Source organism: Vicugna pacos, chromosome 3 (genome assembly GCF_048564905.1).
Source record: "Vicugna pacos chromosome 3, VicPac4, whole genome shotgun sequence".
Taxonomy (NCBI): domain Eukaryota; kingdom Metazoa; phylum Chordata; class Mammalia; order Artiodactyla; family Camelidae; genus Vicugna; species Vicugna pacos.
In genome coordinates this window covers 101,024,892-101,096,980 of record NC_132989.1, presented here as the reverse complement: position 1 = coordinate 101,096,980, position 72,089 = coordinate 101,024,892, and the positions used below count along the sequence as shown (strand labels likewise).

The window sequence follows — 72,089 nt, the reverse complement described above, 5'->3', positions numbered from 1 at the left end:
CACCTTCCATGATTAACCTTCCACAGTCATTTTTTCCACAATAATTAAAAATAATTTAGTGTATTTAGCTCATTTTTATTGTGTGTATTCTGTGACATTAGAAAAATGTCATTAATTTATAGAAATTAAATCTAGATACATTTATTATCCATAAATCTTGTATTTACTTAGTATAGGCCTTGTCGTTGTGGGATGTTTTTCTATTAGAAACTTTGACAAATGTGTTGTAACCATAGAAATGATTTGCGAGACAGCAGGAGTAGCCAAAATAGATTAAATTAATGTGTTGGGTTTAGTGTTCACACAGCATGCGATACTTTAATTGATTACTCTATGGCCAAACTTAAATTACTAATATCAGTGCTGATAGAAGAAAATGAATATTTAATAAAATACCCTTTGTATTATAGTAGCAGATTAATCTAAGTGAAAAAGCTATCATTTGTAATAAGCTTTTAAGGCTACTTTGGTATCTTGAATACATGCAAGGTTAAAGAGCTTATAAATATAAAGAGCAAGATAAGTTGGAATAATTTAACAAAATCTCTGCAATTAACTTTGAATTATGATACATTTAGATTTTAAAATTAAGTAATGCACTTAAGTTGAGAAGAAGTGGCAATGCATTTTTTCATAACTTTGAAATTGCAAAAGAATCATTTATCAATAAAATTATGTCAACAAAAATAACAGAGTAAGTAGATGGAAAATGATTAATTTATGAACTTCGTAACCATGACTTAGAGTCACTGAGGCTTACATGTAAATAATCTTAATACAAATAATTAATGGATAATGTACATTTAGTCCCTCTGATCATCAGTCATCATCATCAATACAACAGAGTTTTTGGAATAAAACTCAAATCAGTAGCATTAAGGAATATCTCATTACGAACATTTTTAAAATTATACAACTAGAAAAATCTTCTAAGATTATACTGAGAGGAAAAATAGAAAAAAGTTACAGATAAGGGGAAAGAAGTAAATTTTATGCAATCTTAAATTTCTTCTTTAACTCCCAGATATAATTTTAAATGTTAACTTGTCTAATTTCCTTAACCTGGAGATATCTTACAAAAAAGAATCCCGTGTACACCATGAAGTGAAGAGTGTGTAATACCTCAGCGGCTTATTGTGACTGTTGCTCTTCAGTTGTGTCTTTGGCTCCATGGATTTTATTCCATTGTATGTTAAAACTGAAAATCAATGATTGCCAAAAAAAACGCTCTTTTTCCCCCACGTTTCTCCTGACGTGGCTGAAGTAGGAGATGGAAACGTTACCGCTGACAAGAAATGTACAAGTAGTGTTATGGGCACCCAGTGCAGCCCCTGCAGGCCCCAGACAGAAGGATGACGCACTTGGTTTAATGCTCTCCTGTTGCCATCTTGAACTTCTGAAGAATTTTTGAATCAGGGGAGCTACATTTCTACTGCCAGACCTGAGTATGTAAAGCCATAGACAGCATCAAACCTGTCAGTAACAGCAACATAGAAAACTCATATCCGGGTCAAGGAGAGACTGACTGGGCGTGGCTGCCAGCCATGCACTTAAAGGAGCCATTCCACTCAAGAACACTTGCAAAGAACATGACTACTCGCTGAAACTTGGAATAAGCCTGTGACTTTGGGTTTCATTCCTCTCTCATACAGCCTGGCTCTGCTGCAGCTATTTGGCACTGTCGTTAAGAGACGCTCCTTAACTTGAGAAAAGCAAACAAATAAATAACAGCAATAACGAAAAAAGAAAGAGGATGGCTGATATCAATATTAAATTGGAAACATTATTCACGAAGAATATATAATAGAATGAACAGCAAGCACTTTCAGCATAATGAGAATATGATTAATACAGGTCTTACAATGTAAGTGGGAATCTTTAATTCATCTCTCAAAATGATTTCAAGTTCATAGAAAAATTAAACTGATATAGATTTTGAAGAACATAATTAACAAGTCTGAGTTAATAGGTTTATGTAGAAATTTAAAATTAGACTAAATAGACATGTAAAGGGTTCCCAAATGCCTGGAAAAATATTTCAAAATTTATGTTCTCAAAACAACAAATAAACTTTAATAAATTATTAAAAGGAGAAGAAGACCACAGTTTCTGGCCTTAGTGCAATAACTTGAGAAATTAATAGGCTTAATAACACAATAACCAGTTGGAAATTATAATACAGAGCTCATCTAAATCATTCTAATTACTCTGAAGGAAAAGCAAAATTATAATGACTGTTTAGAAATTAAGGACTTGGCAGAACCAAACATAACAAAGTATAAGCCTTTGCTCAAATGGAACATGAATAGATACAAATTCTTTCATTATTAAGAAGAAAGAGTGAATATGTATTTTGTAATTATTAAATTTCAATTCATTTATTGGAAAAATGGACAGAAATTTAGATGAAGCTAAAATAGATAACGTTCAATAAGATGTTATTTTATGTCAATGCTCTTCTATAAATATTACATGAATTATCTATTTCAACCTTGAATGATACTATTATTAGGCTCATTTCACCAACAAAGAATCTCAGGCACAGAGATGTTAAGTAACTTGCCCAAGGTCACACAGATGTGTAAATTGAAGAGCTAGTTTATGAATAAAACCAGTGTAGAACCATAACCTGGGCTCTTAACCTCGATGCTCTACCCCTGATATATTAATAAAACAGCTCATCCCGACACATGATTACCACTCCCTAAGCCCTGTTCTGAGGGTTTATATGTTTTAATGAAAGACTAAATAGATAAAAACACATGAAAACATGAAAATAAAAGTGCAAAGGACTATTATCCTGTATCCACATGGAAAGGAATTCCATTCTTTTCATCTTAATTTCACTCTTTGGGGGCATAAACTATTATCCAGTGAGTTTTATTTTAAGCTGTGGAGGTCATTTTAGATGCTTTTTTCTGGCTCTAGTTATGTTTTTGTTTTTGTGTTTGCTTTTTGGCAGGTGGGAGAGGGAGATGCATTGGAAGTAGATATAAATGAAAGCCTCGTGGAAACAGTGAGGGACAGCAACCCTGGAATTAGAACAAGGCACATGTCAGTGGATGCTGGAAAGCAGAAATTACGGGTAAGGACACAAAATAGCTTTATTCTATTCAAGATGTCACCAGCAGAACCTCTGCCAGCATCACAGCTGCCATGCTAGAACTACCAGAGCAATTACTGCTATCCCCACCGTGACGGCCCAGCTACACAAAACCCTCCCAACTCTTGAGCCAAATGTCCCACTTTGAAAGATCACATTAAAGGGTGCATGTGTAATTGGTTAAGCTTGAGTCACACATCTGACCATAGCCCGCAGTGAAGTAGCTGCCCTCTCTACTTCTGTTTGAGGTACTAAGGTGGGAAATGTGTACCAAGTATGGGAATCCTCCTCCACCAGTACCACAAACATGGTCATAGAGGAATGGTGGCAAGCAGTCTGTCCAGGCAGCACACACATGCACAAACAACAGAAGCTCACATTTAAAATGCATGATTGCTTGTTTGTTTCTCCTGCTTTACCGTGAGATTCACAAGAGTAGAAACTTTTCCACGGTTTTCATCATCTGTTACCTAGATTATTTTTATTGAATTTATTAGGCATTTGATACAAGCATATTGACAAAATTGGTGAATATTCAAATGAATGAATGAATGATAAAAAGTCTCTTTCTAGAACTTTATAGACTACCTCCACCAAACAAACAAGACACAATAGAGACATCACAGAGTAACACATATACAGTTTAACACATGACGTCTTTTTTTACAACCCATAATTGACCAGAACGCTTTGCAGTTTGCCTTGACTATCATCAAAATTAAGAAGAAAAATCTATTCTTACTGAAAGACAGTGAAAATGTTAATATATTGCTTCTGTGTTGTTGACATCATGTACTATTTCCTGCAAAATGAAGAATGACAAATTGCAAATTACATGACCTGTGAAATACACTATCATTTACGGCAAGACTTCCTTCGAGGATTTTATATAGTAGGATAAATAGACTGTCAAAAAAAGAAAGAAGCGACTTATAAAACTGTCGTCTAGTTGAGTGGCAGGTTTTTGTATAAACACTTTTTTAAATGAGAATGCTGAGTTACGTATGTATTTTTAATGATCATGGATACTAACTCTAAATCCTGACAGAGGAAAAAAACATGCAGAAAAAATATGTTTTGAAAATGTGAAGTTAGTTCATAGCTTGGTTCATGCTGTAAATATATGAGCTTGAATTTGCACAAGGACTGAATTTGAAAAGAAAAGTTTAAAATTATTATCCTGATTTTTAGAATCAAATGAAGATAGAAAAAAAATAGTATAATTAGGAGTGGGAGATGCATGAATGGATTCTTTCTAAATTCCTTTAGAAATAATTTTTCTATAAAATTTATATAACATTCAAAAGTCCACACTTGGGAAAAAAGCAGTGAAACCATGTGGAAAGATAAAATAACACAGAGGAAATATGGAAGCCATAATTTCAAATTTCTTTTGTGGCATTGTATAGGTGTATGCAGACAAACAATGTGTATTGCATTGTACTCGTATATAGCTCCAGCTTTAAGAGTGTTTTGATCCAAAACATAGGGATCCTTGTTTCATAGGGATCCATGACATTTTTAAGTTTGAGTTCTGCTGTAAGGAATTTACAATGAAAGCCTTGAAGTTACCTTGAGGAAGAATTAAATTAATTCATTATGTCAACAATCTGAGGAAGAGATTTCAGAAGTAAAACAGGAGAATTCATTTTGTTTGTTTTACTGACTCAGAAGAACACTCACATGCATTTTGAAAATTTGAATTACAAGTCAAATTGTTTCTTTGAGAACTCACTTGCCCACTTCTTTCTTTTTGGCTTGGGGAACCTAATAAACTCACAGACATCTTTTCAACCATAAACGTCATCTTTTGATAGATTTTGTAAAATGGCTTCCAGATTGTGATCAACTTGTTTATTAAAATGTCATGTATGAAGAGGCAATTTTGGTCCCATCAGGGCAGTGGAATTGGTTGTTCAGTAGACTTAGGAATGAGTGGTGGGGAGGAGGGAGGACTGTCTGGTCAGGGCTGTCGGGGAGGGATGTTCAGAAAGAACATGGAAACTGTTGGTTGTCAAGAAAATGCACCAAACACGTTGGTGATGCACGACACCTGGAACTGGAGCTGGCGTTTCAACCATTTTATTCTAATTCTATGTTAATGAATGTCTACTAATGTTACTTCGATTCTTACGGAGTTGTGACTTTTTTTTTCCATGTAGGACAGATGTATCAAGTAGATACGAGATACAGTTTTTAAAACTGCCTTTATGCTTAACTGTTGCAATAATTTGTGTAGTTAGTTCAGTAAGATTTTTTTTCCTTCTTCAGATTTGTTATTAGATCCATTAGTCACATATTTTTTTCACTCTCATCTTTTCAAATGTGGAAGGTTTTATTTACAGTCTTTTCAAGTTGCCAAGTGTCTGACATTTGACCTAAGTATTATCTTTATGTATTATCAGTTGGATTCTTTCAATCTGTCTTCTTTAGTTAATGCTGACTTTTCAGTCAGCATTCAGTTAGAAGATAAGCTATGCAATGCAAGGAATAGGTGAAGTTTATTAAAAGGGTTAATACCTCGTAATGGGTGAATGGAGTAAAGAATGCAGTAACACCAAATACAGAAACCAATCATTACTCTTAGAGCTGATGGACAGTCTAAAAGGACTCCCTCAGTCCTACCCCCATAACACCCCTCCAACCAGAACTGAGGCTCAGACCCACCTGGAGGGGGTGGGGCGCTAGCCCACTAGACAGTGGGGGAGTTCACTGAGGTTCCACAGGAGGATTCCAGCAAGCAGAGCACTGCCTCCTTGTGTGCAGGGGAAACTCACAGCAAGCTACATCTGTGGTGAGTCGGGTGGATGCTGAACTTGCAGGGAAGTAGCTGGGACACCCACGGGGAGGCTGCTTAACTGTGGTCCCACAGAACTTGCTGGGACACTGCCTGCAGGATGCGCTGGTGCTCTCACTCCAGCTTCAGTGTCCTGCACGTGGGCTGAGCACCTCCGCTGCAGGAAGGAAAGGCAGGAGGGAAGCACGAATCCCCTTCCTCCTGCAATGGCCCATCCCTTGCCCTTTACTGTCAAACTTTAACAATCTGTCCACTGGCAAAAGAAGAATGTTTGCAAAAATTAACCATTCAGGGTTAGTACAAAAGGATTATTCAGGGGTTGGTGCATCATCTTAAGTAGTTTACAAACTTGTATACTATCATGAAGACAATGGAGAGAAACTCCCCATCACACACAGAGGTTGAAAAATCCGTGACTAAAATATTAGTCTCAAAATATTCATGAAAATGTCAGCAGATTAAAGTCAAAGAAAGTAAAAGGAATACACCAAGAAAGACAAGAGCCAGAATTATGAAATAGAACTCACACATACTATTGAGAAACATTAATAAACTCATTCTTAAATGTAACACTGTAGCGCAAAGAGGAAAGAAATGAATCCTGGAAACTAATTTCCTTACCCTAGATTAAGCTATGTTTTATTAAATAAGACATTTAAAGCATAAGGAAAAAATAAAATACTGGTTAATTAGACTGTATTCAAAAAAAGAAGTTTTGTCATTCAAAATATTACTACTAAGAGAGTTAACAGGGCAGCCACTGAATGGGAGAAGATAGTTAGATGTTTACAGTATATATGTCATAATGCTCTTATACCCAGAATATTTTTGTGTGTATGTGTGTGTGCCTGTGAGTGTGCATGTGCACATGGATATGGAAAACAAAAAGAACACTTGCTCAGGGATTTCACAGAGAGGATCTCCAAAAAGTCAATAAAAGATGCAAATAATTTAAATTACCAACCTGTCTTCAGAGAAAATAAAACCATGATGAGATGCAATTAAACACACACCTAATTAATTATATGAAGGATTGAATAGAATGCTGAGAAACAGGATCTCTGGGACAAACATTTTGAAAATTGTTTGCTCATTGAGCATATGCATTTCCTATGATCCAGCTATTTCATGAAGTTCATATCCATCAGGTATATTTATATATACACTTCAAGACACAAATAAGAGTGTTCTTGGCAGAAAACTATGAAATCATCCCAAAATCTTATCTAAAGTAGAGTAGACACATGTTGTGGCATATCCACAAGGTAGAATACCACACAGCCATAAGAAAAAGAACATATTGTAGCTACACTCTTACATGATGAGCCTCTAAAAGACAATAAAGCAAGGAGAGCAAAAATAAGGTAAAGAGAAACTAACATACTGTACAATTCCATTGATAGAAGATCAAAAACAGAGTAAATTGATCTATGCTGTTAGAAGCCAACACGGTGATTAATTTTACTGCAAGAGAGTTGTGGTGCCTAGGTGGGGGCATGAGGAGATTTCTAGGATACTGATAATAATCTATTTCTTGATTTGACATATGTTCATTTGGGGTATATTTTTGCACATGTATGACACTTAAATTTAAATTTTTTTTTAAAACACCTGTAGATACCAGGAAAGAAAGTACAGTATCACTTGTATTTGAATTTCGTGGGCCTCATAAAGAAAATATTTTATATCCATCTTTTGTAACTCTTGAAACAGTGACCTACACAGAATCATTCCCTCATTTAGATGTGAAGATAAGCAATAGATCTGGCCATGGGAAAGATGATTGTTATCAGCTGCAGAGGGAAGGTCAATGATGAAATAATGCAGTAGCAGAGACAGAGGTGAGTAAAATGCGAAAATATCAGTTCTAAAAATTCTGACAGTCATGATGCTAGGGACTTAGGACCTTGGTTCCAAGTTGGAGGCCTTTGTTTTTTTCACATTCTGTATATATATCATTCTAAGAGCATTAGAATGAAACACTTTGTGATACAAAAATACTGTATCCTATTTTTGAGGTTCTGTTTCCAGGTTTTCATTTTGTGAAACCATGACAAACAGTTCTCTGCATAAAGGTGATGTGAATTGTTTTTAAGATTTCTCAGTATAGTGTCTATGAAGTTGCCCTGAGAGTCAAAGAGCACGCACTATCAAAGCTGATGGAAAAGTGTTGTCTGGTAGCTCATTTAAAAATATTTCCCACTTTAACCATCAGTATTTGTGAGTACACCGTAGACTACCACTCAGGGAGTATGCCACGGCATTCACTTCACTTTAATTTTTTAGTTATATAAAGAATCAAATACGAATTCTTTTCTGAAAAATCTAAATGATATTCTGAATGATGCATATTATAATTTCCTGAATTTAATAGAATTTATTATTCCTATTGTTTTCAATTCACTTAGATACTGCACACATAATTATAGGGCTAATATGCAAGGTTCTTTATAGTACTGCGTGGACTAGGTTATTTTATAGCAACTAACTGTAGCAATAATTCAGGAAATTTTTCTGAAAGCACAAATTTGAGTATATTAAAATAGTTTCAAATTTTCTTTTCCTTGGATGAAAGCTTCTTTTATAGTGCAAATGTATTTTAATTAGAAATCTACTCTTAAAATCACATTAAAGGGAAACTAGTTCTACTCATATATGCCAGGGGGTAAATAATATTAATGCTAAACACATATCTTTTAAGAAAAGAATAAAATGGACTGTGATATGTTTTTGTTTAAGTACAAAGTTCCAGTACTCTACAATTGTCCTTTGAATGAAAGTTGACCACGTTTTCTTTATTCTAGAATCAAATCTGAGCATTTCAAGAGGTAAACAGTGATTCTTTGATGCTGTACTTCAAAGCATTTAGAGGAAATTAATCAAATTAATCCATCTTTCTTTGTACTGGCAACAAAAATTATTCATTGCTTTGGACTCAGGGCATTTCACAAGACCCTAACGAGTACTGAGAAGGAAAAAAAGAAGTATTAAATGGTGACATTAAAGAGGAGAATGTAAACTACTCAAATTCTTTTTTTTTTTTTTATTAATGCCAGATCCGAAATGTAAATGAGTGAAGCAGGCCCTGGGTGGCTGGAAACATTGCAAAGTGCATGGCCTGCCTAGAGGTGGCAGCTGCTACCCAGCAATGTGGATGGTTGCCACATTGGAATTCAGAACCAGGTTTGGCAGATATTCCAGTGTTTGTGGAAAGACAGAAATTCACATTTTAATATGAGCTCCCTCTATTTTTGAATTTGATGTCAAAAAAAAAAAAGTCCATGTGAGCTGAACAAAATAAGTTGGGAAGTTCCTTCTTATTAAAAGAACACAAAAGAGCATTATGTATCTGAACTTGGATTTCGCCCCATCCCCAATTTTAATCAAAACATTTAAAGGCACTTTAAAAATATTGTAAGTGACAATTATTTCTCATGTCAGTTTTTCCTGGGGGGAGCATCAAGAGAAAAATGTATTTCCTGCCAAAAGCCATTGGTTGAAGACCAAGCAACTTTAATCATATAACTAATATGATTGTTCATATATTTTCCAATAATCAAATAATTATTTTTCATTTGATAAGGAGGAAGTTTTTAAAAGATCATTTTTAAAAGTCATGGTAGTACAAGTGTTTCTTTTGAAACAAAAAGAGATTGCTTTTGGTACATTTTCTATCTAAAATATATGGTCTCTTTCAATATGTCTTCCAAATCTCTAAAGGAATGCCATCTCTCTCTCTCTCCCTCTCTCTCTCTCTCTCTCTCTCTCTCTCTCGCTCTCTCTCTCTCTCTCTCTCTCTCTATATATATATATATACATAAATTTTTTTTAAAAAATAACTGTGGCTGTGAGCATGGCTAAATTACATTAGCTTTATAGCCAGACTCTCAAATTCTAAATCCGGTCTTAGTGTTACTAGCTATTTCATGCCCCATGTCTTACCCAAACTTCCTGAATCCCAGGTTCCTCATCCCAGAAAATAATGGGTATTATGGAACCAAACTCATAAGCTTATTGTAAGAATTTTGTAAGGAAACATTGAAAGCTATCAGTAAAACAACTGAAAAATAGAAAATCTTGCATACATTTTAGTTATTTTGATGTCCTTTGAAGTCACTATATTTTTTCTGGTTTACATGGAAATACTGCTGTAGATGTCAAAAGACAGATTATTTTTCACTCAACTGAAACATCACACATTTATAGCAGTCATCTTCTTGGGGAAAAACAAAATTGTTATTCACTGCTGCATGTATTTAGTTTATGTTTGAGATTACCTTTTCTCTGTTGTTTTTTGAATTACTATAAAATTATAAATATCTTTGATAATTATTTAGTTACACAAATGGGTACATGGGAACTAAGAGAGACTGAATGATTTACCTGTGACCTAAACATTATGCTACACAACAGAAATTGATGAAATATTCTAAACTGACTATACTTCAGTTGAAAACAAGACAGAAAAATATAAATAAAAAATAAATAAGGTTGTGACACAGCTGAGACTAAAACAGGTTTGTTTTTGTCTTGATTGTTTGCTTTTCTGGCTTTTATTCTATATTTCTATCTAAATGCATTTAAGTTGAAAATATAGATATTAAAAGTATTTTGAATGCCTTGAGCCATAGACTTTCTCCATTAAATTGGAAAGAAAAGACTACATTAACAAGGGAAAACTATTCCTTTTATAGAGAAATTTCATCAGTTAAGCTATATGGTGCCAAACATCTGGGTAGCTGTCAACCAATTCTACATGATTGACATAGTTTGTATTCACATCCAGATTTTTCTGCATTTTGAGATCTAGTTACACACATTGACAGTTAATATAAATGAGCACTAGAAAATCATATTCCATGGGTATTAGGAATAAGAGTCAACAAATTCATTTTGGTTTTCTCTAAACAAACACACTTGTACAGCATTAAAAGTTTTAAGCAAACACTTGCGAAGCACGCCCCTGTGACACTGATGATTAAATATATTATCTTGTCTCTTTCTAATGAAGAAAACAGTGTAGTTGCCAACTTTATACGAACTAAGGGAAGTTCTCTGATGACTTGAGATGTCATTTCCAAATAGATTTCATTTTGAAGGATGATATTATGCTAAAATAATATAAGATGTATCTTTATTGCCCACTAAAGAAATCAGGAAAATACAATGCCATGGCAACTGTAATTTTAATGCTGTATTGAAAAGAATAAAAGTTAAATATAGAACGTTGACCTGCTCTTCCCTGCTCCCTGAGCTCGACGTCCAGGTAGTATTCCGGAGATTGGGAAATGCAGCTTCACACGAAACACCCGGCTAACGAGATTGCAGAAACATTGTGCTCTCCATCATTTCCTTATCAGTGACAGTAGGTCCATTAAAAGCTCTAACCCCAAGAAGTGAATTTCAGTTTTAAACTTTTGCATTCTGAAAATGGCCTTCCCAAGACCGTTAATAGATAAGATGGATGCCACACTGGGTGACAGTTCAAGACATTTACCCTCCTAGAACTGTTTTGAAAGCAACAACAGACCTGTTATCTTCTTTTACAAAGACATCTTATAGTGCTATTTAGTGAATTGTGAAATTCTGAGGGAAGTTTTACTTTTATGTACCTGTGTTTTTGTTTCCTTAGCCAATGCAGTATAATTTGCACAATACATGTCCGTGGTCTACATTTTAATTGCGTCCTTTCAGAAAAATTGAATAGGCCTACTAAAAACAATTTTCCTTTCCAGACTGGCACTATTTGTCCTTCTGAGAACAGAAAGGTGATGATTTATTCCTGGATCCTTAATAGCTTTGGTTGCAATAAGTTTAGTCATGCTCACAATTGAAAGTCAGGGTTGTAAAATAATCACAACAGACTTCCCAAACTTAGTGTGGAGAAACTGAGCAAACTCAAGCACAAATATACGACTTCACCTCCTGACGAGGCAGAAGGAGGAGATTCCTGCTGGTCCCAAGGAAATAGCCACAACTGTGGGGCGCGGCATACAGCCAGCTGTAAGGCTTACTGTTTGAGGTAGTTTTACAGATCGTGAAGGTAGTTAAGTTTCCTTCTATGGATATAGTGAGAACATGTCAAAAAAAGAACCAAATTCAACTCTAAGATTCGGTCACAGAGGTTTCAAAAAATAGTGGGGAAAATCATCGGAAGTAATTGGGCTTTTGAGAAAAATGGCAAATAGGCCACTGCTCTCACTGTTCCTCAGTGGGGATCGGACATAAAGGTACAAATCTAGGTTTCTGGAACTGTTCAATCAATAAGATGTGCCTGTGAGATAAAAAAATCAAGGAACTAATCCATCTACACTTAGGATTATTTGGTGATACAAAAACTACAGAAATAAATAAATATCCCTGGAAATGGAGATACGGCTACTGATTTACAGTCCAGAGAAAATAGGGTCCACTGAGTAGAGTGACAAATACTTGATGTGCTGGAGATGAGCTGTGCTGTCCTATCAGGTACTGAGATTAAAATCTGTTTACGAAATGCAGCCAAAGAGGGTTGGCTCCCTTTGGAAAATGTCATGTCCATCAGGGAATGTTAAATAGAAAAAGGATCAAATATATATTTGAATGAAGTACACTGTGTTCCTATCTCTAGTGAACATAGCTCTCATAATACCTCTAAAGTGAGGAACACTGTAAAGAGATTGTTTGCATGGAATTTCCAATACATTTAGTAACCGTGAAATTAATACCAATAATGATGGACACATTTGAATCATTTTCTCTGTGCTATAGTATGCTTTATGTGGCTTATGCTATTTAATCTCTTCAACTAATCTCTGAGGAATTCTATGTATGTCAACTTCACAGATTAATAAATTGAGTCTAATACAGGTTAGGTATCTTTTCCCATGACTGTGAAACGAGAAAGCATCAGAATAAGGATTTGAAGCAAGGATGTATATACTTCATAACCCATGTGATTAAGAAACAAGTTATCTCAGATTTTACCTATGTCATTTGATACTAAGAGACTCAGTCAATCCCTCTAAGGATAGAGGTAACAATAAATACTATTTTTTACAAAATCTTCAGGAAAAATGTCGTTAAGTGAATCTACTCTAAATTAAATTTTAATTTTACCTTCCCAATATACTAGAAAGATAGTTTGAAATGTTTTTCATAATTCAAGATGATTTATATAAGTGTATGTAATGTTCACATTAATTAAAACTTGGTAACTGGGATATATGTATAGGTAATTAGAGAAAGTTGGTAAATTAAATTTTCTGTTTCTAACATAGATTATAAATTTTGGTGAACGAGAAAGTATGTTGCAATACCCATTTGAACAGCAGCAGCATTCAATGGGTATTACAAATACCATGCTCAATATAGCTCACCCGAGACATAACTGAAAAACATATGATTGTCACAGTTTTGCTTTTTGCCTTTTTCAGTAAACAAGAGATATTAAATTTCAGACTGATGAGCTATGGCTAAAACTTCTTATTCTGTGTGTCATTAGGATAAGTGGTATATAAATATTCTCCAACTTTGTTCTTGATCTTCACATCAAAGTGTAATAACGAACTACACTTTGCAATCTGAAAATCACACTTGTCACTTTCTTCCTCCAAGGGTGTCAAATTAAAAAACCTTTATGATTTATGATCCATGCTTTAAATACAGTTGAAATCAAGACTACATGAAAGAACTGGGCACTTGACATGTACATGGCGTTCCAAGACACCACAGCTTTCTGCTTCTTGTTCTTACTCATCTCTCTCCTTGCCTCTGTGATTCAATGTTTCAACAAATGTGCTTATTTATTTGAAAGGGGTTGTTTGAATTTTCGTTTTATTATTTTGTTGCCCCATTTACACCTATACGTTTATAAATTGCTACTCCGGACTCCTGTACCTTGTTACAGAGTCTCCATTGTGGATTATGTAAATACTTCATGATATCTAACCCTGAAGTGGCTAACCATGGTTTTCAACGTAGGATAAATCCAAGCATACAGGATAAATCCAAGCACCTCAAGAACAGATAGGTGTAGAAAGATCTAGTTAGCAAAAACTAACACTTATTAGAAAAACTAGAGCAACATGCAGTGCTTAGCAAACAATATACTGTGAAGAACATGGATATTACAGTGTCTATATTTGTTGTTACTGACGTAGAACTGTAGTGAATTCATTAGTCAGTGAATTAGCCGAGCCAGATTTTGATAACTAAAAACACTCTCCAGATCGGCACCTTGATGGTTTCCACTGAGGTGGGATTGGGATTTTGGTTCTCCAACTAAGAGATGTCATGTTTTATCAACCCAGTTGACATAACTAATTCTCAATTTAATGTATTATCCAGTGTCTCCCTACTGATGTACACAGATTTCCCATACACTCTGATTTAATTGAATTATTCATTATTTTTTAACTTGACTCTCTGTTCCAAGGCAAAAATAAAAGGTTGTATAGTATAGTATGACTTTTTAAGTTAAAATTATAAAATGTAGAGGATTTCTTAAATGGTGGCATTGGAGGATTGGAGAGGTCAAATATCTTGATTTAAGCTTCTTTTCATATTTACAGGAGTAAATATGTTCAATTAATTTCCAGAATATTTTCAAATACATGTGGATTGAAGTATGTTGTCATATTTTAGATATGGGTATTGCTATTGATACTTTCTTTAAATTTCATTAAACATTGGATTAATTTTATAAGGTATACAAATATATTTTTCTTAAGATTTAATTGCTACTTACTAATGAAGTTTGAGATTTGCTTTTTGGAAAAAATGCTATTCAGTCTGTGGTTTGACACAGCAGTCTATTTCAACCTACATCTCAGAACAGTTTAAATACTGAGAATTAATTGATTTTAGATATATGAAAAATTCCTCCCTAAAATCATGTGATTCCTATACCTTTTCAACATGGTAGTTTTTGTAGATTTAAAAAAACTATATTCTTTATTATTATGGCACTGTTCAGTATTCTTCTGCATTAATCAATATCGCTGATGTATATTAATAAAATAATCAATTTCATTTAATAATTAAATAAATTAGCATAGAATTATTAAAAGCAGTATCATTTCACAATTTCTATATCAGGAGCCATCAAGTCTTTCCCTTTAAAGAGAGATTTAACTATAATTTATATACATTTTTAATAAATGCTTTTTTTTGCCTTTTTCCCACTTTATTCCATACTCCGACCACAATAATGACTCTTTTAATTTAAAATAATAAACATAGAGGGTTTCTTAAAGGGTGGCAGGGAGGATTGGAGCTGTCAAAGACTGAGGGACACGTCAGGGTGGGAATCAGTGAAACGTCTTGACTGGCTCCTGAAGCTGCAGGCAGCTTGAACTAGTAGACCATTGGATGAATCTTGAAACTGTAGAGTTTGAGTATAAACTGGTTGGAAGGCCATTTGGGCTGGCATTCGGAGTGCGCCATGAAGAGCATGTGAGGGAAACCAGTGCCCAATCAGGAGCCTTCCGTGTGGTGCTGCCTCCGTGGTGCCTTGGCTGTGGACACGTCCATGCCCTTGGGGCAGTAGAGCTTCACTATGGCCTCAACTGGGATGTCAGAAAGGCCAGTAGGAAGCATTGCTTGTTCTCACCGTGCACACAGGGCAACAGCCAAAGCCTCCCTGCTGGTTATTTTCCAACATCTGGGTGCTGCCATGGTTGGTGAGGAGGTAGGGGGTCTGGGTCAACTCATACAGCATCTTAGCTCACTGCTTAATCAGGTCGCTCTGGTTGGGCTTGTCTTCCAGCTCTTCATCAGACTTCAGGTCTAAGATCATGTCTAGAGCTTGCCCATCATGAGGCATCTGCTCATTGAGTTCAGTGAGATTAAATTTGTCCTGGATTTAGTCTTCATCCATTTCACAGAAGAATTCGTTGCCACAGAGCCCACCGAACCAGTATAAATAACACTATTTTCCTGGTGTTTAAGTAATTTATTTTACATTTATCACTTATTTATTTTTTCTTACTGATTTTCTGATGCTTGTCTCTGTAATTTTGTTTTCTTGAATCTTAAAAGTCTTTGAAATTTAGGGTTTTTTTTTCCTTTTATTTTGTTTTGCAAAGCATGACATGATTAGAACGTTTTTCTGCTTATTTTAATGAATTTTAAAAAGCAATACATGGAAATGCTATTTTTAATTTCTATGTAGTTTTCAATTTTTGTTGAGTGTAGTATCAGTAGAGACTAATACCATTATCAAGAGTTCAGCTCAGTGGGTTGATTTCACAGTCAGAAGATACCTGCTTAGTCGGACTTAGATCAAAAACAGAATACCATTAACCTAGAACATTCTCATCTCAATTACTGTTCCAACTAACTACTCCCCTGACTTCTAAACCAAAGATTAGTGTTGTCTTTTTATGTACTTAATATTAATAAATTATGCATTATATACATTATAGATCATTGATTCTCATTATGTGAATATTCCTCAGTTTTTTTATGGCTTCTCCTGTGACGACACTTATGGGGGTAATTTCCAGTTTGGGCTCAAAATAATGCTATAATGAATATTCTAGTGCATATCTTAATTTAGTGAACTCATGAATGCACTATTTTGGGGTTTAGGTGTATATGTGTGTATATATATATATGAAGTGGAATTGATCTCTGGAAACGTGTATCTTCAGCTTTTGTAAATATTGCAAATGGTTTTCTGAACTGTCCTTATACTTGAGTTTTGAGGTATAAAACTGATTTTGGTATTTATAAGAAATTTAAAAACTCAGCTTTTATTTTCTTATTTACACAAACATTCAGAAATGTGTTTTTTTACCTTTATACTATTTTATCGAATTTTGCTATTAATTACTAATTTTATAACACTGATTTAAGGAAATGTGATATAAACACTTACTATTTATACATTTTCAAATTGTGCTGGAGTTTATTTTAAAATGTCCAAAGTATGCTGCAAATATGGAGACAAAAGGTGAATAGATTGAGAACATAGTTATGTAGAAAGAACAGCCTACAGTTCAGTAATTCAATTACTTCTGTTTCCTTTTCTATTACTTTCTTGTTTCATTGAACTTAATTTTTTTCTTCTTGCACTATCACTGAATTTTTATTAACTTCTCTTTGTACTCCTCATCATTATTTTCTGATACTCAATGGTTTCAGACTAATCATATCCCTATTTTAGACTAGTATTGTTTGTAAAGTAAGTTTGTAAGTATCAATTGACATTTATTCTTCATCACTTTTTAAATATTTTTCTTGTATGTAGTTATCTTTTTTAACATTTTTGTCAAAATTTGGGGTATTTTGGTTTCAACTGGCTATATTTGTAGGTCTTTCATCTTTAAAACTCAGACTTTATGCTTTGTTTTCTGATCCAGTAACTTACTCAAAAAAGGTTATTTCTGTGACATGTATAATCATATTAATGTTTCTTATTGTCTTAGGGCCTCTAGTGTGGCTGTAATTTTTAGGTTGCATTTTTAATTTCTTATCAGTATTTTTTTAATCTCACTCAATTTTGACTCACTATTATCTCTTCATTTCAGCCTGTTCTTCCCATCGAATTAGTTATTGCTGTTTTAAAGACATTACATATTTTTATGTGATTGTGACAAGAGAAGATTTCCTGAAATTTCTCTTAGATTATCGAATTTTTTTTTTTTTGGACGCATATATATTGGGCTCTGACTAATTTCCAAAATGGCTCTAGGTCCTTGGGATAGATCAATAATAAGACAAACTAAAGTTCTTAGACCCAAAGGATTCTGGCAGTAGCAGGGGAGGCAATCCATAAACAATACAGAGACTATATGAATGAAAGTATAGCTAATTAAAAATTCATGTTGTGAAAAAACCTAACAGATCAATAGTTTTCAGAGTCCATTGGGGTGACTGATGTGGAGTGGTCAGATATGGTCTCTGTGAGGAGTGAAACTGAAGGAGTAAGCCAGGCAATATGTGGGGAAAACCATTTCCAGACAAAAAAATAATCCTGTACGAAAGCTTTAAATCAGGGCTAGTACAAATGTACATCTTCCCTTCTTTGGCAAAATGTTACTTTCGCATACATTTGCACCTTAACACTGTCAAAGTATCATTATTTAGTTTGATACAGTCATTGCTCCAATGATCACAAGTTAATGTAGAAATGCATTATTTCTTCTTTGGATGAACTTAATCTGGATACTTAATCAGAAAAATTTAATGTATATCATTAACTGTGATTTATTAATATAAAACTTAAAGGGCCAGTTTAAAAAATTGGCAGTTGATTTTTTTACCATTAATTTAGAACCACTTTGCATGCTTCCAATTAATTTAGAAATTACCACTCAAAAGAAGGCACATTTAAGATGCATTTGATCTTCAGAAAACCTTTGCTAAGTCATTATAAGCTCTTCAAACCACGCTCCTTTGAAAAGAAAAGCATGTGTTCTTTTGTGTAATCCGTCTTCAACTTTTAAAGTTTTTCATTCTGGACAAAAGAAGTTTGCTCAATATTTTCCAAAATAAATATTTATAGGTGCATAGTAATTTAAAAAAAGACTAGAATTTGGAAATAGTGGACAGAAAAGTAAAAATTTGTTATAAATTTAATTTTCCATAAGAATGATTAGAACATTGACTTTCAAAGGTTAGGCCTAAAGCAATAAAACAAGATCAAAACACTCATAAAGTTCTTTAAGTTAGATCAATAAATGTTTCATTAGCAATTTTAAATAAATGTTCACAACTTACAATTCCATGAATGTGTGTTTTTGTGTGTCTTTGACCAGTTTGAAAATTTTGATTAGACTTAAAATGCTGAATTTCTGCTGAAATATCAGCCTTAAGAGGATTAAATAAAAATGTCCACAAATGTCCCTCACAAAAGAAAAATAAAACTGGTTCTAAATACTTCAAATATTGTTTCAGATAAATATTTTACTAACCAAGCTACCCTAAATAGGAAACTTTGAGTTTCTGTATACTATATACTTTCTATGTACTGTATACTTTTGAATCTTCAGTAGATAAAGATCAATGATGACTGTAGTGGGTTTCAAATAACTTTTCTGAAATTTTACTTCTCTAACATATTCATAATTAAAGTTTTTGAATATATTTCCCAAAATCATACTGATGTGTCAATAAGAATGTTTCTTAATCACTTGGTATAATTTCCCAAGTGAATCATATATAAATGGTTAAGTTGTTAAGACCGCTGTCAAAAGGAATATCACATCATTTCAAGGCAAGACAAATCTTTATCATCCTTCAATTTATATAAATGATTAAGTTCATATTTTGCTAATAATCAACAACTTTGAAGGCAATTGTTGTAGGGCATTTTAGAACATTATTTTAGACCTCTGTAGGAACAAAACATAGATAAGATAAAAAGTTGATGCTAACTGTTCACATATCCTTTGACTATCCTTAACATGAGTGGCAACTATATAAAAAAAGGTGATTGTTTATCTCAAGCACTACAGGGAAGGATACGAACATTGCAAGATCTATTTCAAAGTCAAAAGAAAGAAGACTCATGTAAACAGAGCTGACATAAACAACCTGGAGCAATTTTTAGCAAATAACTGTGAGTAGAAGTAACTTTGTAAGTAGAAGTAACTAGTACACACAAAAGAAAGCTAACATTCTTTACATGCACTTTAAAACATAGTTGAGCTCTCCACAGAAAAGTGAAACAGCCTATGTTATAAGAAACATATTTTAAAGACCGAAAAAAGGTCACTTGGATGTTTCTAAATGCCAAGGAGATTAACTCCCTTCCATATTCAGTGATACTCTGGAGTGTTCTATAGAAGTAGTGTAGAGGCAAAAATGATGAGTGAATAATAGTAGAACCAAGGCAGGTATGCTTTTCATATTTCCAAATTTCAATATTCTTAAGAAAATGACTACTGCTTGATTTAAAAGTAATGCTCAAACTTATTTCTTTTATGTTATGACTATTCAAAATGTTATGTTATAGATGAATTAATATAGCAATATGATTATAAGAAGCATCAGACTATTAATTAGTCCAGCTAAGTGATACATATTTAATGAAAATTTTTATTGAACCAAGACCAAAATTTTGTTGCTACTTAGAAGGAAAATATTAGGCTTCCTCTCTCTCTCTCTGTCTCAAAAAAGTTATATATATGTATATATATATATACAAAATTACGTCTATATACATACACACATCTACGCATGGATATGTAGCCTGCATATTACCAATGCATTTATTTATCAGTTTAATTATATAAAAGTTGATTTTCAAAAGTCAGAAAACATCTGTCACTTTCTTACTTAATAATTCTGATGTGACCTCTAGGTAGGTCCCTTTGTCATTGCCATTCTGTGAAAAGTGGGTCTTTCTATGTCTCTACCTGTTATAATGCAGCTCTCTATCTATTTGGTTGCTATTTGTTATGTAAAACTTTGGGACAAGTTTTTCAACATTACGTAGCAGGGGTTATGAAATAGGCTTTATTGAAGAAATGAAAACTTAACATAGAGAAGGGACTGCCAAAGAAAAAGAGGCTAACTCAAACCACAGTGAAATACCATTTCATACCCTTTAGGACGACTACAATCAAAAATAAAAGCAAACAAAAGTCAGAAACAAATAGAAAATGACAAGTTTTGGTGACGGTTTGTAGGAATTTTAACCCTGGTGCACTGCTAGTGGGAATGTAAAATGGTGCAGCTGCTATGGAAAATTGTATATCTGTTCCTCAAAACATTAAACATAGAATTACTGCATGTTCCAGCAATTTCACATCTGAGCACATACCCCAAAGAACTGAAAGCAGGGATTCAAAAAATATCAGGACACCCATGTTCTAGCAGGATTATTCATAATAGCCAGAAGGTGGAATAAACCCATGAGCCCATCCATAGATAAATGAATAAACAAAACCCACATACAGTGGAATATTATTGTCTTAAAAAGAATATATTTCTGACTCATGCTGCCGTGTGGATGAATCTTGAAGGCATTATGCTAAGTGAAATAAGCCAGTTACAAAAAGATAAGTATTGCATGATCCCACTTACATGAAGTACCTAGAGTGGTCAAATTCATAGAGGCAGAGAGTGGGGTGGGCTTGTCTAAGGAAGCGGGGAAGGGGAGTGCTGAGTTATCTTCTAAAGGGTACTGAATTTCAACTGGGGAAGATGAAAAAGTCCTGTAAATGGATGGTGGTGATGGTTGCACAACAATGTGAATGTAGTTAATGCCACTGAACTGTACAGTTAAAGGTGGTTAAATAGTAAATTAGGTGTTATATGTATTTTGTCACAAAAACAAACAAACAAAAAAACAGAACAAAAAAACAAAAACGATGCATAGCTCTTCCTACCCTCACGACCACAGAAAGGGATGTACGGCAAAGCCAGGCGACTTCTGGGCCAATAATGTCAGTCGGATTTTCATTGGAAAAACCCACCCCTACTTACTCTCTTTTTATAGTTCAAACTTGAAAGTTTGTCACTTTGGGATAAGCAGATAAATAGACATGCTTATCATGAAATAAAGCTGCACTTCCCACGAGAAGAGCTGAGCAAAGTAAGGAGAGATGCTGGCCCCAGGGGACTCACTGTCCAGTTCTCCCAGAATGAGCTTCTTGTTTCTCCAGCTAATTCTGCTCCTTGAACTGCATGGAGAGGAACATATTTCTCAAGGGGACATAACATGTAGCCTAACTTAAACTGTTGTTTTAAAATAATACCTTCTTGCCAGGATAATACATGAAGACACTAACCAACTCACCATTCTCCCCTTCTTAACGTATTTTACTGTTGATTCTCTCTCTTCTCTTGATTTCAATGCCAGTAAAAACTCTAAATTTTCTCTTTCTGATTGCTCTTATTGGTCACTTTTCTTTTATAAGCAGTACCTAAATATGAAGTATTTTTGTAATTCATCCCCATATTCTTCTCTTTGTTCTGCTGCAATTGTATTGATAGATTTAGGTATGGTAAAACTATAAAGATATGTTTACTCAAAATGATGATTCAAACAAGTTTATTTTTCCTTCTTCAGAAATATCAGTAAAATGATATTCAATACTAAAAGGACACAGATTTACAAAAGAAAGGTAATAGGAGGGGAAGAAAAATAGACAAGATAATAAAATATATTACAAAGCTTATAGAAATACACTGACTGAGGAAGTAGAGAAGAAAAGTCTCCTTTTAGTAGAGACATAAAGAAATTCAGATTTGGGAGCTAAATAAACCATAATTTTATTGTCATTAAAAATCAGGAGTCAATATAATAGTACTTTATATCCTTAAATATGTATTTTTTCTACAGTGAGGGCTGAGCTATGTAACTTTTGCAAATTTTAGTGGATTTTGTCTGTCACTTGTTTCTAATACTGAATCCTCTCACTAAACCTTTCCTGCACTTCGTTTTTGTCACTGTTTCTTTTTTTGTTAAGCATATCATTTTTATTTTGCAGAAAATGTTTTGCTGATTGTCTTTGGCTATTTTTTCAGAAGGAAAATACAGCAGTTGTAGGTTTAACAACACAGGAGACAATTACATGTGCTGAAAAGAAACACATTCTAGAGGGCAGAACAGTGAAATTTCCATTTCAATTAAAATCTGTTGTCCTCAACTGTGAATTTATTTTGTCCTTAACAGCTCGACTATAAGTATGATAGCTGTCACGGAAGGGACCTGAAAACTACTCCAAAGCAACAAGGAGTACAATTGAAAGTGTTCTTTTTATTTCACTAAAGAAGACGAGTTGTTTATTAATTCTGCTGTGTCAATGTCTTCTATATGCTGCATGAGACACAAAAAATAAGTTTCTGGACCTTAGCAAACACATTTTTATTATGATCAAATAATAGTGATTTAATAGGCCAACTAAATTTTGTTTCTATACTTAAGTTCGCCTGTAGCACATAAACACAGCTGAGGACTGAAGTGGTGTTGCAGATGATGGGTGGGGTTATTTTTTGATAAACAGCAGAGCATATAGTCCTTTTCATGTTTTAAAGTGAAGTTAATAAAGTTTTTTTTCTTTACCCACGAGACTGTCATTTTGCACCTAGATCAAATCAACACTAGTAGATGTAAAAAGTCAGTATGTGTGTGTGTGTATATATATATATATATTTTTATGGAGGTACTGGGGATTGAAACCCTCCTCACCTTGTGCATGCTTAGTATGCACCCTACCACTGAGCTATACTATATATTTTAAGAAGAGCTTTGTTCTACCTGGAAGGTAGTGACAAGGGTATCCATGAGGTTATGAGGCCAAATGTGATATTGGTTGTCAGGAATGTCTGTGGCCATGACGTGGTTTTTACACATTGAGAATCCTGAGAAGGGACCTGAGATTATTTGGGTGAGATCATGTTCACTGGGGAGAACAGGACTCCCAGCTCATTAGACAGCTCTGCAGTCTGAGACCTGGTATGATGATGGTGCCCTACAGGCTGACCGCAGGGTGGGGCACTGACGGTTTCCTTCTGTGCTCGGGAGTAACACAATGGTAAGTGGAGACATTGTGAAGCTGAACCAAGTTCATGGGATTGGATCCTGGGCAACATGCAAATGAACGGTCAGAATAGGCTGGAGAATTGTCCCAATGAGTGTTATGTGCTGAGTAATTATGAGCTTGTCCAGGTGGGAAGGGGGGCCTAGGCACAGCTTCAAGGGACAGCGACAGGGATGGGTGAAAGGTGAACTAAGGTTCCTCCGCACAGAGCACTTTCCCCAGCAGCCATGGGTGGAGAAAAGTGAGAGAGGACTTCCAAACTGAGGATGCAGATTGGAAGCAGACAGAAGGTACTCACTTCCATTACTAATAACCAGGTTGCTGTTTGTCTCTGGGTTCTTCCATCTTATCTTTGTGATCCCTGCTTCGTTTTGCATCACGGCAGGCCTTTGCAAATCAGTTGCATTTAGTTTTAGTAGTGGTGACCCCTTCTTTCTGATAAGCCCTGACAGATATGCACGAAGTCTTGGGAATGAAACAGCTAGTAATCCTCCCCTGTAGACCCTCAAGTCATAGTATATGAATTTGGAGTTTGATTTATTTAAGGAGTTCAATATGTGCCTGTGGCTGGGACCAACCCCCAGATGCTTACTCTCTGTTCACATACTTCCAGAGGTGGCTATTTGCCATCATGAAATCCAGGAGGAAAGAATGCATGGCATTGGGGTCCAGACAGACATGCTCATCTTCAGCGGTGGGAATATCCTCTTACTGTTCCTGGTGACCATCACAAGTTGGTGAGCTCTTTGCAGTGTGCCCGCATCTAGCTTTTCCAGGTTGACTCTGGAGTCACTCTTGTCCCTGCCAGCCTGCAGCTCTCACTCCGAGGGCTCAGCTGGAGGTCCACTCAAGACTGAAGGCTATTCTACAAGTTCAGGGTGTCAAGGGAGCTTGTCAACTGCCAATTCCTCGTCCTGGCCCCTCAACCCAAACTCACCACCCAAGAGTCATCTTTAACTCCTTGCAACACCCACTCTTCCAAGAAGAGGAACCACAAAGATCCGCAGTTCCTGGGCACAGACCCGGGAGGAGGCTGAAGCCTGGGTTTGGAAAGGAAGGGGAGGCATTGAGGTGTCAAGATACCTTGAACTCCTGCAAGGTAGAATGTAGCTCTTTGTGGCCTTAGATTTGCTTTAAAGAATTAAAATTTAGGCTATTGACCAGCAAAAAAAATTTATAAAATGTACAAATAAAACTGTTGATATCTTCAAAGCTCCCTTTTTTTAAAAAAAAGGAACATTTAAAATGTGTCAGGATGTAAATATGTATACACCAGAATTATTATATCATGCAATATCTGTAACATTTTATTAGATTTTTATGCTGTTTTTAAATATATTGGCCACTAATATTTGAAATTTTATATATATTTACAAAGTTTCCTTAAAATAGTTTTATGAGAGCTGCAAATTTTGATAGTTTAGAAGTTCTAGACACTTTTGGCTGGCTGCTTGGTAAAGTACCACATGCCGTGAACATTACTTTTTGTGCTTTCCAAGTCAACACCCAGATGCCTGTGAACCTGACCTACACAGAGTAGTTATTTTGGTTCTTTAAACTGCCTGCCAAACTGCTGTAGTAGCTTTTTGATACGGACAGATGGCCACTTCTAAACAAATCAAAATATGATATTTGGTCTCTGAACTTACCTTTGAATTTGAATCTTTGAATATGAATGCTAGCTCAGATTGAATTTCGGGTCTGACTAATTGTTTTGATGTTCCTAGGCAGTTTGCATGAAACATATTTGATCAAACAGCTAAAGCGGACTTCACGTCTTATTAGTTGTATAATGTCCCTTCTGGTGCTGTGTTAAATGCAATAAAAACTTTGAGGGTGAATATTAATCGGTAGCTCCTACCCAGCATAAGGTGAGCAAAATATCTATTAACAAGAGACAACAATCCATTTCTGAGGTAATGCACGTACAATTTACTGCTGAAATGGAGTAGAACTTTAAAATCCGTAATTTCTAGGCAAAGTCTATGAGAAATGTGAATATGAACAAAATAGGTAATTTTAGTGTTTTTTACAAGGTAGCTATGGCACAGACTTCAAAGTATGACACTGATTTCAAGCAAACAAAGGTAATAATGTTGATTTAAGCAGTTCTTTCCAATTTATTCATATACTTATTGTCTTAATTCAGACCTAGGTTTGTTCGTTCCTTCCTTCCTTCCTCTCTCTTCCCCTCCCTTTCTTCCTTCCTGCCTTTCTTTCTCCTAGCTATCTCTTTGAACTGCAGTCCTGAGTATAACAGATGGATGGTCTAAGATTAACTTAATTGATTATAATTAAACAGACACTTATGTCATTAACCCGGGATACTACTCTGAGCCACTCAGATCCAAATGTAGATTTCACATTTTTGATGGAACGATGTTTGTTGTAAACTATTATATTTCTCATTGTATTATAACCATTATGATGAAAAATTTACAAATTAAAACCACAAACACTATAAGATTTGAAAAATGTGGAAAGTTTGTTCAAACAATCTGTTGGTGCAGCTAACGAGGAAAGACAGTCTAACATTTTGTTTCTCAGAATGTAAAACAGGACAACATCTAAGGAGGGGATTTTTGTCAACACCTAACAAAATTACGTATGCACTTAGCCTTTGACCTACAATCCCTCTTCCAGGAATCTGTCCCAAAGGCCAACAGGTAAATTAATTTGAAATGATGTGTGTTAAGTGTTCTTTGATGTAACATTACTGGTACTGGTAACAAAATTGGAATCAACCCCAAAATCCAACAGTCATATAAACTGCAGTATTTCTACCCAATGGAGTATATGTGTTTGTGAAAAGCAGTTGGAAAGTTTTGTACGTAATGGACTACATATTGTATATTTTGGAGTGTAAGTTGTTAAGTGATAGAAGCAAGTTGCAGAAAACTGTCTAAGCTATGTTACGTTTTGTGTAAGAACAGGAAGGGAAACGCCCCTTCTTGCTTGTTTTTTTTTATTTTATCTTTCTCTTTATTCTTTCACAGTTTATGTGCATTTTTTAATATTTGCAAAAAAATTAATGCAAGGAGAGAAGAAAAACTCATAAAGCAGTTAACTGTGAGGTAGCTGTCTGCATGTTCTCTCCATTATTAATAGTGGAATATTGAAACCACCTACTTCATTGCACTGCAGTCTATTTTCCAGAGTCTATTTAGATGCTCCGATGGTGTCGGCATATATATTTGTAATCATTTTATCTTCCTGGCAGATTAACCCTTTTATCATTATATAATGTCCTTTTTTGTCTATTGTGATAGGTTTTAGTTCAACATGACAATAATGTTGAGAATAATTACGTGTAATTAGCACTAATCCATGAACTATATCTTTTACTCTCTTCTCATTTTTTGAAATCTAATATTTATAATCACAGATATTCATATTTGATAAATAAATTATAATTATTTATAAAAATTTAAATTATAAATAAATGGAAGCGTATCACTCACTTTTTGTTTCATGCTAATGGGTAATTTAAGCAAAACTAAAGATTTTTAATCCATAAATATAGTAATGAAATTGAATATAGATTTAAAATACTGGATGAGTTTAATTGAAGAATAAAAGGAACATTATAATAAATGCTTTATTATTATTAATGCTAAATTGTTTTATCCTTGATTTTAATTGAAAAATTTTAAATACACTATAAATATATTTGCATTATAAATCTATAGCTAAGACTTGTGAATGCTGATAGAATTATCCCATTGAATAATGGAATATGGTCCCTCATCCAACTATTTACTTTGTATGATATTAGAAATGAGCATTATTATACTTCCCATGCTAAAATTATTTAAATCTTACTCTTGTATATTCCCAAAGAAGGGGAGTCTTATTTTTTATTGTGGCCATTTTAATGAAATCGTATTTTACCCAAAACAAAGATTTCCTAACTTGAAAAGTGTAATTAATTAAATTAAGAGTACATTTGAGTTGTGAGTGTAGCCATTGAGACTGTGAAGGCATAATCAGGGCACAAAAATCCACTTGGTGAAAATTTAGTCTAATTGAAGACCAATTATTTTATTCATTTGCAATTCACATGGTATGTGCTTGCAACAGAAGCAGCTGCTAGCCAAGTAACTAGGAAGAAACAAAGAGCCTTGGGCGGGTGATATTCCAAACTCAGTCACATGAAGTGAAGAAAAATAACATTCTAACACATAAAAAATGCTCCAAAGATGTTTATATGCATGAGTCCAGTTTGGTAAACTGTTTCCACTCTAATTTTTTTATATTTACTCAATAATAAGCATCTTTATATCTTATAAGTCACTATCACTTATAAGTAAATAGGGTTATCATTTGAAAATATTTATTTTTAACTAAGCAATATATGATCATTAAAAAAAAATCACATGTTAAAGAATGTCTTTTATTAAAAAAACAGTGTCATGCCACTACTTCACTTTTAAGTATACTCTCCAGACAACTTCTTTGGAATTGTTTATATTTTGGTTATTTCTTTCCCAAACAATGTATAACTTATTTTCTAAGTTTCTTAATTCTTATAAGATTTATTATTCCTCCAATATCAAATGGAAATATTTAACTCATTCAAATCCTCTTCTCCATCTCTGTTTTTGTCAATTATGTTCTTGTTTTTCTATCAATTATCTTAAATATAAACAATGTAATTAAACCTCAATTCATTTTTCTATCATTCTTTATTCAGTTTCCATACTTTACATGACAATGTTAATTCCCTTTCTTCTCTACCCAATTTTTCTCCACAACCTGCTTTGTGTAGGTCACAGTCGTACATGATCAAAGCTCCTAGGTTCTCATTCCAGCCTTTAAGCATAACGTCTTCTTTCCATGACCTGAAGATTGACTCAAAATTGAAAGCCAGTAAACAATATTTCATCATTAGGGTTGTAAACATATTGAGCAATGAAATGTCATTTGTCTTCCGCTCTTTAATTGTTCAAAGTTACAATCCTAATGCTGCTTGAGGGAAAATGTTAGGCTGAAAGAATTTCCTCGGTAAAAAAAAAATTTAAATCATACTAGAAAACAATTTTCATCCTCAGTTTCTCTCATTTGGGGAGTTTCTATCAACAATTTAAAAATTGCATGTATTGCTTTTATTCTCAACATTTTTCAATTTTGAATCATGGTTATCTTTATGTTCTCCTAAGTTGTTTTCTCAAAAGTGCCTATAATGATCTGCGCTGCAATTTCATTACCTTCTCTGTTGGGTTTTCTCTCTGCTTTTCTTTTATTATAGCTTTATTTTGCTTAATTTACATACTAGTTTTTTTTTCCTTCCCTTAAGATCATAATGAAAGATCTTCCTAAGTTATGAAATTAACAAGTAGCATTTCTGAGCCCTTAACACTAGAGAGTTAATTTTATAGCTTAAGAAGTTCTTTCATCTCCTAAAAATGAAATATATACATATATTTAGATAGTATGTGTTCCTCCAGCTGACTGGGAAGTAGGTCTGTCTTCTAGCTAACTGTGCTCATGCGGAGGATTGCAGGATGAGAGGATGACAGACCTTTTCTTTTGACCTGGTCATAGCAGTCCACCTGGTTCTTGACAAGAAAAACACCAAATTGACCAAGGTTTTATTCTATGATATCAACATCCAGACCATTAATTTCATTTATGATTTAAAGGTTATTATTTATATGTTAAATAAAAATTCATTTTGAGTTAACTGCAGATTCATTAGCTGTTTTAAGAAATAAGACAGCCCTCTCCCATGCACCCATTACCCAGTTTCTCTCAATGGTGACACCTTAAAAACCAGATAGCACAATATCACAACAAGGATATTAATTTTTATGTAAGGCTTGTGACTTAGGTCAAGGCTCACTTTTTTTTAACTAATCAAATTGCTCTAGTTCCATTGGTTGAAAAGGTTATCTTTTGTCCATTGAATGGTTCTTGTCACTTTTGTCAAAAATCACTTGGGCATATTTGTGGGTTTATTTCTGAATTCTCGTTTCTTTTCCATCCACCTATGCATCATTCCTCCACCCATACCATGCGGCTTGATTACTGTAGATGGTATAATCCGCCTTAATATCGGGTAGACTGGTTCCTTCTACCATATTCTTCATTTTCTAAATTCTTTTAGCTCTTCTAGTTCCTTTGCTGTTTTCCATATGGCCTATACAAAAATTTTTGCTGGTGTTTTGATGAGAATTGTTTTAAACTTTCAAATCAATTCTGGCAAAATTGGCATCCTTATTTTTGTGAAACTTAATTATGTTTCCCCAAAATTTATGTGTTGAAGCCTTAACCTCTAGACTTAACAGTGTGAGAATGCAATTCTATTTGGAGATAGGGTCTTTAGAAAAGTGTTTAAATTAAAATGAGGTAATTAGGATGGGCTCTAGTCCAATATGATTTGTAACTAGGACAGACACACACAGAGGAGGACTATGTGAAGGCACAGAGAGAAGAAGGTCATCTACAAGCCAAGGAGAGAGAGCTTAGGCAGTTGATCTCAGAGTCTAAACTTCCAGAATCGTGAGAAAATGTGTTTATTTTATTTGAGCTACCCGGTCTATGCTACTTTGTCATGACAGCCTTTGCAAAACTAACACAGTCATCAAGTTGAATCTTCCAATGTACAAACACTGTGTCTTTCCATTTATTCAGAAATTCTTTTGATTTCTTTCATTAGCATTTTATAGTTTTTCGATAACAAGTTTTGTAACTATTTGATTATTTTCAGTATATTTCATTATTTGAGTAATTATAAATAACATTGAATTTTTAACTTCAGTGTCCATTTGTTAATTTTTAGCATATAGGAATGCAATTAATATTTTATGGTTACCTTATATCCTGGATCCCTGCTGAACTTATTAATTCTAGAAGGGTATTTTTTTGAGTATAGGCGTATTCCTGGACTTTACTTTGTATATAATCATGTCATTTGCAAACAGAGACAACTGTATTTCTTTTTTCCTCACATATCTGTCTTTTAATTATTTTTCTTACCTTACTGCACTTGCTAGAACTTCCCATAATATAATAAATGAGAGTGGTGAGAGTGAATATCATTGCCCTGTTCTTGATCTTGAGGAAGGAAATAATTCAGTCTTTCATCATGGAGTATAATGTTAATTGTGGAATTTTGGGTTTTGGTTTTCTTTTTGTTTTTGATTTCAGTAGGTGCTATTTGTCAAGTGGAAGAAGTTTGTCTCTGTTCCTATTTTTCTGAGAGATTTTTGATTGTTTTTAACATCATGAATGGTTGTGAAATATGTCAAATGCTTTTTTCTGCACTGAATTATAGCAATTATTCTTCTTTAGGATTGGGTGAATTACACTGATAACTTTCGAATATTGAACTGGCCTTGCATGCTGAGAATGAGTATCAGTTGGTAATGGTGTGTAATGATTTTTATATATTGCTCTATTTTATTTATTAATATTTTGCTAAGGATTTCTGCATTTATTTTATGATGGATATTGGTCTATAGTTTTCTTTTTGAGTATTGCCTTTTTCTTGTTTTTGGAATAACTGTAATAATTACCTTTACAGCAATAGAAATGAAAATCCAATATTTTATTTCAAAAACTATGATCCTCCTGAACAAGATCTGTGATGTCATTAAAAATGTTGGGGGGAGAGAACTGTACAAGTCATATTTTTAATTTTAACACTTGGAGTTTATTCTCTGGAATCATACGATCATTTATCATAGGTAATTGTCAGTAGGCACATTTTGCAACTGCAGTAAGTGGTAGTGGGAAAGTTCAGAGACTTACTTCTAATATCACCCACAAAATAGATTTTCTGTGTAACTTGGAACAAATTGGTTTGACCTCATACAGTCAAAGTTTCTCTTCTGTAAAATGGGAACTGTGATGCCAACTATTAATAATATTGAGGAAAGCTAATGAAATAATATGTGTAATAATATTATCTTGCAAGAAAATAGATTTTTTTAGAAAGCTCAGTGTGAAATTAACTATGTCTTTTTCTCTGTCATCTATGGACTATCATTTATCTATCATCTATAGAGAAAAAATAGAGATAAATGTGGGCTGGGAATAAATAGGATTTCCATTTCCAGCACTGAGTCCTTAAAAGAGAATGTGGACTAGATTTTTGTGGGTTCAACTGGAAAACCAAAAGCCAAGTTGTCCATGAACAGTTCACAGGAAGGACATAGGTGCTAATTAAAGTTCTTTCTGAATGGTGTTACAGGACTTGAGTCTGCAAAAGCTGTAGCATAGAAAGAATGAGCTTCACATAATGACAAGACTCCCCATATGGGGAGAAAGTCCAACTTAACAGACTGCGAACCAACACTCCTGCTACTTTTGCTCTGATCATTGCAACCACCTCACTGACATTTCTATCACTTTCATTAAATAAAAATTGATCTTTACATATTTGGGCTGGAGTGGCAGAGGATCAGAATGGGTGTGTACTCTGTCAGTTCAAAAAACAATCCTTAGTTCACATTACTGAATCCATTGATTTCAGCTCTATTTCCCCCTTTTTCTTACTTTATCACCATCTAGCCTTCTCCCCCAGGAGATTCAGACCTTGTTATTCATAAATGTGTAACTTTGTGCATGCTGTAACTTTATACTCAAAAGTTTTATCATCAAAGGATAACTTGGCTGATTATAAAATTCTTGTATCACATATTCTTTCTCAGTGTCTAAAAGATACTGATCAAACTGTCACCTTGCATGAATATTGCCATGAAGAAGTCGAATCCAACTTGGTATTGCGCACTACTAGTAGGGGGCGTGATTTTTCACTCCTGCCTACTGCTAGGATTCTTCCTTTGTACCTGAATTTTAACATCCTTACCAGAATATGCTTTGATTTAGAATGTTAGGTATGAATGTTAGGTATCATTATTTCTTGGAAATCTATGAGCTCCTTCAGTCTGCATATTCAACTAGTCTTTATTTCCAAAAAAAGTTTAAAAATATATTTTAGATCCTTTCTATATTTTAAGTGTTCTATTTGCTTAGTTCTTCTTAAAAATACCAACAATGCATGTTAGATATATCTTGATTTTTAAGTCTGTTGTTCATTCTGTGATCATATTTATATCCCCTTTTCTCTCCCCCCCTTCCCCTCCTTCCCTCCCTCTCTGTCTCTCTGAAAGTCACCCTCATAACTACTTATAAACATCTAACTTTTCCAGCTATAATGGGCATTTATTCTCTGCACTGGCTTTTCATTTTTCTGTCACGTTGTGACTTCCAACTCAATTCCATATTTTTTGGATATCATGTAACGTCTTCTTGGAACACTCGTTTCTCATTGTTCAAATTTCACTGATTATTCATCAGATGCTGCTAACTATAAATTCTATGAGAATAATGAGAAGCATTTTCTTCATTTTTCCTTTGTTTTTCCGTAACCATCTTTTCATCAGAAATGTCCTTTTACTGACTTAAAGAAAAGTGTTTAATGCATGGAGCCCATGTTATTATCTTTATAAATATGACCCATCTTTAAATTATTTTTGCTGCTTGTCAGAGATTTTGGCAACTGTGGCAACTGGGCCTTTCTGGGCTTTGGATTCAGAGGGGTTGTTTCCAAACTCTTTGTCAACAACTTGTTCAGTTGACAGAAAATATTTGGTATTCAGCATACATTTGGTGGATGTGATTCTCACACAACAAAACCCTTTGCTTCATTCAGCCGGTGTCTATTCCAATAAGGGAAACTATTTGGTATTTAGGTTTGGAGAAATTTATAGCCAACCCCTGGTTATAAGAGTGATGGAATGACTGAAGGCGGTAAGGGAGGAGGAGGGTTGTTCGTCATAGATCAAGAAACTGTCACTGCCTTTAGGCTACAACTCATGTGACCCTTCTGGCCCCAGAGCTGCTGACAGTATGAGGTGCAAGCGCTCCATCTGTGTCTGTGCTGTTAGAAATGTGTTTTGCTGTTAAGCACCAACCAGGAGCGCACTCTCACCTTTCTGCTAAACTACTTTCAAAGCTGCTGACATTCATTGCTGCCTAAAGTCACCTTTAAAAAAACAGCTTTATAAAATATAGGTTACATATTATAAAATTCACCCATTCCACACGCATAATTCAATAAATTTTAGTATAGTTGCAGAATTGGTCTGCCTTTCTCTGCCCCCACCCTGCGTCCGCCTCTCCGAGGATGGAGGTTCCTTGCCAAGAAGAGCACAGGCAAGACATCTTCTCTTGCGCTTTTATCTGCTGCTGTCACAGGCTGAGGTGCTGACGGAAACCGAGAGAGGCAGCAAAATAATACTCTGTTTCTTCTTCCTCCTGTCAAGTACCTACAACTGGCAGAAACCAAGAGAAATTCAGCAATCTACAGTGCCTGGGAAATGTGGCTTGCAGGTTTATGCCTCAAAACAACAGAAGAAAGTAAATTAAGGGAAACGTAGTACTGAGAGCCTGTAGTATCGAGAGACAGCATCCAGCGCCCACTGCAAGCTGCAGAGTCGTGGACTGGCTCCTCTCTTCCTGTCTCAGTCCACGCAGGCTGCGGTAACACAGCACTGTGGACTGGGTGTGTGTAAACAGCAGAAGCTTCTTTCTCGCAGTTCTGGAGGCTGGGAAGTTCAAGATCATGGTGCTGTAGATTTGGTGGTACTCACTCACGAGGGGTCCGCCCTTATGACCTGATCACTGACTCAGGGCTTCACCTCTGAGTGCCATCCCACCAAAGGTTCATTTTTAACTTTGAATTTTGGGGGGACACAAACATCCAGTCTATGGCAATGCTCTTCCTTCTCTCTGTTCAGCTTCCATTGAAGCAACTATCACGCTGTGATAGAAAAGGTACAAATGGTTCGTTACCTTGCTTTTATTTTCCAGCCATCTGTTTTTCTGTTGTAAATATCTGGGTCTTAACGAGCTATATTCCACTGTACCCACAGCCTTCCTATAACTCTTGATGTCTTAACTCTAATTTGTAGAGATTATGCAGGATGACTCTCAAGTTTATGGAAATGTGTAAATATGTTAGAGACTGACAACATTTGTGAAAATAAACGTTGTGCACTCTTGTTTAGGTTCATACTGCACATTTTGGGCTAGTAAATTTAGTTTGTGTCCTGAAATTATGATTTTTTAATGTCGTATTAAAGCTCAAATTTTCTACCATTCTTTAGTTCTTTTGAGCCTTTGCCAGGGGTTGAGAATGATGAGTTTGAAGTAAAGTGCTTTTATTCCATTCTTTTACCAGAAATTTTGCATTCTTCATTTCTAACCTGTCTGAGACCAGTTTCTAATTGTCTCTCAAGAGAAACAACACTGTTCTTTCATCCAACACTTTGTGTTGTTGCGGTTGTAAAGCTCCTGTTATGTGTCTGGTCACAGAAGCAAAGTCATAAATTGCAAGTATGGCAGATGCCCATGTGTGTGAGGCATGTCAAAGTACTACACGTCCAATTAGAAAATTGCTGGCGAGGCTACTGTTTATAGTATTTGTATTAGTATTCTAGGGCTGCAGTAACGAAATGCTGCAAGTATGTGGCTTAAAACAGCAGAAGTTTATTTTCTCACAGTTCTGGTGGACAGAAGTCTGAAATGGAGGTGTCAGCAGGGCCACACTCTCCCAGAAGACACTAGGGAAGAATCCTTCTTTGCCACGTCCTAAATTCTGAGTGCTCTCTGGCAAATCCTTGGCATGCCTCGACTCAAAGTTGCATCACTCCAACCTCTGTCTCCACCATCACATGGCCCTTTACCCTGTATGTCTACCTTTCTGTGTATCTTTCTCCTTAAAATGACACCAGTCACTGGATTAGGGCCCCCCCTAATCTGATACAACCTTATCTCAACTTTAAAACTGTGGAGACCCCATTTCCAAATAAAGTCACATTCACAGGTACCCGGGTTTAAAACTTCAATACATCTTTCGATGGGACACAATTTAGCCCAAAACAGTACATTAAAGTATAATAAAAGTTGATCAAAATAAAAAGAAATATTAATATCTCTTTGTTTTTGCCCTCTTTCTAGTTTTGTTTCTCTCCATTTTTCACCGCTGCCTCCTGAGATCCCCTCCCTAATAATGTATTCACTTACATCTTTTTAAAAAATTATTCTTTTTTTAGAGAGTTGTTGTATGTGTGCTACATTAATAAAATACAGTTTTACTTGGATTTGCAGTACTAAAAGAAGCTGAAATAATAGTGAAAGGCATGATGAATTTCTGGTACAAATTTGTATTATTCAGATACAAGTTCCTTCTTAAATGTTACTCTGAATTTAAAAGAAAGTAGATTATGAAAAATAATTTGAGGTTTGGATCATTATCTTTTTATATATATAAAAAGCTTTATAATTTGAATTGGGATTGAATTCTTCTTGAAAGATCAGAGAATTAGATCACCTACAGTTCCTCCCACATCTCCACCCATTCCCTTCCAACTTTCATCATTTCTGTTACTTAGATTTTTCTATGAGAGCCTTCAATTCCACAATTGTTTCATATAAGTTACATTTTTAAATAGATGAAAGTCCTTTCAGCATATAAGGCCAGAGAGAGATTGCTTTAGGATATCACTTCATCCACACTTGTTTTAAAAATTATTCCAACATTTATAATAAGTATAAAAAATGCCAGAATATTTCTGGTATTTCCTGTTATTACATCAACAGCAATTCAAATGCACTGAAGTCTTGCATGTCTTAGTTTGCCTTGGTAGTGAACATGTTTGGGTCCTTGCCATAATTCAGCATGGCACCAGTTTCTTTACCATAGTTCCTCCAGTCATAAGTTACTCTGTCACATTCATCTCTTAGTTCATTGGACTTAATTGTCTAATTTGTTTTTTTCACATTGTTTTGTTTTTATTATTTGTGAAAGCCATTTACAGGTGTCTTAGGTTTCTGCATGTTTGTGAATGTTTGAGTGTTGCTTTTATTCAGTCTAAAAAAATGGCTGAGTAGACATTTTTTATTTCACACTTTCAGAACTTTTCAGACATGACACTTCTGTCTTCTATGAACAAATATCAAAAGACAAATGAACTTACATGTAAAACAGACAGAAAACAAACTTCTGTTTACCAGGGAGGAAGAAGGTGGAAAGGGATAAATTGGGAGTTCGAGATTTGCAGATACTGACTGGTATATATAAAATAGATAAACAAGCTTATACTGTATAGCACAGGAAACTGTATTCAATATCTTGTAGTAGCTTAGGTGAAAAAGAATATGGAAATGAATATATATATTCATGTATGACTGAAGCAATGTGCTGTACACCAGAAATTGACACAACATTGTAAACTGAGTATATTTCAATTAAAAAATGTTTTAATTGAAAATTAAAAAAGAAAAACAAATATCACATTAGTCCTTTGCTTGCTTCTCTAGTCTTTTGCTGAAATTTGTCTTCAAGAAAGACCAGTGAGCATTATGTCCTTTTTTAAAAGCTTTTCAAGTTTGACAATGTATATGTTTCAGCTTCAAAACTGAGTAGCACCTTGATTAGGTATGATATATGGTCATATTTTATTTACCTGAAGAATGTGCTGATGATTCCTTTGTCTTCTGGCTCTGATTGGCACTCGTAAGAAATCTGGGCTCAGCTTGAATTTCACCCCATAAAAGAAAATTGCTTTTTTTCCTGCCTGGTTGCTTAAATTCTTTTTTATATTCTTGAAGTTCTGCAACTTAAAATGAATATATCTCAGTGTCAATTATCTGTATCATTTCCCAATGTGCTTTTGTGGGTTTCAAATTCAGTTACTTTCTTTTATGAATTTCCTTTCAGAAAAACATGGTAGTTTAAAATCCTTTTCTTACTGTTAAAGTGTCTAGAAATACCAATTATCTTCTCATTGGATGATTTTCTTCTGTACTCATTATCTGTTACCTTCCTAATTTCTTCAAATTATATCATTTTGTATATTTTTGCTTTTTTATTTTTGGTCAGTGATTCCATTTTCAGCTGCATCTGTTCTCTTACTTGCCATGTCTAATCATTTATTAGTTTGACTGAGATTTGCTTTATTCTCTGTGGGCTTCCTTTTCAGTTCTGAGTTCCTGTTTATTGGATTTATTTTATCATTAAATCTCTATGGAAATATTTCTTCTGTACCTGGAAGTAATTTTTCTCTAAGATTTGGTTCTTTTCTGTCTTTTTGGTGCTATTTTTTCTAAAAAAAAAAAAAAAAGAGTATTTTTCTGTCATTGTCAGGCAATTTCTCTTCTCCTTGGCCATAGCTGTGGAGAACTCTATTTGTTACTGAGTCCAAGTTCTTACTGCTCACTACACAGCAGGACAATAAATTGAGAAACAAGTTGCTGGGGTAAGGAATAGTGACTTTTTTCAGAAAGCCAGTAGACTGAGAAGATGGTGGACTAGTGTCCCAAAGAAACACCTTACCTGAGTTAGAATCAGTCTTCTTTTATACTAAAAGAGGAGGAGGTGTGACCTGTTGCAAACTTCTTGGTGTCTGAATCCTTTGTTCTTGCAGCTGTCCACATAGGTCCAGTCAGAGTGTTCCTATAAACTTCCAACAAGACAAATCTTATTTTCTGTTCTGCACATTTTTATCTCTATATGAATGGAAAAGAGTTATACTTTAAAAATCAGAGCCTTGAGAATGGTCTATCCTGTATATTTCAGGCCATATGCAACATTCCTTAAGTTATTAACTTGTAGGGAAAGCAACAAAATAAAACTGTTAAAGTAAATGAAACAGATCCAGTATGGAGTCAGATTTGTCCTTTTTCACATGTTCCATTTGCTGGCTAGTATCATTAATTTTACTTGACCCTTCCTTTCTATCTTAGCTGAAACCTGTCCTTTGTTCTGTTTGTGATTCATTCTGAGGCTTCTCTAAGCAGTGAAGCTGGGCATTCCATCTTTTGTGATACTGGTGATTATTTTAGTATTGTGAGTGAATTAATTTTGTGTTTTTTTTGAATCTCCTGTATTGTGAGATGCACTGAGCGCCCAAGTCTCATGCCTTTGTGAACGAGTCCTTTATAGTTGCTCAGTGAACCTCTGTGCTCTTTGTTCACTGCAGCCCCTTACATTTGTACTCCCCCAACTCATCCCTGCATGACTGAATGGTAAGGACAACCATGGGAATAGCAAGCCTTGTTAGTCAACCACAGAGGAAGGGGGGATTTCAGTGCTCTCATCCAGCCTCTATCCCCACACAGTGTTCTTTCTGCTCCAAAGAGCTCTTTAGATAAGACAAGTTCTACCTGCCCCCTTCCCTTACTCCCAGCTCAAAAAAAAACCAAAAAACAAAAAAAACACTGTTGTATATTCTGGGGACTCTTCAGGCTGAAGGCTAAAATTTGTTAGTTTTCTCTAATTGCCTGTACTTTCTCTAAACCTGAGCTACAATAAGTGGTACACCCAGCTCCTTAAGGAGATTTCTCTTGGAATATTTGAGTAATACCAAACTTTAAATGACTAAAAAATTATAAATTGGAAATATTATAATGTAGGAAGTCTCTAAGTGTTGGAATGAAATTCATAAGACACAAACATTCTGAGTTGGAAACTCGTAAGAGGATGTCTAATGTATCATGATATGGAAAGGTGAACATTGATAATGACAAGGGGCAAAAATGATCAATAACAAGGGCCAGCCACAGGACACTTGTTTTAAATATTAATTGAAACACAAAATGAGTAAGTAAATACTAGTTGAATAACGAAAGTTATCTATAAATAATTGGTTTGATGAAATAATAGATTATATTTTTTGGTCTAGGGAGGACTGACATATCTTACATATCTCATCGTATTTAAGCCTTTATCACCTCTCAGGTATAATTTATAGATTAAGGGATTTAGGTAGAGAGAAGTAAATAATTTGGCCAAAGACACCCAGGTAGTTAAGTGACGTCAGGATTCCCATGAGGCAGATTAACTGGAGTCTGCCCCTGGTCCTGCACCACTTCCCTTTCAGGGATGGATAGTATAGCTCTAGCCTACAACTCCGTGGCTTATCCCCTCACTCTGTCCCTCATACATTTCTAAAGAATCATTGCCATTTATACTTTGCCCTACACACTTGTGGGCTAAGGTTTCATATTTTGACCTTCATATAATTATTTTTCTTAATGTTTTGCTCACATTTTCCTGTACAGTTTAGATGTACTCCCCTTGAAACTCCAAGGGGAGATAAATACACTCATTTAAACTCCTAAAGCATAGCTTAGTGCATTTTATATCTTAGTATTTATCTTCTATTACACAAACCGTCGGCCTGTGTGTAAATATACGTTATCTAATTTCCTTGAAGATACAGAAGATTTCTTAAACCCTGCTGTGCTCCTAACCCAGCACTTTGCTTGTCACTTAGAAAGAACTCAGTTCATGTTCAGTGGATTTGATTAAACGACTATGAGAAGGTCCTAAATAACAAATAAATAACATGTGACAAATGAACACTTTGATATAAAGGACACTAGCTTGAAATGAGCCTAACAGTTGCAGCTGAAGAGGAAAAGAAACATATATTTCTTTAGCAGCAGCTTGAAGATTTATGTACTTTCCACATACTTAATTACTCCCCTTCCTTTTCGCCGATAAGTCAGGGATTTTCATTTACTCTTCCCAAAGTTGCTTGGTTCTGATTGTAACTCAAGATAACAGATTTGCTGTTCCTTAGCAAAGGTTTAAACGAGCTTCCCCAACGATGCAAATATTCCTACTTGTTCAGTGACGTAGATAAAGTAAGCGATCAAGATGTACACTTTATAAAATTATAAAATTGGGGATTTGGTCCCACATATGCCTTAATTTTAGTCACTCCTGAATACACAATGAAATTTTCTAAAAATAGCAATAAACACAGAAATAAGATGTGTCTTAAATCAATATTCATGTTAAAACACGAAGAAAAGGGCAGTAAACTAACTAACATGTGTGTTGACTCACAAGTTACGAGATTGCTTTGAATTTGACCTCCTATCTTCTAACTGTATTTTTTTTCTTTTCTATCAACACCCAGGGTAATTTTTGTTCTCATGAGGACTTCTAAATTGTTTCCTTATAAATCTATCGTGGTAGTTTTGCTTTTAATTTTGAGGATTGGAATAGCGATATTAATAAATGTATGTAGGATATTCCAGTGATTCTGGAAACATGATATCCCAATCTGAGGGGCAGCAGGAGAAGGAGTGAGAGGGCACAGAATTCTGAACATTTTTAACGTTTTCTGGTAAATGCACAGATACCCTAGAAATTCAATGCAGAGTCATGTTAAATGGCTAAAATTTAAAAACAGCCCATCTTAAACATACGACATAAGGAAAAACATACATTTTATTATAATATCTAGTAGAGCACTTAAATTAACATTAATATTGATCTCTCAATATTTATCATTGTAAATTTTTTTAAAAACAAAATTTCCATAAACTTCTTAAATCAAAGAAGTCTTTCACAGCTAAAAAACAAGCAAACAAAAAATGAGGCCTTAGACTAAGATTCAAGGTGAATTTTTTCAATTTTGGAAAACTTACAAAGGAGTTACAGAAAAGGAAGACTGAGGGAGAGACAGCTAAGGGGCATGGCATTTCTTTTTGGGGTGATGCAACTATTCCAAAATGAAACAATGGTGATGCTTACAGAACTCTGTGAATATGGTGAACACTGAACTCTTTACCACTAATACTAAATATTGCACAAAGTGGTGGAATATGGTATCTAAATCACATCTCAATAAAGTTGTTATTTAAAAGCAACAACAACAACAACTTACGATAGGCAGGCAGATCTTCCTGGGCACCGGGATTGCACATAAAGATTATGTATTACTTAGTTCCTAAAAGATGACCACTTTCCACTCTAATCAAACTTAGGAATATGTTTTTCTTTTTGAGTACAATTATAACAAATTTCTAAAAGTAACTGATTCAAAACACAATTAATTTATACTAACATATGAATTAGATTAATTTGTAATTAATCTTAAAACTGACTGAGACTATAACTCATAAATTTTCACCTAGATCTAATCATTTTGTTTCCTTATCCATAAAATGGGGCATCTATCATATGATAAGAAAATATATGCAAAGCAATTAAAAATTTTCCTAGAAGTTACTTTGTAAATATTTATTATTATTAATAATTCCTGGGAAGGACATTTTCATCTCTCCAACAAGATATTTTTATACTTCACCAGATAAATTTTGTATTTCTCATTAAGTATTATTTTGTTTTTTAATTTATTTTTCACAAGCTGTCAACTCTTAAGAACATGAGAATTTTAAATATCAATCTTTATCTCAATTGGTTTACTACTTTTTTTAATTGAAGTATAGTCAGTTTACAATGTTGTGTCAATTTCTGGTGTGCAGCACATTGCTTCAGTCATATATGAATATACATATATTTGTTTTCATAGTCTTTTTCACCCTAAGCTACTACAAGATATTGAATATAATTCCCTGTGCTATACAGTATAAACTTGTTTATCTATTTTATATATACCAGTCAGTATCTGCAAATCTCAAACTTCCAATTTATCCCCTTCCCCTCTGGTAACCATAAGTGAGTTTTCTATGTCTGGTCTGCAAGTCTGTTTCTGTTTTATAAATAAGTTCATTTGTTTTTTTTTTGTTGTTTTTTTTGTTTTTTTTGTTTTTTTTTTTAGATTCTACATATGAGTGATATCATATGATATTTTTCTTTCTCTTTCTGGCTTAACTTCACTTAGGATGACATTCTCTAGAGCCATCCATGTTGCTGCATGACACTGTTGTATTTTTTTGGCTAAGTAGTATTCCATTATATAAATATACCACAACTTCTTTATCCAGTCATCTGTCGATGGACATTTAGGTTGTTTCCATGTCTTGGCTATTGTAAATAGTGCTGCTATGAACATTGGGGTGCAGTTGTCTTTTTGAATTAAGGTTCCCTCTGAATATATGTCCAGGAAGTTCAATTAGCTTATAATGTATTTATGTAATCACAAAACTTCAAGATTTTTTTTTAATTTTTTAATCAGAGGTCTTTTCAGGAAATAGGAGGATCTAATCACAAATGAAAACAAAGTAACTTATAGTAAAAAGAATACTATTCAACAGGCATAAATATTGAAGCATTTTTCAAGTAGAATTTGTCATTTTTATAATTTAATGGATTCTAAGTTCCAGTTTACAGTTTCCACATTTAAAATCTCAATATTAACCCAGTTCCTCGTGCCTAGTTCATTAATACATTGTGCATTCTCATTAGAATATTTGGTACTAACCGAGCTGTATCTGTGAACTGATTGATGCAGCAACCCCAGCCAGACACAGGGTGATTACCAAGTCTCAGTCCCTTTAGAAATTGGGGTTTGGGCCACAGCAGGGCCAGCATCGTTGTCGTTTGACCTATGCAGTCATGAAGGGCCCCAGACTTAAAAGAATGCCATGCTTAGTTTATTGCTTTGCTGTCACTGTCTTGAAATTCTTAGTAAGTTTTAGACATGAAGTTTTGCATTCCATTTTGCACTGGACACTGTAATCATGAAGCTAGTTCTGGGCCACAAAGCCAGGTAAACTACCAAGTCCTTTGGTAATAGTTAAGGATGAGAGGAAATTAGTATGGCTAATTTGAGGAGGGAGATGGCACACGTTAAAGGTCCTCAGAACCCACCTGCAGCAACGGCAGCTGGACCTCATCCCACTAACGTCTCAGAAGTCTCCCCTAGGAAGCACAGACAAGAGCTATGGAAGAGCTGTTTTCCAAACACACATAAAGAAGAGGGTCTGTGCAAAGTAAGGGATGGATGGGAGGTGTCTTGCTTATATCTCTATTCCAGGAAAACTTCTGAGGGAAGGCTAGCTGTTTGGCAGCCTCCAGTTGCCCTGAGATTGACCAGTGTGTTCACACCACACTGTGCTTCCCTAGTGACTGGGCATTTTTATATACTGGATTCAGAATATCCCTGCTCACCCTGGATTCCTGTAATCCCTGCAGTGGTAGACTTTGCTCAGTAAGTCACATTTTGTAATTACCTAGCTATCCTTCTCTCTCTCCCCGACCCCACCATCCATATATATATGAATGTTATTGGGATCATGTGTATTTTTTTATTGTTGATTTTACCCCGTTTTGTTTATGTGTATATTATTTTTTCTACAAATATGTGTGCCATTTCAGTGTCTTATAATATTGTTGGAAATCAAGAATAACACATTTTTCAAAGTTCTTAATAGTAATAAATGATTTGACTCACCCACATGAACTGACAACTCATAAAATGCAAAGTTTTGTCTTATGTGTAGACTATCATCAAGAAAATGATTCCAGTTTGGCACAAAATATACACTTCCAGCATCCTTTCAGCAAGACTGTAGAAAAATCAACCTCATGTGCATTCCATGATAGCTTTCACCTGAATTACTGCTGCTGCAAACCAGCGGGCAAGGAATTTGGACAAATACTTGATTTTTTAATATTTTAAAAATGTAGTTAGATTGTATTGATTGCACATTTGTATTTTATAATTACAGTCTTTTAGAATTAACTATGTATTTTTTTTATTTCTACTTTAAGGTAATATAACATACTATGCTTTGAAATATTCAAATGTATGAAAAAAAGGCTTATTGAAGGAAATATTCTGCATTTAATATTTTTCATGCTACATATACCATGATTACATGAGAAGTAAAATTACTGCCTTTGAGTGTTAGGAAAAAAAACAGAAGGATATATAATTTATAGACAAACTTTATTAGGAAATGTTTGGCATAATTCTGAAAATCTAAGTGTAAATAGGATTTTTTTTCGATCTCAATTCATAGTTACAACAAGTATAGGTGATGAGTTAAGTTTTGATAACCAGTAAATTGGGGTGGTTCTTGAATCCTCCTTTGGCTGTTCCTTCTCTTCATTTCAAATCAATCAGGAAGTCTTGTGGACTTTATGTCTTAAATCTTTCTCGAATTCTTCTCCTTCACCCTATTTTCCCTGGCACTGGGTTAATGCTAGTGCTCATTGTTTTTTCATTTGAGTGCTCACATCTTGGCCTCCCTTGTGACCATCCTCCACCTTGCCAGTGTGATTGTTCTGAAATGGAAATAAGGTCATTCCTCTGTAACTCACATCTGTCATCGACTTCCCCAGCCTAGCTTGACGTCAAATGCTCGATGGCAGTAGATTTGAGATCTTTTGTGATTTTGCTCCTGCTTGTTCCTCAGACTCTTCCCTTGTCACTGCCGTCTACAAGAAATCCCTTGTCATCTCTCAGAGGTTCTGTGAGTTTTCACCACCCTGCAAGTTGCATCTTCTGTGGCCACCCTGGAATGTTTTCCCCTCAACTCAATACTGAAAAATATAACTCATTTCTCTTTTTCCACTTGTACTTTTTCTAAAGTTCATAATGAACATGAATATATTATCATTTTAAAAAATCAGTGCAAACACATGTAATTTGTTCACCGTAAAATAGAATATATTATCATTTTAAAAAATCAATGCAAACACGTGTAATTTGTCCACCATAAAATAATTTAATATTTCTATATTAAATATTCTTTTATTTACCATTTCACAATAATTAAACAATAATATCACATGACTTTTTTTCTCAGCTGGTTTCACTAATTTTTCCCCAGCAAGCGAGCAGACAAAAGCAAACGGCATAACTTGAGTTAAGCACTCTACTCCTCCACCCTTTGCTGGATGCTGAATAAAGCTTTGACAAACATCTTCAGGCATTGTGTTTGGTAAACATTCTAACATATCCAGGAAATTCTTTAAGCCAGCTACTGTATTTATTCATTTCCATACCCTAAACGTCTTCAGCAACACCCACTGCAAGGCAAGAACTCATGTGATACTTGTTTAAAGAATGAAAGATATCAAATAATTAGAAGAAACTTAATTTTGGTTTTTGAGTGTTATTTTGAAAATTTTCATCAAAATGACAGAATGTAAGTATTCAGTTATACATTTATTCTTGGTCAAGTTCTTGCTTAAATTTATAAGTTTTAATATACAGTTCACTACAACAGCATATTTATGTGCCTATACATTAAGTACTTTCTTAGGTACTCAGATAAATAACAACACTGACTCTTTATTTAATACGTTTTCATATTATAAGTGGATGATGAAATAATAGTTGGTACTATTCACTCTACTCTGTGTCAGCTACCATTTAATCACTCAATAAGATATTTCAAGGTAAAAATTTAATAATCATCTGTCTTATTGTGTGTGTGTGTAAAATACTTTAAATACATTAAAATATACATTGTGTTGTGGCAGTATAGGTAAATTTATGTATAAAAATAATTGGACATAATAGTTATTCAGTTAATACTTTTGAATTGATTGAATATATCACTAATACGAATGAGTGGTTCATAGTATTATATTCCTTTCATTTCAATTGTGCTCTACATTTTTTTTCTTTTTTAAGAAAGCATCACTTCAATACATTAACAAAAAGAGTAAATAGATGGGATTATATATTCTTCATCACCTACTTTTTTCACGCAAAAAAAAACTTAAACACACATAATTATAAATTTCCTGTATTTCCCAGTAAACCATATCATTATAGTTTAAACCTGAGCGTTACACAGTATAAATACTAGTAAAATCAAAGTTTTGTTGAAATTATAGTAATTCATATAAAATTTTTGGAGAAATTGACATGAGTGAAAACTATGAAGTAGTCTAGTTTTTTGGCATTTATTTTTTATACTTCTGATGGGAAACCCACCCACAAAGAGGCACCCACAGTGCCTACTACACATTATCCACTTTGACTGTATTTCATGACCTTTACTTCCCTTTTCTCCATTAAAACACTGAACTCTTGGTAGTAATTTTTCAGTGTTCTGGTCTGTGACCTCCACATTAAAATTTAATTAAAATAATTTTTGAAAGGTTAATATGTTAAGACTTTTGTTTTGCTAATTTCCTAAACAAATTCTCTTATATTACTATGACTATTAGTTTCATAATGTTACAACAACACATTATTACAAATTTAGAGGCTTAAAACAACACAAACATTATCTCACAGTTCAGTCAGTCTGAAGCCTAGCTTGCTGGAGTCTCAGAAGGCTAAAGTCAAGGCACCAGCAGGGCTGTGCTCCTTTCTGGAGACTTTAAGGGAGAATCCACTTCCATGATTATGTAAGTGGTTGATAGGATTCACTTCCTTGTGGTTTTAGGGCTAAAATCCTTGTTTTCTTGCTCTCTGTTGGCCCAGAATAAGGGTCTTTCCCAGTTTCTCAAGGCTGCTAGCCTTCCTTGGGTACTGGCCCCATTCCTCCATCTTCAAACCAGCAAGAGTGGGTCAAGACTCTTTAATTCTTCAAATCTCTCTAGCCTCATATCTTTGGCTAACTATTCTGTTCACCTCTTTGGCTTTCAGGGCTTATGTGATTACATTAGGTCCACCCAGATAATCCAGGATAATCTTCCTACTATAAATCAATGGATTAGTAACCTTAATTCCGTGAGCAAAGTCTCTTCACAGCGGTACCTATATTAAGGTTTCATTGAATCACTAGGGAACAGAAAATCTTGGGGAGATATTCGTACAATTCTATCAACCATAGCATGCAGTGTATTTTTTTCTTCTTCTGTAAAGCATATTGAATAAATTATCTAAAAATATTGAGTATTTTTTGAGCACATTATCCTATGATGGTGTTCTTTCTGAAAGAAAGGGTGCAAACAAGGGAGAGAAACATAAAAGAACATTCTTTATTGTCAGTCCCTCTTATCCTCCACTTCTCTCTCAGGAGTGTTGTTGTAAGCCATTATTAAAAAGATAGCTCCTGACCATTGCCCAGGTATATTCTCTTCCTGCTCCGTCATCTTTAACATGTGGATTCTATTCTCCAATTCATAGAATGGCAGATGATCTGACAACCTGCCATTTTTCTAAGCATAAAAGGGAAAGGGTGGAAAAAACATTAAGTGCCTAAGTGCAAAAGCATACTTGCATGCCTGTGGGCCTCGCCATTCTTCAAACATTCCCAAAAGCTTGACTCAGTGACTTGTTTTCATCTCATTGTTGGACACATGCTACACCACTTCCCCTAGATGAAAGAAGGCCAGGAAAATAGTGGGGCTGAATAGACTGAGTTGGTGGAACACCATTGTGTCTAACACATTATCACCAGACGAAAGACAGTGGAGTTTATACTTAAATATTTAGCTTACACTGAATAGAGAAAGTAAGGGAAACTGAACTCATTTGACTGAACTGCATCCTAAAATTTTAATTTCATTTGGATTGAATAAATCAATAGTCACTAAGTTTCAGAAAGGGAGTTCATCTTTCCTTTAGTAAATCCTAGATCATATATTAACATGTATGTTGTTTTACGTTGTTAATCTTTCTGAAAAATTACTGAACATTTTAATGCTACCTTTATGAGATTAAGCCAAAGATACGAAGAGTATTAGAAATCCCATGCCCTACATAGTATGAAGTGTAGAATGGTACGAACATATGATCTTTTGTTTTTATCACAAGTTACAACAAGCTTTAACTTGACTTTCCGTTAGGCTCTGTAATTTTTCTAAAATCAGGTTTAAGCTAAATTTGAGCTAATATATTCTAATGCATATAAAGTTTTATACATCTGATTTTGTGGATTTTTGTGACTATCATTCAAAACAGAATTTCTATAGCAGAGGCTATCTAACAGAAACAACAGAATTTAAGACATGTTATCTTATACTCTCAATGATTTTAGTGCTTGCACTTAAAAAAAAATCCATATCAATAAACGCTAGTAGGAAGACTTTTTATGTAACCAAAAAAGTCAACAATGCTTTTTTACTTCACTGTTCTCTTGTCTGGATGGCATAGTATAGATGATGAGTAATTAAGAAAAATGAGATCCAAGGCAATTATTTCCCAAACTGCTTAGCATTGGAAGAACTGTAGTCATTTGGAAACGTTTAGGATTCTGAACCAAATGAACTTACTACTATATAAAATATAAGAATCAAAATACATAACAGTCATCCCTGAATTTCAAGGGCAAACCACTTAGCTGTAATAATTTTAAGTCCTTGAGCATTTATTATAAAACATACTGACAATGTGAATATACAACTAGCTATACATCCCCAATAACATATTGATTTGCAGCTATTTCAATAATGGAATAGCTCTCAGCACAGGACTGTTCTAGGACAGAAGTAATCATTCTAAGTGAGATACGCATTTATGGCTATGCAAAGTTGTGAGGAATTTGCTAAGTACTTCTGTTTAAAAACTTCCTGCTTAATGTGTTAAAACTTTGTTTACAATATTCCAACGGTATTTTATTCCAAAGGTGTCTCACTCATCATAAAATATTTTGAGTGTGACATTTTCTACTATGTGAAAATTCAAGCAGTTAATACATGCTTAAGAATTTAAAATTTGTCGGAGTCAGAACTGAAGTTGTCTTTCTTAGAAAGTGACATCACTAACGTTCCAAATAGTGCAATAGTACTGTCATATACAGATAAAACACACGTTCTTAAAACAACACAGCACAAAACAAAATTGGTTGACACAGCAGGACGCTGGGAAGAAGAGTTTGGCTGGAATAGCAGACAACTTGAAGAAGGATGAGTGCAGGCTGGCAACACCATGTGCAGCAACCCTGCACTGAAGAACCTGGGGGAGCCTGCATGCCCTGGAGGATTCTTTCTTCAGGAACCCCATATGCCTTTTCACAGCAAAGGTCTGAAAGATACTAAGAAGTGCTTATTGTGTTGTAGACTGGAGAAGGGAGCACAGCCACGAGGTGGGACAAGTATGTACATCTGAAGCCTTCCCTTTTATTTCCACCACTAAACAAAAGCCTTAACCTGAAAGAACAGTAATACTCTGGCCTGAGGGCATTTTAAAGCCAATTTTAAGAACCTTATTTGACAATTGAAACAAAATATCATTTGAAGGTAGAACCTAATTAACTGAAAGTATGTTAAAGATATAACAATGTATATTTTAAACTCTAAGGAAGTCACTACAAACTTTTTAAGATATGTATAAAGGAAAAATGATATTATAGATAATGTTCACTTAATGCAAAATAAGGCAGAACAAGACTATCTAAAGATAAATAAAATGAGTTGAAAACAGCTATAAATTAGTAAACTTCTGAGCCAACTACATCTATAATCACATTACATATGAATGAATTAAATATAACTTTCTAAAGACTGCAATTGTCAGACTGAATTAAATAAGAAAATCCAATTCCATACCATCTATAAGAAATACAGCTAATATATACTGATAAAGAAAAGCTAAAAGTGAAAAAAAAAAAAAACGGAGAAAGATATACCATGAAAATATCTCTCAAAATCTGGACTACCTATTGTTAATATCAGAATAAATACGCTCCAGAACAAGAGATACTATCAGGAATGAAATGGGACATACCATCATTAATGGTCAATTCTCCAAGAAGACATAATGACTGTAAATGTGTGTGTCCCTAATAATAGAGCATCAAAATAAATAAGATAAAAATGGATGTTAGTAAAACAAGTTGGCCAGTCTAACATTATAATTGGAGACCTCAAAAATCCTCTCTTAGTAACTGATAAAACAAGTAGACAGAAAATCAGTAAGAATATAGAAGACTTGAATACTATCAACCGAATAGTCCTAATTGACGTTTACAGAAAAATTCACCCAACAATAGCAGAATACAAATTATTTTCAAATAAGATTGAACATTTATCAAGCTAGACCATAAAATAGACCATTAAAAAATAAAACTCAACCAATTTGAAGTGGAAATAACTCTATTTTAATAGCATAATGGAATTTAACTACAAATCAATGACAAATGTATCCTAAAAATTCTGAAATATTTAAAAATTAAGCATCTGACTTCTAAATAACCCAGGGTTAAAGAAGAAGTCTAAAAATTGTACATAAAAGAGATAAAAATATAACATATCAAAATATGTGAGATACAGCAAAAGCAGTGCTTTTAGAGTAATTCATAGTATTAAATATTTACATTAGAAAAAAAGAAATGTCTCAGAAGAATAATCTAATCTTCTATTTTAAAGAACAGTAAAGCAAACTAAACCCAAAGCAAGTAGAATGAAGAACAGAATAAAAACTAAATAAGAAGTTAACAGAATTAAAAACAGAAAATCAATAGACAAAATTAAATGCAAGTAAAAACATAATCTTTGAAAAGTTCAGTAAAATGGACAAACCTCTAGTTATAGTGACCATTAAAACAAGAGAGAAGAATTTTTCATGAAAAGAATGGGAAATTGTCAATATCAAGAATGTAAAATAAAGGAACTTTGCTACATCAGCTCTAGGGAAGAGTTCTATGTCTTCCATGAATCTGCTGGAGGGAGAGCTGTGATCTCGGTGTCATCACAGAGATCAACTTCAGAGTGGTGTATTTGGAGCCCTTAGTCAAATTCATTCCTGGGATTTGGAGATAAGGGAAGAAGATTCTCATGGCCACAACTTCAAAAACCTCCGTGTTATACAAATAAAAGGAACATGGGCTGTTCTAGATTAGAGCAGACAAGTGAGACACAGTAGCAAATCCAATCCATGATTTTTTTATTAGATCTTGGATCAAAATTAACAAACAAATAAAAAGGATGGAGAAAATATTCAGTGGGACATTTGGGGAAATTGTTATATTGACTTTATGACACACATATTTAAAGAACATTTTAATATTAGTCTTAAATCTCCTGGGTATGATAATTATATTACAATGTATTACTTGGGGATTCTTGTTAGGAATTTATTTTCTTAAGTATCTCAATAAGATATTTGGAAATAAGGACCTGGGTTGCACATTTTAAGAAGAAAGCCAGGTGATTTTTCACTCACATTCAAGTTGTAAATTGTATAAACCACCATATTAGCTTGTAAATTAATCCCATTCTCCATGGGATTTCTATTCTATCCTCAATTTAAATCTAAGGTATGTCTAGTTCTAATTTATTTCAAACCAATTAACTTTTCTTATTTACTAATAAAATTCACATTCACTTTATTAGTGTATTTTTTCTTGCTTAATTTTAAAGTGCTTAATTTTTTAAAAGCACTTTTACTGTGGATACAATAATCATACTTTTCATTTTAATTAGTGATAAACTGGATTCCAGAAAGCTGGTATGTGACTTTATTAAAATTAATCATAATAAAGTTAAAATAATTACATTTAAGAATGTATAATTCTTTCTAATAGGGATTAGAGTTCAACTGCTATTATATGATTGATTCCAACTATAATTCAGAAAACTGTAATCATCTATTAAACCCTGATTGCTATTAACTGTTTCTTCTGTTCTCTCACTGTGATAATATTACCTAAAAGGAGTATGAGATTTAGGGGTTCAAAATAGCCAACTAAGGTCATGGGTTAATCTGTTCTTTCTTCTATAATCACATTGAAATTACAGAATAACCACAACATAAAGTAAATAAACCAACTAAAGTCTTGGAGGTCCAGAGAAACCAAGAGGATTCCCCTGTAAGAATAAATTACTGAGTTACTTCTGAAGAATACAGAGTCAACAGGATCAGATTGCCCTTAGAGGATAAGCCTCATCTGAAGCTTCTGCAACTCAGTGTAGGCAAAATTAAGAAACTTCAAAATAGTGTGATTTCAAATGCCCTTAAATGCCTCAGATCAAGAAACATGATCTGGGAAACTAGAGAAGGGTGTCTTGCAGTTAATTATGAGTTTGATTAATATTGTGCCAGTTACCCCTTACTATTTTCTGTATAGAAAGACTTTGTCCCAGAATAAATTAGCAAGGATACCTTTCCAAAAGGCTCAAGTATGGTAGGTTCCAGAACTGCATCACCAGTGCTCCTGGCACTCCAGCCTGTGGACGGCGGATTGTGGGACTCCTTAGGCTCCAAAGTCACATGTCACCTTCATAGAAAAATTCCCTGTGAATCTGTTACGGAAACGACAGGCCAGTCAAGAAACAAGCACCACTCGGAGGGTTGGAGTACTCAGATGTATTACGCCGGCGGGTTCAGAGGGGCTTCTGCTCCGAAGCTCTGAGCACCTCCAAGACGTGCGCATGAGGTTTTATAGGGTAAAGTACAAACTTGGGGTATTCGGCCAATAGGCATGGAACAGCTTTAGCAGCATTATCATCACAAAAGTGGCGGTGGGGAGGCAGCAAACCAACATTCCAAAGCCAGATATGTATCTTTGAAAATCCAGCTGGCTAGCAAAAAAACATGAACAGCAAACCAACACTAATTAACTTAGATTTACAAGTTAGTCCAGCAGAACTCAGATCAGTATTCCAATACTTAGATTTGTGAGTTATCTTGTTAGCCCAGCCCAGCTTTTCCTTCACAATCCAAAAGACATCTTTACTATAAATATTAACTGGATTATACAAATTATTGGCAAATTCCATCAACTGAAAAAAGACATAATATACATGATATTATAAAAAAGGCTAAAATATTAATCCAGAAGAAATTAAAATACATGGGAAAATTACTAAAACTTGCATTAGATTATTTTTAATGTAAAGAAGTTAGATTATTTTAAGTAGAAATATAAATTTTTGAAATTGATTCTAGAAAAAGAAACCTTAAATATATAATATTCATTAAAAAATTGAGTACAGGATCAATATGCCTTCATAAAGAGCAGTTACAAAATGGTCTAACTGCTTAATTATAAGAAATTTTTGAAGATTGTAGGTTTCAAGCATTTCAGAACCTAGAATATAGAACATTCAGTTGGTTTGTTCTTTGATTTGTTGTAGAGCAAAGTAGCAGATAAAAATAGCAATATTCATCCTTTGATTTTAGCATAAGCATTAAACAAACCAAAAAATGGTTGTGGAAAAAACAAGAATATTATAAATAAAATTCACTTATACCTTAACAAGTTGAAGACAGATGTACATTTTTTATATGCCACTACTGTGTATGTTTTAAATTAGAATATTTCCATGGGAAAAGAATGAACTGTTATTAACTGAATTGAGTACTTCTCAAATTCATATTTTGAAGTCGTAACCCCAGTATCTTAAAATGTGACTGTATTTGAAGATAGAGCCTTTAAAAAAGGTAAAAAGTTAAATGAGGTCCTTGGATAGAGCTTTAATCCAATCTGACCTGTGTTCTTAAGAGAATAGGACATAGAAAAAGAAACACTATGGATAGAGACACAGAGAAAGGGCTAGTGAGGACACATCCAGAAGGTAGCCATCTCCAGGGCTGAAGGGCGGCCTCAGGAGAAAACAGACCTGCACCACCTTGATCTTTCACAGCCTCCGAAACTAAGAGTAAATAACCTGTGTTGTTTAAACCATCCAATCTGTGGTATTTGGTTATGGCAGCCCTAGCAAACTGATACCGGTTTACATGTTAACAATGCTGATCATTTTATGCGTCAGCATAGCTGGGCTATAATTCTGAGTCATTCAAACTCTTGTTTGTGATGGTATTTTGTAGATGTGATTCTTAATTAATCTCAAGATTACTTTTCTTAATCAGTTACCTTTAAGGGTATCATCCAACAGATCCGTGTGTGCCAGATTCAATTAGTAGAGAAGCCCTAAGAGTGAACTAAGGTTTCTTGGAAGGAAGAAGAAATTCTGCCTGTGGACGGAGCTGTACCTCATGCCTCAGAGGTCCAGTCTGCCCTTTTGACAGCCTGCCCTGTGGAGTTTAGACTTGCCTAGCCATCTTCCTTACCTATTGAAAAAGCCAATTCCTTGCAATGAAGTCAATTCTCTCTCTTTCTCTCTCTCTCCCTCTCTCTCTCTATGTATATACGCATTAATAACAAATAGACAGAATAGGAAGACAATTATTGAGAGCCTAATAATAGTGAATAAAGAAAGAATAATGATTTTTTAGAATTAACTATTGAGATGAAGAAATGTGCAGTATTATTAGAGCTGAATATTAGAAAAACTAGAACAAATATGGTACTGATCATATTTTAAAGTCTACAGTTGCCCTCAATCAAGCCTGAGGAACTAGAATTGATTGATTATGGAGTAGAATTCCATGGATAGTGGTTATAAATAAATAAATACATAAATACACAAATAAATGGATTATTATCATTTTTTAAAATATCAAACTAAGCTTTGATAATGTTCATTAATCTTATTGAACTAGCACCTGATCTCCAGAGAAATGGTCTCAATCTCATTAAGCTGCCATTCTAAGGAAATAAACAGAAAGGAAGAACGCATTCTATTTATAGGAGTATTTTAAAGGCATGTCCATCAGAAGCTCGGTGGATTGAACATGTACAAAAATACATCTATTACATTTAACTGGAATAGGGCAGAGTGAATCAGTTTCCCAGTTCTGAAATGTTAAAGGGCAGGCATTTCATTTTCTTTCTTGCTTGCTTCTCTACGTCAAAAAATGATTCCATTCTTGACAGACAGCAGCAGTAGAAGGCCTCGTTACAGCACTTGGTCATTCTGGTGAATGACTGATTATTCTGGGTCCTGGTGCTGTGAAAATCAGGTAAATAATACAAGAATAGTTTCTTTTTAGTGAAAAAGGAAAATGCCAGAAACTTCTCTCTGGAATATAAATCCCTTCCTATGGAAGTGAGAGAGAAAGTTTAAGTATCTTTATTTTGACACGAGAGAAAAGCTTTATCAAGAAATGGATAATTTTGTTTTTGAAATTTGAAAACTACTCTCTTTCTCTCTCACTCTTTTTAAAACTTAAATTAACCTGAAATTTTATAAAATATTTAATTTCTTTCATTCTTTGAAATTGAGTGCTTTAGAAACAACAACTACAAAAGTTCTTTACAAAAGCCTTTTTAATATAATTAAGATTTACAGGACTGAACTCTGTGAGTTTAGGACTGATGTCTTTTGAAAACATAGACATTCTACAACCTAGAAGAAGCCCTGCCCCTCAATCAGTGCTCAATAAATATGTTTGAATAAATTAATGATAATTTATACTTCATTTGGACTAAACATATGACCCTTAAGTAAACAAAAATTAATAAAAAATGTTTTAATACTAGCTTAGATCTGTCTCACAATGGGCCCAGTGAATATTAGGTAATATACACTATTCAACTATTTTGATTCCAACTACTCTAGGTGGTATCCTATTTCTCAATAAATGATGTTTTTGTGGGTAAGTGATTCTTACTGCTTGAAACAGCTAAATCCTCTATAAATGATTGGTATTGGATTATTCAGTTCATGGTACACCATTATTAGAAGCATTCAAAAATATGCTGAAATTCACAGGCTAAAAACCTAACATGCAAAGTAAAAAGTTAGGTTGCTTCAGGAAATATACCAGTACTAACCTGTGTTTGATGAAGGGAAATTCTTCTTCCAAAACTGTAATACTGGCAGTACTTTGAATTCTCAGCTATTCACTTAAAAGTGAATGTGTGTTATAGTTTGTTTATTAACAAAATGCACATTTAAACTATTTCCAAAATAACATAATCACTTATTAATAAGATTTTATCATAACCAATTTTATTGGTTATGGTTTTTGAATCTGTTACCCAGTGGAATAATTTTTCAAGTTGTTGCTAGTATAAAATGGGTTCAGTCTCATAGATGACCAAAGGAAGCCCTGAACCTTTTAAAGTATAACACCAGTGACCTTAATTCTTGCATTCAGACCGAGGTATATAAGAGTCCAAAGAGTGAAGCTTCAATTGGACACAGTAGAGAGACACATCTCACTGCGAAGTTTTCTCCAGAAAAAAAACCCAAAACCTTTTCAAATACACACACATACACAGATGGGGATGAGGATAAGGCAGAACCGAGGAACCTCTTTAAAGGGACAGATTATGAGATTGAAAATATTTTATTAACATTTTTCTATAAATAAGATTCACTTTGAACCTGCTACTCTCTTTACATTTTCACTATACATAATATTGCCAACTTTTTCCATAAAATGAGGCATATAATTCTAGGTATGTTGGAAAAGCCATAGTAAATACATAGGATTTTTCAATAGTCATTGATTTTACAAATTTCTTTTTTCTCTTTTCTTTCATGTGCACTTATTTCTTCTATTTTATAGTTGCAGTTATCTTGACTTTCCCTTGAAACATTAAGCTAGACGTAAATACATATATCTGAAGTAAAAAAAAAAAACCCTGTAAGTTTTTTTATGGTAAAATCATTAGAAAACATTTATGTATCTGAATATCCTCCAAGAATATCAGAATATATGAAAAACTCCTTGTGGTACAGTTATTTGGAAAAGCGGAAAGTACATTCTTAAAAATAAAATAAAGAAAAAAGGCATAAAAGGCAACATTTTTTTTATTCCCAAAGCAGTATATTTGTTAACAAAATTATTGAACAAAGCACAAAATTACAAAGAAAGATAGTCACCTGTAATAGCTAGAAATAGTGTAAGCTTTTGTTTGTCTTTCAAATATATGCGTTAGTAAAGTTCTTACAGTGTGTGATATATAGTAAGAGCTGTGTAAACATTTGTTCTTGCCATTGTTTTTATTATTATATATTTTATTTAAATTATAAGTATTTTTGGATTTATCTTGTATTTAAAGGCCCAAAGATTTAGAATGTATCATATACTTACACAAATAGAAGGAACTTACTAAGTTTATGACATTTTTATTATTCACTATTATCCATTTGGAGAAGGTTGAAAAGAATTCAAATGGAAAACTAATTTGACAGTAGACTCCTTAAAATGCACTCTTGTTAATAAACAAGATAATTCATAGGAATTTAGTCATATTAATAAAATGCACAATGTGTACAGTATTATGGTGGAGCATTATGTGAGAAAAATACATTTAAAAATATGATAGAGCCATTTGTATTACCTTTCCTTGAAGTTAAAATTAGAAGGGAACAAGGGCATATGTTTATTTAGATATCCACAAGTAAAAAAGTGTTAGGAAAATTTTTGAATCTGAATTCAAACTCTACTCAGGAAAGTTATCATATCTACATATAAAGTAGTATTAAGTCATGCTGAATATTCTAAAACCATTAGTTCTATATTTTTAAAGTTACCTATGAAACAACAAAGAAAAAGCTCAAGCTATACGTGTGATGGAGAATGAGTCAACTCAAAACAACAAGAACAGTTATTTAAAATCTGGATGAGGATGAAAAAAGTCAAGGAGAATTCAATCTTTGCTACAACCGAGGTGATAATTATTATGGGACTTAAGATGAAGAGATAATCATTTATGTTGGGGAATTTAGCTGGACTCCAGAATTAAGAAGGGAACTTCTAAAATGAAGTTTGGGAAGGCAATATCAGCAGGGAGATAGTTCGGTAAAGTAGGCTAACCAGCTGTAGGGGGTTATAAATCAAGGGGGAAATACATGCATACAGAAAGCATGTTCAGGAAGTGAAAATAATTGTGTTAAGAACTTCTCAGTTTTTATTGTGGATTCTAGGTGTTATAAAATGTCCCTTGGAAATTCAATGTGAAATGAACATTTTTACCACTGGCTGGAAGCACAGAGTAATTGTAATCACTAACACAGTGCTTCAAAGTGGGTAAGGCTGCATTCTCAATGTTTCTCGTGCATTAATTTATTTAATTTTGTCAGCAGATATGAAGATATTATCTCCATTTTGTAGATGAGGAACAAATACTCAGAGAGCACAAATAACTTGCTCAAGGAAACACAGTCAATAACAGGCAGATCTGTTAATTTCACCAAGATAGCATGACCTCAAATCTGTTTTCTTAATAATTACACTAAATACTACTTCTCCAACTTTTAAGCATGATGTCCTTGAATGAATATAAGAACAGTCCAAATTCTCATTGCTTTTCCACATAAGAATTCAAGCTATGGCTTATAAAATTTACTTTCCAAGAATATCAAGCTTACTAGAAATCTCATAAATATTCTTAAACATTTGTTCTCTATACTTTGTTATGTCCTTAAACCTGAATATGTGAGTGGAAAATGATAAACTCCTTTCCTTTGAAGAGTAGAGAGCAGGCATATAAGTAAGATTGTTTTTAGAAATTCATCATTCCTTCTCCAATTATATGGAAAATATTTATTGATAAAGAGCGAGGGGTTGTTGCTAGAATTCAGTGAAATAAAATAAAACAAAGTCTATGAATAAGAATAAGCAATCTGAAATCTATATATATTATACATGCCATATGCTAAAGCATATATGGATTTGATTCAAATCATGCTTTATTCTTTCTTTTTTTTATCTTGGTTTGGAATACTTTTGTTCATTTAATTTCAAATCTGCTTTAAAAAAATATATTATTTCTTGCAAAAGTGCTTGAGTCTACTAGGCAGTCAATTCAGAAAACTCGGCAAAATTTGCAAATGTTGATTTAAAAAAAAAATCAGCCAAGAGTTCTTTGAAGAGAGTCACAACAAATGTTTGGGTTCTGAGTCAATCTGTGGTAATTGGTTTCTTTGGCCATCCTGAGATCACTGATTGTAACTATCTTCTGAGATCTGGAGAGTGAATATTTGTCAGCTGCCCAATTTGTTCTGAAAATGTTAGCTCTCAGGAGAAATCTTGGTCTTTCAGACCTATCTCTTTTTCACATTATACTCTAGCTGTCAGTGCCACAGTATGTATGTGTATGTATATATATATATACATATGAGAGAGAGATAGACAGACAGACAGACAATCTCTGATATTCCCTTCTATCTAATTAGGAGACATATTAGAATCCTTGTGCCATTTCTTAGGATTACATATATGTAGATAGATATATATATGTAGATACATATATGTAGATAGAAGGGAATATCAGAGATTGTCTGTCTGTCTGTCTATCTCTCTCTCATATGCACACACACACGGACACACGTTTCCACAAACACAGAGCTTGTAGTTAGTAAACTGTGGATTGCTGTAATATGTACAACATTGCTTATTTGATTTAGTCCTAAAAGTTTTAACCTTTACAGAGCTTCATTCCTAAGCAAAGTTGTGAAGTAATCAAACCATGCCTTCAGTGGCATTGATCTGGCACTTAGAGTATTCTTCCTTTTTTGAAAAGAGGCTTCTTCTAACTCTTCTGTTACCCACTGTCCTTCATGTGCTTCTCTTAAGAATCCCTCCCTCCTGCTCATTGACATCTACATAAAATCTGAAAAGCTCACTCAGAAAAATATGTGTTAATATCTTACCAGTTTCAAAGTAGTTCCTATTTTATGTGTGTTTTGCATTTTAGCAGAGAAAAAGAATTTACACCTCTGTTAGGTTTTCATTTTAAGAATGAAATTGTACTTTATGTATACCATTGTGCTCCTTAAATCTATCTTAATGATTTAATTACGTGAAAATAATTTTATGCTAAAGTTATTATACATTTCAAAGAGCTCTGATACAAAATAATACGTGGTAGTCTGGTAGTCTGAGTTGGTGTTTTAAATATTTGATAAAGGGAACGTTCAAATCATTTTTGAAAGTGAATCATTCAAGTTATTTAAAATACAAGTGATATAAGCACATTTTATACTGTATTTTTTTATAGTATTGACTTAACTTTACGGTAGGACATCTGGAACTGTCTTTATTACTCTTACTGATATATGGGAGAACATTTGATATTTAAAAAACAGTTCGTGTTTTTTATGACAATCAGTTGATATTTTAGCACAGTTAAAAGTGTCCCCCTATACAAAATTATTAAATGCTTTAACTAATTTTCTGTTTTAAGGAACTATTTTTTAAAGAATGATTTGATTTTTTATTATTCCCATGAAAAATTTAAATTAATATTTGCTTGCTGCATTTGCCATCATATTCACATTCTTTGTTTCATCCAGTTTACTTGTAAGTGTCTATTATTTGAAAATATCAGAATGTGCAAGCATTCATAACCTTTTGTGAATTTTCATCTGAAGTAATTTTTATAGCATGTAAAAAATTGTTTCCAACTGCTAATATTTAATAAATTAAAGCAAGACTCTATTTGAAAAAGGTCCATATTTTTTAATATAAGCACATAATTTATTGTGAGGATTCCCAAGAGTCCGCTATTTCCCATGAACCACACGAAGTTAACTTTCAGCATAAAGCCCAAGCATAGTGATAGAGGAAATGGCACACCTGCAAAGAGAACCGGTTTCTGTAAGGCAGAATCATGTCTGTCGAAAAGAGCACACTGTTGTTGGACTGGAGCGGCAAACGGTACCACATGGTCATTGCCTCGTTAAGAAATTCCTGCCACGCCCAGGCTAGTGAAAGGTCCTGAGCAACCTTTCCCCCTAGGTCTGCATTAGAAATCTTTCCACATAGATTATACAACTTTATTTTTCATTTGCGTTTATAAATAGAAAAAACAGACTTCATCTTCATTATTTTTTAGCTCAAATTCTGGAACTCTAAGAGAGGAATTTAGAGTCCCTCCCCCGCAAAGTGTTATATTAGGTGGATAATAATAGCAAAACCAAAATAAATTATTGACTTGAAAATCTTTTTTTTTCAAACTTTCTGTTCGTCAAATCAATTTTTCTGAAGTCAGTGTAATTAATACACCTGGGTGAAGTTAATATGGACTCTCAGAAAATATGGACTTCATATATTTGCTCTAGCCCACTAATGTATATACAATATCATTTGAACATTTGGCTTATATATCTCTATCACCTTGACAATCTGGAAGAGACACTATGGTTTAGTGGTTAAAGGCCAAGATTCTGGTGCAGCTCATGACTGCTACTTCCTGGTTGTGTGGCCTTGGGAAATTTACTTGGATACTCTGGACCTCAATTTCCTCATCTATAATACAGGAATATAGATAGGACAAAGTGTGCTGATTTGTATGAAACACAGTCTCTCAGTGTCAAGTACTATAAAGTAAATGACTCTACCTTGCTCCCACTTTTATTCCAAATGCCCGGCCCAGTGGTGTGCGGGGGAGGCAGGCCTGAAATCTACTACTTCTTCCTTTTACCAGGAATCGTCTGGAGAGAGAAGAGAGGTGCCCAGGTCAGACCTCTTTCTAAAATGATAAAACAGACTTCCAGGCACACAATGAAACTTGACAGCCAGAGAATCCGTAGCTATGAAGTGATTTAAAAAGAGTATTTCCCGTCTGCCTAGCATTTCCTTTTGGTAAATAAATGTGGAATTTATAGATTTATAGGACATGATTTCAAGGAATACATCATGTAAACTATATACTTCTCTGATATAAAGTAGAATGTTTCACAATTTAAATGATTCCCTTTCGAATGAGTGATGTATGAACTCACATTACTGGGAGAATGCGTATGTTATTCCGGAATAGTTTGCATCCTGATGTAGCATGAAAAAACTGGGGTGCAGAATTGTCAGTCCCAAGCCTGTCTTTGCTTTATTCCATGTGGCTGTGGAAATACCAGTAAGTCTTGGTACTGGTTACAATCTTGGGTTTTGTAAGTCTTTTACAATAGATTTTGTCATCTCATTGGCCCAGAATTTGTGTCAAGTAAATTTTTATTACAGACATGAATATGTAAACAGAAATTATATTTTGTTTTTCAAAAATATTACCGTGAGAAGAGATGAATTTGACTATCTATAGTCAGTTGACAGGAATTACTGACAATTCATATGAATATTTTTATTACTCACCTTTTTTGTTTTACTTCAATTGCATTTATTAAATAGAGGGAAATCACATCTTCCCTCATCACATATGCTGAAGCATCCTTTGCCCCCTGAACAATCTCAGCATCTTTGGCCACATATGTATGAGTCTATCCCTAGAATCCTTATTCTGTTTCGTTGCTCTATTTGTTAATCCTTATGTCATTACTACCCTGTCTTATCCAGAAGAAACTTGTATATCTATTTTATATATAGTAGTTAGTATCTGCAAGTCTTGTAAAAGCAAGTCTTAAACCTGAGTGCATTTACTATTTTCTCTTAATTTTCCTCGCAGTCTATTTGATACTTTTTTCTTAGAAAACAGTTATGGTTTAAATTTAAATAATTAAATATACTATTCATTATTTTTAGGCATGTTTGGGAATTAAGATGATCATGCCCATTGGCTCCTCTTTTCTGTTAAGCCGCTGGTATGAGTCAAGTTCTGTGTGAATCTACAGCTCGAAACTGAAAATGTGTGTGACCAAGAGAAGAAACAGGAGTGAGCAAAGAGTATGACTTGCCTTTATTGTTTTCTGTTTAGGGCAGAGTGGGCCTAAATTATAGTTTGTCATTTTCATAAAAGTAAAGAAGTTGCCTGATACCATATTAGATTGCTCTATGTACATGATCAGGCTCCTTACTAGTTGGTAATTCCCAAGAGCTGTCTGGCTCACCTATTTCCTTACCACACTCCAACATTGTCTAGAGTTCAGTTGGGTTGTCCCTACCCACTTTCCACTCAGTGAAGACCGAACACTGCATAGCTCATTGACTCCAGGTCATTTACCCCAAAGTTCTTGAAAATCCCCTCACCCATTGGTTAAACGGTCTGTGAACTGAGGCAGGACTGTGGGTTGGGACATGGCTTTCATTGCAAAGTTTAATTCTCAGGGACTAGGAGCAAGAGGACATAAGCACCCTTCACTTTGCCACATCAGGGAGGTTCAGTAGCTCAAAAAGGTGGCCCTATGCCTGTCAAAGAACTTGAAGGAAACAGGTCTGGAGTCTTATCATAAATACATAGGTGTCAGATTGCTGACTGCGCATGACGCCGGTGTTCTCTTGAAGGAGAGATCATTTTGGGTGACTCTCTGCTAAAGTAGTAACAGGAGACAGTCTCTAATATATAGCTCTTCTTTAACTTAGCATAAAAGACCTCTTTTATTGCCCCTTTTCATTGGCATTGGTACATAAACTTCAGTGTAATATAAGGTCTCCTTTAAACAAGCATGAACTTTTCACTGTTTCATATATTTCTCATTACAATGTTATCCTTCTCTTCAAACTCATTCTAGCATCAGGCCAGGCCTCGTGAACCTAGGTATGCATGTGGCTCAGCCTGGTTGTACAGACTCGAGCAGCAAGGTTCTCACACACATGATTCTTTTCTGGATGTGAAAAATAATTGTCTATTAAACACTCTTTTACTCCCTGTATGCTATTGCACTGAACAACCCTGTGCTTTTCTCCTTTTTGTTTTATCCATTCTTGGGGCTGAGGGGGTTGAAATACAATTTATGTGCAGCTACACTTTATTACATTTTCACCATTATGAGATTAAAAGGCCAATATCATTCTAAAGGTCATAACTGACAGGTTATTTGCAATATTTTTATAGCTCTGCAAGGAGAAAACTTAATTTGTTGCATCCGTTCACACTAGAAAAACTGTTTTTGGAAAACATAATTGTAAAAGCCTTTCCTATAGTAAAGACTCATAGTTCTACTTTTTTGCAGCCTGCCTGTCGTCTCAATAATTTTGTGAGAGTTAGACTGTCTAAGTGTAAGTAACTAAAGGCACAAATTCTGTGCCACATATACTCATAGGTTCATAAAATGCTGAAAAGATCTTCTATTCTGCCCTGAATTTTATCTCATCTACCTGTCCCATAAACATTGTGTGTTAGCCTTGATTTCCTAGAAAGCAGAACAGAAGACAAATCATTCATATTCAATCTTTACTGGAGGAGTGATAGTCAAATGAAAACAGAAGTGTGGGGGAAAGAGGGATAGGAAATAAAATGTGATATTTTACCAAATTTAACATCATTTCAAAAAAGCAAATATGGTTGCTCAGTTATGGGACAGCTCCATGAGATTACACAGCACCACTGATGTCAGATCAGCTCCTTGAAAGAGAAAGGAAAGACATTTCCGTGCTTCTTGCTTCCCATCTCCTGTCTCTTGTAATCGAAAGCTTTGTGAGTCATCAGTTCACCTAAACGGGGCCACTAGGAAGGCAGGAATTTCCCGTTGGACCTGAATCTAGCTCAGTAGGACTGGATGCTGGAGCTTCTGTTGGTCATGCCCTGGAGGGTACAGTAGCGGCCATGCCTCATATCCATCACTGGTCCCTTGGCACCCTGAGACAACTTATGGAGTTCAGGGATGAGAAGGAGTCACTGGAGCCAAGGTTTTACAAGCATTCCCTCCACTCTGGAAGCAGGGGAAATGAGTGAGTCCCAAGTACCAATCTGTAACAGTTTACCCTTCATGCCAATTAAATAGCAGCCATTCTTATGGTTTACACATTTATTCTTAGAAAAAGAGGCCCTTACTTCTTTATCAAGAAAGGAACAAGAACTGTCCCTCGAAGCAAAGGTTGATTCCAGTATCCTCAGATATATTCCCTGATGCTACGGGTGATCCAAGGGTCAAAATCGGTATTTTTCTTATACTTCCTTCACCATTCATTCTAGATTTCACTCACCTTTGGCCAGCACTTGGATTCTCACTATTTGTCTGATAGAGTGATGAGAACCTCATCTTCTTGAGGAGTAAGACTGTTGATAAGAATTTTCCTGCTACCACCACTCAGTTTTCAAACCTTTAACGCCCTTGTCACAGGACTGTGTTAAGTCTCTTGCTCTCTGTTATAATGTACTTCATGAGGACCTTGACCATCTTGATATCCCAGAAAACATGTTGATTCACCATGTTAACGACATCATACTAATTAGACCAGGGAAACAGTAAGTGGCATGTACTCTTATCTACTAAGAAGCAGGCAAACAAGAGGGGGAGAGAGAAACCTTTCAAAGATTCGATGATCTGCAGTATTTGTGATGTTTATGTGAGTCTAGTGAGCTGTGACATTCCAGGAAATTCTCCTAAGTTATAATACTTTGACCTTTATAGAACTTGTGGCTTATAAAAACAAGTTGTGGCTTTTAGTGGACCACCTGAACTTTAGAGGGTTCATGGATACTACTCTGGTCTTTCTACATGGTAGCTTACAAGGTTGCTTGGTTTGAGTGAAGCATAGGGCTAGAGAAGCTTCTGTATCATACCACAGCTTAAAATCCAGCAGATCTGATGGTGATAGATGTATCTGAGGTAGATAATGATGGTAGGTGGAGTTATAAAGGATTCTCTACAACCGGAGTTTGTATAGATAGAGGAGGAAAAGACTCAGACCTGGGTAAAAGTTTGTGTGGTCTGTTGCCACTGTGGAAAATGGACTACTGTCTCATCACAGTGGCCCCTCCCTCCCTGAGCTGACATGGAAGGGCATTGGTTATGGGAAATGCTCCCAGTAAGCAGAGGTACAAGCAATATACTTAGTCATCCAATGATATGGAAAGAAAGATGGCCTGAGGTGTGGAAACACTCTAAATTCTGTGCTGTGGTGGAGGACTCTGTCATAAGGTCAGTGGCCTAAAAAATAATGGTAGAGGTTTAGGGATAAGGATTTCCCGGGAAAATACACATGGCTTATTTAGAACTCTTTAGTAAGGGCTCGACTGGAGACTACAGAGAGAGTGAATCGTGATTATTCTACCTACCACGGGAAAGAGGACGCCGTGGAGATGGGTGGCTAGTCTTACAGATTCAAGCAGCCAGCATCATAGTAGAGAAAGATAGAACCTCCCGTTCTAAGCAATTCTGAATATTGAATTTACTCAGGATATAGATTTGGGCTCTCCAGTTCTCAGTTCACAGTTTGTTTGTTTTTTTCCCTCCAGAGCTAAGCAAACTATATCTACAACTTAAATACCATCTATACACTGAAGGCGCCCAAATTCAATATTTGGAATCATCAAAAATGAGGTTATATTTTCGTAGAAGATAGTGATGAAACAGACAAAGATGTAGGAGGACTGTGAAAAAAAAGTATGAACTTGGAAGCCAGTCAAGAGATGTATTTTAAAAAGGAAGAAGAGTTCAAACTGTACTGAATGTTTTTGGTAGATCAAATAAAATTAGATATCAGACCTTAGCAAAGCAATGTCATTTGAGCGTTAAGAGTAAAATACATAGAAATTGATTGAATGATGAACAGTGGGTAAATGTAAAGACATCCTAAATCTTCACAAACCATGTTCTGCTTTCTAGTAATTTTTTTTTTACATTTTACACATTGACATTAGACATCATTTTGTCTTAAACAATGACTGCTAATCTGCTTCATCTTTGTTTTACTAAAACCATTTACCCTTTAAGCTCCTTCACCTCACTTCACTTACTTTTTATCTAAAAAAATAAAAGTGAATACGTCATGAGTCTCCTCTATTAACCTCTCCGCTTATCCTGTCATTATAAATCCACTGACTAATCAAAAATAAAAAAGAATCCAAGTAACTAATTGAGACAGACTGTCTATCATTTTACCAATCATTATTTCATTGCATCTCCCTGGCAATATTATAGGCATATGAATTATGTTTACTCTCATTTTACAGGTGAGTAATCTGAAACTCAAAGTCATAAAATATATAATTAGTAGAAGTGGGTTTTGAACCCACTTATTCTGAGTCAATACCTGTGTTTTGATCGCACTTTAGCTAGGCTCTGGAACTTCTTTAGTCTACTAGGAAAGTCTTTTTTTGGCTTGCTTCCATATGCACCTCACCCTATGTTGTGTTATACCTCCCTGTGGTATAGTTTCTTGGCATAGTTTGCCTCTGCTTAGAACAGAGTAGGGAACTTGCCATGTGTTCAAGACATTAACTTGTTTCAGTCAGATCCTAAAAAATGTGCCTGTTTTTATGCATATGGAAAGTAGGGGGAAAATGTGTGGCTAATTTGAACAGTTGCGAAGTAAATTGCCAGAAAGAAAGTTACTGACTTCCCCAGTTCTTTGTACGGAAATTGTATTTTTCTCTTGATCATTTGTTTTTGTCGATATTAATGATACATTTTCCTTTGTCCTTCTCCTTCCTCTCTATTCTTTTTCTCCTTCTTATGTTCCATTTGAGTTAATTTCTTTAAAGAATTCATGACTTTTCTCTTCAATAGATGTAGAGGAAATTTGAAATTCGTTGAAAAAGGATTTAGAGACATTGAAAAAGCTCCCACCACTCACACTGAGGTCTAAATACAAAGAACTTAACTGATATCAGTGGATTTTTAATGTTTTGTATGAAAATTTAAAACATGATTCTTTCCATGTCTCTCTTTATCTCAGCCTCCAATTTCTACAGGTGAATGAATCTATGATGATTTCTCATTAGCCTCTGATATTAGTTTCATCTCATTGACATTCATGTCTGGCTATGCTCAGCACTTTATAAATTATTATTAGATTTTATTTCATGGAAGACAATATACAAAATGATATTTTTATTTCTTTTACTTCGTTTGACCTTTCCCACCTCCTCTCGCAGTACCCTGTAAATTACTCTCCCATTCTACTCATTAGGCTGAAAATAAATGCATCAAAAGTCTTAATGGAAAACGTATCAGTAAAATACTTTATTACTGTTATGCTAAACAAGCTATCGTATATAGAACAAGCTATCATATATAGCCTTAATGCTAAATTAAGCTTGATTTTGACAGCAAAAGAAAAAGAAAAAGAATTTCCTTAAGATAGTGAGAGATGTCATTCCCACCAAACCTGGTCGACATTTACCAGTGAGGGAGCATGCTTCTCTTCAACGTGGACTTTACAGCTCTTTCTAGACCATGTTTTCAGTTGAGAGTACGTTGGTAGAGGTTTGTGGAAGCAAGTTTACTGAACGGAAATATATTTAATATGCAAACCACTCTCTTTTTGTTCTCCCTCCCATTACATCAAAGACAATCTCAGTAAAAGGGACTTTTTGGCAAAGGGGAAGCAATACCCTTGATGTATTGATCTATATTTGAACAGAGAGTTGAAATGATTCAAAATTTGCATATTTTTATACATGATACCTACCCTTACCCCACCTTTGGCTCTCAAAGTGACAGTTAAGAATAGTAGCAGGGAATAAAGTGCTTGGAACGCAGTTAAATGCAGCATAAATGGATCCTTTTAAAGGATAACAGTTTTAATGGTTACTTAACCTACATATGACTTCATTTCTCCTACAGAAAAATAGGGATAGTATTTATCATTCATAAAACTTTTTAATATGTCACCCCATTAATCTCCTATCCCTTTGTGTGACCCTGAGAGAGAAAAGCTCTAGATAAAATACCGAGGCTATAAGGCTGGCGCTCAGTTTTAGACGTGGAAACTGATACACCCAAAGGCTTGAGCTATTGCTATTTAAAGCTGTTACATGGGTTGCAGTCTTTCACAACAAGCTGGAGCTAAATAACCTGGACTTTTTCCTCAGTAAGTTACTCAGAAAATATAATAAGTTAGTATATAAGGACCTACCAAAGCAATCAATATTTTATGAAACTGCTGGACTGTACTATGGATTTTGAACAGTATTAGTGTTAAATGCGTTAACTTTAATGAGGAACTTAGAAATGGTCTCTTAATAACCTTATTGGGATATGACTGCTTTTAAATGGCTTTTACTTTGTCCTTGGAATTCATATGGTGCATGTGACAGAGGCTTGTTCAGTGTTAACAGAGGATTAGTTGAAGGAAATTAATTAAAGCTTCCTTGCAACGTTTTTCCCTTGAGCTATTCTGCACACTAAAGTGGTATGACTGGGTACCACTCTCTAAATCTCTCTAAATCTACTCATTAAATAACTCAATTGGGTTTAAACACACATCCTTTTTTTTTCTTTTTTTAAATTAGACCATAATTTTTCGTCTCGTCTTTCTAACCTGACCCCTTCGAGCCACTGCCACCTCTGTGATTTGTAATTACCTTCTTAGCTTCCAGTAATAGGACAGCCACAAAGTATATCCATGTGTTTCAGAGTCCCCCAGTTCACTTTCTGAGACGTGTCTTCAATTGAGATGACAAATTTAAATAGGTTAGGGACATTTGTTTAACTAATCCCCTGGACAAATAAATGTATAGAATGATTTCCTAGAACTGAAGCCTCCTTAGCTTTCAGTTATATTCTGTGATATTAGATGAAACACACATTTTTCAGTTATATTCTGTGATATTAGATGAAACACAGATTTTTTAAACCGCTGTTCATACCACATTTTAATAAGTGTATTAATCATCACTTTTCAATTTTATAAATGAATAGAAGTATTTTGGCTTTAAATTCTCGCAAATTGTGATGTGCTCTGTTTTTAAAACATTGATGTTATTAATGTGTTCATAGATATTTAAAACACTTACTTACAATATAAAATAAAAATACTATTCACAAAGGAAAATTTGCTTTCCTTTCTTGAAAAAAAGAGAACATTTGACCATAGCAGTGGCAAGTGAAAAATAAGTTAGAATATAATACTTCTTTTAAATTGTATCAAATTTGATGCTTTCAGGTAAACAAATATAAAATTCAGAGCTCCTTAACAGTCTCCATCAAATAAAAAACTCAAGCTTTAGAATGTTATGATGCCTGCGCTTCTGATGTTTGGGATGAAGATCTCAAGCTACTTCTCTAAAATTAGGATAAGACTTGAGGTCTTTTTTTTTCATCAAGGCATTATTTTTCTACACATAATTTTTATGAGAAAAACCAACCTGGATAAAGGAACATAACTTCTGTTTAAAAAAATTATTTGGAAAATCAGAAGTAGATGATCAGTAGCATGGCTAAATTAATGACACTCTCTGATTAAAACAGAAATAAAAACTCATTCACATAGATAAATGTAACTGTAATACTGATACTGTAATTACACATGTACTTAGTGTACACGCATGCACATGTGCACATTCACACACGAACAAGCAGTTTATCCAAATTGTTGATATTATTTGCTGTTTGCATTGTGGTAATGAGAAAGCTGGTGTTATTACTCCTCATTAAATTCGACTATATTTTCTGAAATTAAAAAAAAAGAAACTGATCACATTGACAAATTTTACCTAACTTAAAACACTGATACGTTGATATAAAAATCCACTGTTTATAATGTTAACACATCTGATAATTATTATTTTGATCATTATAGGATTGACAGTTTCATTTTTCTGCAAGTCAGACACATTCAAGGTTTGAATCAACCCCTCTAATAAATCTAATGTCTAAGATTAAACATTGAAAATAAGTTAGAATGCAAATTTGACCAAGTGAAATGCATTTGGTATGTTTCAGGATCATGGCAACTAAGATAGATGACAGCTATGGTTCTAAAATAAAATTCTGCAAATGCGATATTTAATGAGATTCAGAAATATTATAACACATTCATGCAAAATTTTACTCAGTCATTAGTGAGAAGCATAGTGATTCAACTCTTAAAACGTGTGCATAACATTTTATTGGGAAAAGAATCAGAAACATTTAAATTCCCACATAAATCTAAATTCTCTATCTTGTTGTGCATAGTAAAAAAAGTTGTATTTTATCTGACTAAAAATGTGAACTGTAAAATTAAAAGATTTCCTGTAGGAAAATATAATGCCAGTTTTGTTTGTGGAGTGTCTGATACATAGGTCAAATGTATAATTGCAATCATAAACTTTATATTTTTACTTGAACATTTAAAAAGAAAGTTTACCTCAGTAACAAAAAATACGAGTTTTGTTTTAATTAAATCACATAGAAGTTTTGTCCTTGAGCTTTTCAAAATAGAATGAATCTCAAAATAATTCCCATTAATAAAGATAATGTCCTGTGGTATTCAAGCACACCATTTATAGTAATACTCAGGTTTAATTTGGCTTCTGACAGGGAGTTTCAAGTACAGAGGTACTTGCAGTGTTTGTCTAGATTTAGGTGGGTTTCCAACAGTTACTGTAATCTTGATTTATCAGTCCACTACAATGGGATTTCTTCATATGCAATCCTTACAACACTTTTCATCAAAATCAGCAGAAGTGCTTATTCCAAATGTGAACTCTTATGTCCCACCAGAGACCAAATGAATCTGAATCTATGTGGTAGAGCATGGATTTGCATTTTAATAACCTGTCTAAGTGATGCTAATGCGCATTGTTTGAGAATGTATGTGCACTCTTAAATCCAAGTGAAGAATAAGTAAGTGAAATATATATCAAATAGTCCACACAGCTCTTAGTCACAAATAACACCAGGTGATCAAGTGCTGATAGAATGGTTTGTATAATGTAACAATTATAACCTGCTTCACAGACTTTAAGTACAAATGAGGAATATTAAAAGACTCAGAGTGGGCCAAGTTCACAAGACTTCTCTTAGCCTTGATGGTTTTCCAGCTTGCCTGAAGAGTCCCCAGGGGGACTTAGCACACTATAGATAACCACGTCACAACACAGTCTACGGAATGAGAGCCCCCTGGGGCAGAGGTCTGGTAAGCAATATATGTAACTGTCTGGCTGGTGACACTTATCATCAAAGAAGTCTGGGATGTACTTCCTAGAGCATTCCCAGACTGGCACTACAAAATAATCATAATGACTGATTTAGTTGTTAATATTTCTGAATTGCTAGTGTAGCATTACAGCCTTAGTTAGCACAACCAGTTTCATCTTTTAAATTATGTCTCTAATATCTATTAATACCCTATGTGCTGTTACTTTGTAGGTACAAATAATTGACTTAGAACTGACTTCCTATTACTGTTCTTGTATTTGCTTAGGATTGTTTTTAATGAATAATCATTAATTTGTACTCAATATTTGTATAATCTAATCTGTGAGTTGCCTGATATAATTTCTTGCACAAATTTTCAAGTTTTTTTGCATACACAAATGCATTGATAGCATTTATATTGACAATCGTTAGAGGAAATTGTCATATCTTGTATTTGACCAGGTGTGATCAGCAGGATTTTTTTCTCTCAATATTCACTTCTGTATATTTTTCTATATATTTTTCATAAATTAAATATCTTAAAGTAGTTGTATATACTGTGGCAGGAGACAGATGAACCCAGAAATGATTGTTCTTATCAACACTCACATAAGT

The 72,089-nt window shown here is 34.3% G+C and overlaps 1 pseudogene; it reads right to left on the bottom strand.

Annotated features, from left to right (window-relative positions):
- Positions 1 to 15,104: 15,104 nt before the first annotated feature.
- LOC102545256 (casein kinase II subunit beta pseudogene) lies at positions 15,105 to 60,468 on the bottom strand (annotated as a pseudogene).
- Between the last annotated feature and the right edge of the window lie 11,621 nt (positions 60,469 to 72,089).